The sequence below is a fragment of the Panicum virgatum genome, chromosome 9N (assembly GCF_016808335.1).
Source record: "Panicum virgatum strain AP13 chromosome 9N, P.virgatum_v5, whole genome shotgun sequence".
In the NCBI taxonomy this organism is placed as follows: Eukaryota; Viridiplantae; Streptophyta; class Magnoliopsida; order Poales; family Poaceae; genus Panicum; species Panicum virgatum.
This window is the reverse complement of record NC_053153.1, coordinates 52018169-52088303: the sequence shown is the minus strand read 5'-3', so window position 1 is coordinate 52088303 and position 70135 is coordinate 52018169. Positions and strand designations below refer to the sequence as shown.

The 70135-nt window shown below is 47.5% G+C and overlaps 6 protein-coding genes and 2 non-coding genes across 9 annotated transcripts; 3 read left to right on the top strand and 5 right to left on the bottom strand.

The window, feature by feature from the left end:
* Nucleotides 1-9733: 9733 nt before the first annotated feature.
* Nucleotides 9734-10427, bottom strand: LOC120688158. Its single transcript, XM_039970333.1, has 2 exons — nt 9826-10427; nt 9734-9795 (listed from the first exon to the last, which is right to left on the bottom strand). Exon 1 carries the CDS (start codon nt 10314-10316, stop codon nt 9885-9887), a length of 432 nt encoding a protein of 143 aa, XP_039826267.1. The 5' UTR covers nt 10317-10427; the 3' UTR covers nt 9734-9795; nt 9826-9884.
* A 570-nt stretch (nt 10428-10997) lies between these two features.
* On the top strand, nt 10998-11077 carry TRNAN-GUU. The gene has a single exon. It is a non-coding gene; the product is annotated as a tRNA-Asn (tRNA).
* A 19725-nt stretch (nt 11078-30802) lies between these two features.
* LOC120688156 lies at nt 30803-33909 on the top strand. 2 transcript variants are annotated; one of them, XM_039970330.1, is made up of 7 exons: nt 30803-31223; nt 31340-31367; nt 32304-32780; nt 32871-32938; nt 33019-33128; nt 33217-33304; nt 33388-33909. In XM_039970330.1, exons 1-7 carry the CDS (start codon nt 31188-31190, stop codon nt 33607-33609), a joined length of 1029 nt encoding a protein of 342 aa, XP_039826264.1. In that variant the 5' UTR covers nt 30803-31187; the 3' UTR covers nt 33610-33909. The 2 variants fall into 2 exon arrangements, with proteins under 2 accessions (XP_039826264.1, XP_039826265.1); XM_039970331.1 differs by having other exon boundaries at nt 30818-31223; nt 32877-32938; nt 33388-33864.
* Nucleotides 33910-34582: 673 nt separating this feature from the next.
* Nucleotides 34583-36861, top strand: LOC120688157 (peptide methionine sulfoxide reductase A4, chloroplastic-like). Its single transcript, XM_039970332.1, has 2 exons — nt 34583-35299; nt 36303-36861. Exons 1-2 carry the CDS (start codon nt 34781-34783, stop codon nt 36552-36554), a joined length of 771 nt encoding a protein of 256 aa, XP_039826266.1. The 5' UTR covers nt 34583-34780; the 3' UTR covers nt 36555-36861.
* Nucleotides 35505-35585, bottom strand: TRNAS-GCU. The gene has a single exon. It is a non-coding gene; the product is annotated as a tRNA-Ser (tRNA).
* A 1546-nt stretch (nt 36862-38407) lies between the features above and the next one.
* LOC120688155 (nucleoside diphosphate kinase 1) lies at nt 38408-40617 on the bottom strand. Its single transcript, XM_039970329.1, has 4 exons — nt 40316-40617; nt 40140-40188; nt 39666-39897; nt 38408-38739 (listed from the first exon to the last, which is right to left on the bottom strand). Exons 1-4 carry the CDS (start codon nt 40364-40366, stop codon nt 38622-38624), a joined length of 450 nt encoding a protein of 149 aa, XP_039826263.1. The 5' UTR covers nt 40367-40617; the 3' UTR covers nt 38408-38621.
* Nucleotides 40618-44380: 3763 nt separating this feature from the next.
* On the bottom strand, nt 44381-45390 carry LOC120688154. The gene has a single exon (XM_039970328.1). The coding sequence runs from the start codon at nt 45292-45294 to the stop codon at nt 44668-44670; it is 627 nt and encodes a 208-aa protein (XP_039826262.1). The 5' UTR covers nt 45295-45390; the 3' UTR covers nt 44381-44667.
* A 10901-nt stretch (nt 45391-56291) lies between these two features.
* LOC120689103 (TPD1 protein homolog 1B-like) lies at nt 56292-57046 on the bottom strand. The gene has a single exon (XM_039971437.1). The coding sequence runs from the start codon at nt 57044-57046 to the stop codon at nt 56573-56575; it is 474 nt and encodes a 157-aa protein (XP_039827371.1). The 3' UTR covers nt 56292-56572.
* Nucleotides 57047-70135: the final 13089 nt, after the last annotated feature.

The following is a 70135-nucleotide window of genomic DNA, read 5'->3' as shown; positions in this document are numbered from 1 at the left end:
CCTTCAATTGGTATCAGAGCTTGGTTGAGGTTTTCAGTACCTTAACCGGTTCGAAAACCACTCGGCGACCATGGCGAGTCTTGGTAAGATCCCGGTGTTTTCCGGCGAGGACTATGCCTACTAGAAGGTTCGCATGAGAGCCTTCCTGCAGAGCATGGGAGCCAATGTCTGGGAGATTACCACGAACCAGCTTTACGAGGTGCTTGCTGTTCGGGCCACACCTCTTCAGGTGACCTAGCACGAGGCTAACGCCAAGGCCGTCAATGCCTTGTTCGCTGGCGTTTCTCGTGCGGAGTTCTCACGCGTCCAGGGTTTTCAGGAAGCCCACAAAATTTGGACGTGTCTTGAGAACTACCACGAGGGTACACCTCAGGTGAAGGCCAGACTGTTCGAGACTCACCGGCGTGAGTATGAGAACTTCACACAGGAGCCGGGTGAGAGCATTGACCTTATGTTTAGTCGTTTTCAATCGATTGTGAACAAGATCAATGCGAACAGATCTGCTAGTGCCCTTGAGTACACAGAGCATGAGAAGGCCCTTAAGTTGCTTTACGCACTTGATCGCTCTGTGTGGGATCTTAAGGTGAACACCATCATTGAGTCTGCTGGCTATGAGACTCTGACGGTGAACGAGCTTTTCAGCAAGCTCAAGGCCACGGAGGTGGATAACCAGACACGAGCCAAGCTCAATGGTGCCCCTCCTTCCAAGAGTGTCGCTCTTGTGACTGGCCCAGGTGGTGGATCGGGCTCTAACGCTAACTCTGCTCTTGGCTTTTCTCTTGCCTCTTTGCCTTCTATTTCAGATGAGCAGCTGGAGATGCTGGGCGACGACGACTTGTGCCTCCTCATCAGCAAGTTCCAGCGCGTCTACCACAACAGGCAGAGGAAGAAGAACCCTGGGTGCTACAACTGCGGCGATCTGAACCACTTCATCGCCGATTGCCCCAAGAAGTCCGGCGGTGGCCAGAACAACTCCTTCGACTACTACCGCCACCGCGACCGCGACGAGGGAGGCTCCAACAAGGAGCGTCGGCGCCACAAGCACCGCAGTCGTGACCGGGGAGGACGCTTCGACAAGGAGTCGCTCAAGAAGCACTTCCAGTACAAGGCCAAGAAGTGGGAGAAGGCCTTCCTGGCGCAGCTCAGCGACCTCGACAAGAGCTCCGACACCGACCTCTCTTCTTCACCGACCTCCGACGACGACGACAAGAAGAAGAAGAAGAAGAAGAAGCGGGACAAGGAAGCCACCGGCTTCATCGGCCTTTGCTTGGCGGCCGGTCGGCGCAAGAGCTTCTGCACCATGGCGGGCGAAGCCGATGGTGCTCGTGCGTCTTCAGGTGGACATGCTACACTGACGCACTCCGGCTCTTCTCCTGGATCCGAGAGCGATTCAGAGGTAAACTCCACGATCGACCTGCTTGATACAGAGGTTAGGGAGTTGTACGCCGCTCTCGACAACCAGAAGAGGCTGCTTAAGGAAGCAGCTAGAGAGCGTAGAAAGCTTAGGGCTGAGCTGGCTTGTGCTAGGGAGAAATCTAGTGAGGATGAGTGCGCTGGCTGCATATCTCACATGAATGATCTTGTTGCTCTCCGTGCCAAGCATGATGAGAACGTCGCGAACTTAGATGTTGCTAAGACTTCGCTTGCTGACGTGTCTCATGAGCTCGCTAAGGCCAAGCATGAACTAGAACTGGTTAAGGATGCTCCTATCATTAGCGATGTGCTTGAATGTGATGAGTGTCCTATCTTTAAGTCCGATCTAGCTTCGTTGCAGTCCAAGTTTGCTATTGTTGTGTGCGAGCTAGAGGAGATGAAGTCTAGGCCAGTTCTGCTTGGTGCTTGCAAGGTTTGTCCCACGCTTAGGTCGGAGCTAGATGAGAAGAACGCCTTGATTAAGTCTTTGGGGAAGACTAAGGTCGTGGAGTCTAGCCCACCTATTGACTGCTCTGTTTGCCCTGGTTTGATCTCTGATTTGGATAATCTTGCGGTAGAGAAAGCCAACTTGGAGAATGAGAATACATATCTTAGGGCGATTCTTAGTTGGGTTTCTGCTAGTGAGCCGCAGTTGGGCATGATGATTAAGCAGTTCAAGCGTGGTGATGGTTTTGGGGTCGGTTACACATACACGAAGTCAGACTTTGACAAGTTGTATGGTAAGATCGGCAAGGCTGCTGGAAACACTGCTAGTACGAGCACGCAGCCTTCGCTTGTTGACCCCGCGGATGGTGTGCTTAAAGAACCACCGAAAGCACCTCCGCAGAAGCAGGTTTGGGTTCCAAAGCCCAATGAGCTGAAGAATCCCCTTGATACGCTCCCTGCTGTCGCAGCCCAGGTTGCCCAGAAGAAGGGGGCTACTCCTCCCCGTCCGCAGGCTAGGCCTCCACCTCCCAAGTATGAGGTGAGGTACCACTGCGAGTACTGTGACAGTGAAGGTTACCTGGAGGAGTTTTGCTTCAGAAGGAAGCATGCTGTGAGGCGTGAGCAGGAGAGACGGAACGCGGACATGTACTCTGCTCGGGTGCATGGTCCTCCTCGGCGTGGTGATAGGCGAGATGCTAGGGCGCACCGTGTAGGTGGAGGTCAGGGAGACGGTGGTGGTTACCGTGCTCCAGCGGGTGGTCGCTTTGCCGGTCGTGCTCCTGGTCGTTTTCAGTACGGCTATGGACCACGGGACCGAGGCTTTGGAGGAGGTTTCGATGCCCCACGCTTTCCTTGCGGTGGTGTTCGTCAGTCACGCGGTAGACGGGACGGGGGATATGCTTTGTCTGATTTAACTAACCCTTCTGTAGAGCAAATGGCTCGACACTGGTTTGCTTCTCACTTTGCTAACCCCAGTGTTGAGACATTTGCTCACCCTTTGTCTCACTACTGATGTGCAGGTCGGAGGCTTGGAGAACAGGTGGATCATGGACTCCGGTTGTTCGCGCCACATGACCGGAAATGACAAATGGTTCCCCAGCCTCACCCTAATGCGCTCAAAGGAATACATTGTGTTCGGGGATAATGGAAGAGGAAAGGTACGTGGACTTGGCATTGTTCGAGTTTCTGATCGCTTTACCCTGAGAGAAGTTGCTTTGGTTTCGAATCTTGGCTTTAATTTGCTCTCTGTGTCGCAACTTCTTGATGAGGGGTTTGAGGTTCGCTTTAAGGAGGGCTGTTCGCGTGTTTTGGATTCCAGGGGAGATTTGGTTTGCCGGATTACACCTCGTGATCGAGTTTTCTTAGTTGACTTCTCTGGAACTCCTTTTGGCCCTTCTCATTGCTTGATGGCTGGTCCTTCTTCTGATCTGTGGAAGTGGCATAGGAGATTTGGACATTTGAGCTTTGACTTGTTGTCGAGACTGAGCTCACTTGGCCTGATCCGAGGATTGCCCAAATTGAAGTTTGAAAAGGACCTTGTTTGCCATCCGTGTCGCCACGGGAAGATGATTGCCGCTTCTCATCCACCTGTTAATCAGGTGATGACCTCTCACCCTGGAGAGTTGCTACACATGGACACTGTCGGTCCTTCTCGGGTGATGTCTGTTGGTGGGAAGTGGTACGTTCTTGTGATCGTGGACGATTTTTCTCGCTATTCTTGGGTCTTTTTCATGAGAACCAAGGATGAGGCTTTCGAGTTTGTTCGAGACTTGATCTTGAGGTTGAAAAACGAGTTACCCCAGGCCATGAGAGCGATCCGCGGTGATAATGGCACAGAATTCAAAAACGCTCGTTTTGACGCCTTTTGCAGTGATCAAGGGCTTGAACACCAGTATTCTTCTCCCTACACTCCACAGCAGAATGGAGTTGTAGAGCGGAAGAATCGGACGCTGGTTGAGATGGCGAGGACGATGCTCGATGAGCATAGGACTCCTCGCAGATACTGGGCTGAAGTGGTTAACACCGCTTGTTACGTGTCCAACCGCATTTTCTTGCGTGCTTTCATGCACAGGACTTCTTATGAGTTGCGGTTTGGACGCCAGCCCTGTGTTGACCATCTCAGAGTTTTCGGTTGCCGGTGCTTTGTGCTGAAAGATGGAAATCTTGATAAGTTTGAGTCTCGCTCGTCTGACGGTGTCTTTCTCGGTTATGCTTCTCACTCTAGAGCGTACCGTGTGCTGATTATTGATACTAACATTGTCAGAGAGACTTGTGAAGTCACTTTCGACGAGACTGCACCGTGCAATTCTTCTGTCGTTGAAGTTGCAGGAGATGATGAGCTCGGCACCTCCATCTTTGAAGATGAGGAGGAAGAAGCTGCAGATGGCGAGGCTGAGGCTACCACGCGTGCTGTGGACCCAGCTATCTCTGCAACGAGCTCGGACGATGACGACGGCCCCGATCCGACTACGTCTACTTCACAGGGGCTGATCGAGGAGGTGACTCAGGCTTCACCAGCTGCACCTGAGGAGGCACCAGCTTTGGTTGAGGAGGAGGCGACTTCAACACGGGAAGCACCGCGACACATTCAGCGTCGCCATCCACCTCAACAGATGCTAGGTGATCTCAACGAGCGAGTCACCAGGTCCAAGGTAACAAGTATCGCTGGCTTTGCTCATTCAGCATTTGTTGCCTCTTTTGAGCCCAAGGATATTGGACACGCTCTTTCTGATTCTAATTGGGTCAATGCCATGCATGAGGAACTTGAGAATTTTGAAAGAAACCAAGTTTGGTTTCTGGTCGAGCCTCCACCTGCTTGTAATCCCATCGGAACGAAGTGGGTTTTCAAAAACAAGCAGGGTGAGGATGGATTGGTTGTTCGAAACAAGGCTCGTCTTGTTGCCAAGGGGTTTTGCCAAAAAGAGGGTATTGATTTTGAGGAAACTTTTGCCCCTGTTGCTCATTTGGAAGCTATTCGAATCTTTCTTGCATTTGCTGCTTCCAAGGGTTTTAAGGTTTTCCAAATGGATGTTAAATCTGCCTTCTTGAATGGTTTTATCGAAGAAGAGGTTTATGTGAAGCAACCCCCTGGTTTCGAAAATCCCAAGTTTCCAAACCGTGTTTATAAACTTCAGAAAGCTCTTTACGGTTTGAAACAGGCACCTAGAGCTTGGTATGATAGATTGAAAACCTTTTTGCTGACTCAGGGCTTTAAAATGGGATGTGTTGATAAAACTTTGTTCCTCATGCGATCTGGCACTGATTTTCTTTTAGTTCAGATATACGTGGATGATATTATCTTTGGTGGCTCTTCTCACGCTCTTGTCTCCAAGTTTTCTGAGCAGATGTCCAGGGAGTTCGAGATGAGCATGATGGGTGAGTTGCAGTTCTTCCTCGGGCTGCAGATCAAGCAAACTCCTCATGGCACTTTTGTCCATCAAGCCAAGTACACTAGAGACTTGCTGCGGAAGTTCGACATGAGTGACTTGTCTCCTCAGCCGACTCCGATCAGCACATCTACGGCGCTTGATGAGGACTTGGACGGCGAGGCGGTGGACCAGAAGGAGTACAGGAGCATGATCGGCTCTCTCCTGTACCTGACGGCGACGCGACCGGACATCCAGTTCGGTGTCGGCCTTTGTGCGCGGTACCAGGCTTCTCCGCGCACCTCCCACAGACAGGTGGTGAAACGCATCCTCAGGTATCTAAAATTCACCCCTGAATTTGGTCTTTGGTACTCTGTGGATTCTTCTCTGGTCTTGGTGGGCTTTTCTGATGCCGATTTCGGTGGGTGTCGTTTGGATCGCAAGTCGACATCCGGCACTTGTCAATTTCTCGGTACATCTTTGGTGTCTTGGTCCTCTCGCAAGCAGGCTAGCGTAGCGCTTTCTTCCACATAAGCTGAGTATGTTGCCGCTGCTAGCTGCTGCTCCCAGATCCTATGGATGAGACAAACCTTGCAGGATTATGGACTGAGTTACGATAGGGTTCCCATTTTCATAGAAAACATGTCAGCCATTAGCATTGCAAAGAACCTTGTCCTACACTCCAGAACCAAACACATAGATATCCGGTTCCATTTCCTGCGAGACAATCATGAGAGAGGCCACATAGACTTGATCCATGTTCCTTCAGAGAGGCAAACCGCAGATATCCTAACCAAACCGCTAGAGCAGGACACTTTTGCTCGCTTGCGAGGGGAGCTTGGGGTTTGTTACCCTTTTTGATCGCTGACTTTTCTTTGGTTAGTTTTGTAGGTCTTGTTTGCTCTTCTCTTTGTTTTCTAGGTTTGGTAGGTGCATTGTGCATATGCATTATACATGTGTGCATTTTGCATTGCTATACTGCACTGGCATTCTTGTATACACTGTTATGATCTTCTAGTGCTTGCTAGTGTAGTTTCTTAGACTCCATCATGTATAGCTTGCTCCACAGTATATGTCATATCATCTGAGTTAAGCTATTTTGATTTGAAAATCTGAAAACATGGTCACCCTGTCTTGGCTACTAGCATGATAGGATGTATTGATGTGCTTTGCTATCTTATTCATGTTAGTGTGGCTTGTAATCTTTGACATGAGCTAAAATTGTTAAATTTGTTTAAAATATGTCTGAAATGGGATGAAAAGATCCAGGTGGGATTGCTTGTTGCACTGATCGAGCTTTCGGGACGGCTCACATAGCACTAGTGAGAACCCGGGCAAGGCTGTGCATGACTGAAGCGAGTGCCTTAAGCTTCTGACTGCCTTTGGCATAGGCTTGGCCTCGTTGCTAAATAAAGCATGACAAGCTTTCAACCCCTGGCAAAATCACTTGCTTGATAAGTTTGAAATGCAGAATTGAATCATGATAAAATATATTGGCTGCCTTGGATCACCTTGTATGAGTTTGACTAGCACTGCTCTCTTTCTCCTACTTACTGTTGCTAGATCATGGGTGATGCTTTTATTTTTTGCTGAACTGAACTTGCTAGCTCTAGAATTGATTGATATATCCTGTTGAGCTAGATTCAGTTCCTGTTTATGAAGCACACATGCCTGTCACTAGTTGATCATATCTGTGTATGCCTGAATGTTTCACATACACCCTTTGCACGACATTCATTGCATAGCATGATTTCAGGGGGAGTTTTAGGCATCTTTTAGGCTTGATGTGTGCATGTGCCAACAAGGGGGAGAATTTTTGGGAGAAGTGATCGAACAAGGGGGAGACTTGTTTGAATTTTGAAAAACTTGTTGTGCACAGGGCTTTGAGAGTGCATCATTTTGGGAGAGTTGCACTTGTGAGAGGAAAAAAACTTTGCTTGGGGAGTTTCTGCTTTGTTTTTTGCTCCTGGTTTTCCTCGCTTTCCTTCCACTTCCAGCATGACTGCGTCGAGCGTTACCTCTGTCTTTGAGGAGTCATGTTTTGGCATTTGATCGATTGCGTCGAGCCATTGCCCTTGTCTTAGGGGATCGATCTGTGCTTGAGTAAGTAACTGGTCTTGCCTTTCTGAGCTTTGTGTCACTTGCTTGAGTTCTTCGCTTTCTTGTTTCTTTTTATCACTTCTCTGGTTACAGGTGGTGTGTTGACAATGCACTTATCAAGGGGGAGATTGAGGAATGAGAGTACTCTATCCTGCCTGTGATGAGTGAATTGTCAACCGTGCGGTGTGATCGTGCACTTGGTCTTTGGATTGCAGGTACACGGGCATCGAGTGTCGACGGAGAGTTGCCGTGGAGGAGCTCGGGCCGGGCGGTAGCTGTGGCGTCCACTCCTGGATCGAGGCAAGCGGCGACGAAAGGCGGGTTTCTTGGTTTGCGCCACAAAACCAAGGAGGCGGACGGCGGTTGAAGACGCCAAGTCGTGGAGGCACGGGCGTCGGTCTCGGGACTGACGGAGGCGACGGGCGTCGATGGCGTCTAGGGCCTCGCTGCGGGCGAGGAGGTGACGGGCGTCGGGCGGCGTCTAGGGCTGTCAGGAAGCCGAGGCGGGAACGGCGTCTAGGGCCACGGCGTGGAGGCGGGAATCTTCCCGCGCGTGGAGTTTTGGCGGTTTTCTCAAAACCGGCCACCTACCCGGATTTCGCGGACCCTCCAAAACCGCGGAACGGATCTTCGTCCACATGGCGGCATCGCGGAGAAGGCTTCGAGTCGAAGAAAGAACCTCAGCCGTCGGATGAGTCCAATGTATCTTTTCCGGTTTTGCCCCTACGGGCTTTCTAGTGTCTAGTTAAGTCTAGGGATATTTTAGTCTTTAGTCTAGAGAGTTAGAGGGGATAAAATAGAGAGAGGAGGGCAGCCAACGACCTCTATCAACCAGTTCCCGTCGCCCCTGCCCCCTCCTCCGTTCTTGTTTTGTTTTTCCTTCTTCCACCTTTCACCTAGGGTTAGGATTTTTCCTATGGATCTTTGAGACCTGATACTGCAAATCGATGGGAAAGGAGGCCTTCTCCTCCTCTTGCCCTCTGGGCGGTTGATTCAATTTCGATTCTTGTAATTTCTGTGATCTCCTCGTGCTGTGTTTGGGGTGGCGCTGTTTTTCTTTTCCTTGGTCGATTTTCTGTTCTTGCGCAGGTTGAGGGAGTCCTGGTGGGGTGCTCTTCCTTCGCCCTCTATTTTAGCGCAGCAGCCTCAGCAGTGCAGCGCTGAACGCAAGGCAGAGCCTGAGCTAGCAGCGCACGCGACAGGAAGCGCCAGCAGCAGAGGTTCCAGGCGTAGACAACCTGTTCGACGAATTGGTTCAAAGGGGAAATACAACAGCAGCGAGTGCAGGATCAGATCGTCAGCGCGTACAGGTAATCAACGCAAGCAGCAGACTGATTCTTTGTTTAATGTTTGAAACATCTTTGTCTGCCTGATGTTTTATGCAGCAACAGTAGCTTCTTGTGTATGTCAGTGTATCATTTGATTTGCTAGTACGAAACGTTGCTTTCATTCAACTGTGCAACCTGCTTTGTATGATTTGATAATCTTTTGTTTTCTCCATGTTGCCTTGACTCCTTTAATTACTGCATGGTTTTTTATGTATGAGCAAGTAGTAGATCAGCTCGTGTTACTTACCGTTTCTTATTAACCTTTGCATGCTTAACTAGTTAGTTTTAATTAGCTCTTGTTAGGGTTAAGATAAAACAAAAAAAATATTTTAGTTTCTTTTACATTCATGCTAGTCAGTTTTATTTCCAAGTCCTATAGCTATTGTTGATATGTGGACTAACCCCTTCGATTGAGTACTTGAGATGTTTTGTTTTCCGGTCATTTTGCTTTGATTTTTTGCATGTTTGTACAAGTGAGATTTTGTTCGGACTTTTCTCGATCAAGCTTCCCATTGTGAGTCAAGGGTATTCCTAGTGCTGATAGTCGTTCTGGCTATGCGGTACTGATACTCTTCGTCCGAGGTGCGTTGGGTGTAACAGGGACTTTTCTCTTCGGTTTCTCAAATCAAATTTGAGGCTCCCATTCACCCCCCGCCCCCTCTGGTCGCCTATCTGGTCCTTCAATTGGCCACCATCTCGTGCAGATAGCTTCTTCAGCTTATGAAATACTCCTCTCCTGTATACTGGTCTGTAATTTGATTCTGACATACTCTGATTGTACATGTGTCGTGTGTGTATAAACTCTCGACTGAAACCAACTTTTGTGCTGGTACATTCGTGTGCCGGTTTTGACATTTGAGAGATGTGAAGCCAAAAACTTCTGGAACCGTTGATCGGAAATGGACTCTTGAAGCTACCTACAAAAGATTTTGGCACCAAATTGCCCGGGCGGCAGCATGGTTTCTGACTTTCTTCGGTACCATACAGAACCGGATACAGAACGCTACAGAGATCTAGTAAGGTATCAGGTTAATCTACGAGAACATGAATAAAAACACTCTACATAAATTCAAGTACTCAATCAAATAAACCATAGTTTGCTTAGACATCGACGAGTCCAGAGTCCAGACGAAGATCCCAACCTTAAATAATTATAAATCTAAGATCCCAACCTTAAATAATTATAAATCTAGACTAGAAGAGCACTGCCTAGATCATCCGATGGATCGGATTAAGCATCGTCGGAATCTTCTTCCTCATCTTCGTCCTCGTCGTAGCTCTCGTCATCATCATCCTCATCCTCCAGCTCGTCCTCGTCGTCATACACCAGCTCGTTATCTATGGTGGTTCGGAGAAATATAGCAATGCCTCTAGACTTGGGCACGACGCAGAAGAAGTCCTTTGGCATCCCATCAGACAGGGACGAGCTTCTCACGACATCCAGCGTTGAGATCTGGTGGTGGCCCGTGAAGCACGAGAAGACCATGGAGCACCCAAACCTCGAGTCCGTGGCCTCTGGCTGGATGCAGACGAGGGAGATGGTGTGCCCCAGGGGCTCCACGGGTGTCAAGTTCATGAGGAATACGTTGCCATCCGGGGCATGGAGCACGAGCGGGCCTAGCTGAAGGGGGAGGTTGAACTGCTCAAAGTACTTGAATTTCATGGACGGCCACTTGTGGTGGTTGGCAATATGATTCCTTGTTGCTTTGCCAACAACGGACGGCCACTGCTCAAAGTATGTCTATGCTGCTCGTAGTTTGCATGTTTTTTTTGCTCAATAAATAGCATCTTTATTGCTCAATAAACTGTGTTCTAAACAAATGTACAACAATACTAGTGTTATAACAAACGAAGTTTATGTTGCTTGTTTTTTTTTCTTTCCCCCTCCGGTGACAGTGAGTGCTGAAGTGCACAGTTCACAAATCTAGTGCGCAACAACCGCAAAGAATCCATGTGGACGTGGGCTTGCAGCCTTTAGTGACGGAAGTGCTGGCGCAATCGGGTTGTCCGGAAGAAACATCGAAAGGTCCAGCGCCGTGGCGCCGAATTTCCAAACCTTGACAAGAAAGCCCTGGCCCTGCTGTCCACAACGGGGACACGCTGTGATTCGAGCAGATCAGGTTCTCCAGATTGCGTAGTTCCTATACTTGCTAGCCACGCGTGCCAGATCCCCGTCACATTCAAACCACGAATCGCTCTCATCAGCGAACACTGAACGTGCCCACGTTCAGTGTAATAAGTCCGTCAACAGTATAAGGGAGCCACGCATCCGGCCGCGCAGTCCAAAGACCGTTTGAAACGTAGTAAGAGTTTAATATGATTAGAATTAAATGCCAACAAGAATGCTGAAATAGCTCAGTTGGTTAGAGCGTGTGCGTGTGGCAGTTAACCACAAGGTCGGAGGTTCAATCCCTCCTTCTAGTGTGTTTTTTAATTTTTTTTTAAATTCCTTCCCTTTTTTGGTTATTATTGTTAAAATACATGAATCTTAAATCAACAAAATTAACTTCTTAATATTTTTTTTGAAATTTAGTTTTTTTATATTAATGTGAAGTTTAGTTGGAACTGGGCTCACACAAATCATGAAACAGTCATTTCGGCCGTTGGGCCTTTCCTTGTGAGCAACCAAATTGAACTTTCTGCACTAGACGGGCCCATAAAGAATTTACCGAGCAAGTTGGGCTAGGCCATCTATCCAAACTCAGGTCCTGCCAATCCTATATATCTTCCGAAAGTTTTTTCTTACCCACCTTCCAGTGTTTGATATTCGTACAACCAATCCAATACATCCACCCTTCACTCAACCCTAACCCTGAGATGCCGCCGCCGCACCCCTGGGATGCCGCCGCACGCCGTCTCCGTGGCGGCTCCGCACTGCGCGCTCCCTTCGCCGTCGCCGCCCGCTGTCTCCGCTGGGCGCGCCTTTTGCCACCACGCGTGCCATCGCCACCGCAGCTCCGCCCTGCGAGTGCTGTCGCCGCCGTGGTTCCGCCCTGCACGCGCGCCGCGGCCCCTGCGCTCGCCGGAGCTGCCGCCGGTGCCGGAGAAGGTGACAATTTTTTTTGAGATTCAACATTTCAATATATTGATTCAACATTTTTCGAATATTGGTTCAACATTTACAAAATGCTGGTTCAACATTTTGAGAATATTGTGTAGCGAAAATGGCCCCTCATGCCATATTTCAATATAATGTTTTGGTGATTGATATAGACAACACAACACTTGGACTAATATGATTGTTAAGATGACCATTCTCAGGCTTTTAGGTTCCAGTGATGACAAGGAGAAGATAGGCGTAGCTAGGCCCGAAGAATTGAAGAGACCGTGAAGAAATCCAAGTCGAAAAGATCAAAACGAAGACAATTTGCTATCACCGGTTAAACCGATGATGAGAAAATTGCACTCATCAGTGCAATGAACACAGAAGCTGCGAGCTAGTGTTTGGCACCGGATTAACCGCCGTTGGGTGTTTTACACTCACCGGTGTAATGGACTTGGAGGCCGAAGAAGCAGCATGAGTTTTACAGGCACCGATTAAACCGGCGATCAAGGCAAAGTGAACGTCGGTGTAGTTGTCCAGAGAGTTGGTTTTCGGAAACTCTGGGATAGTTACATGCACCGGTTAAACCGGCGATGAAGATACATTCACCGGTTGATTAAGGTAGCCGTTGAAGTATAACGGCTACTTGGAAAAAGGTGCTCACCGGTTAAACCGGTGATGATACAAAGTGGATCATCGGTTTAACCGGTGATAGCGCTTTTTATCAGCCACTTTTCCAACGGCTCTTTTGGGGTGTGTGGGCTATATATACCCCCCAAGGCCGGTTGCTGCATATGGTTGGACACCATAAAAGATGAAGGAAGTATTGCCCAAGCAAACTAACATCTCCAACCATCCTAGCAAAGCTTAGTGTCATATCTAGCTTGTGAGACGCTTTGAGAGAGTGCTTTGTGCACTTGTATAGGGATTAGTTCTTGCGAGAGCTCCCTTGAGCAAAGTCTTGCTGCGGCAATCAACCGTGTACTCGTCGTGTGACCCTCCGACTTGGTGTGGAGCGGCAACGACACTTTGTGCGGGGAAGGAGACCCCTCTTGGTGAAAAACTCCGATAGTGAAGACGGTGCCGTTGGTCACGCTTCGAGAGAGACGGTGGCGGTGGCCTTGCCTTGGTGACTTGGCGCCACTTAGCCTTTGCTTGCCGGAAGCCTTGGTGGCGAACGCAAGACGGTGATCAAGCGAAGAGACTCGACATCACACTTGTTCTTGTTGGACAAGTGGCCGTGGATGTAGGGAGGGACTTGGTATCCTAACCAAACCACGTTAAATCGTGTGTCTTGGTGTCTTCACGGGAGTTTGCATATTCTCTCCCTTACCTCTTTACTTACCGTATTACATTTCCACATTTACTCTATCTTGAGTGCCTTTACTTTCCTAGTTAGTTTGATTAGGATTGGCTATAGGTTGCAAGTCTTTTAGGGGTAAGTAGAGAGTAGCATAGATAAACCTTAGTCATAACTAGCATGTGTAGGATGCGTTAGGTTTATCTCATGCAAATAGATTGTGCCCTAGGATAGAAAGCGATTAGCGACCCTATTCACCCCCTCCCGCTCTAGGGTCGGACACCCCAGTTATCCTTACATATTGGTTCAACATTTTTGAAATATGGTTCAATATTTTTCAGAAAATCAATCATCAATTGGGCTCACCAGAGCTGCCGCCGCCGCCCTTAGCGTATCAAGCAGTAGCAGATCGGCGCACCTCGTCACCCGCATGGAATCCACCGACGACCCGATCCGCGCTGCCATGGTGGTATTCACGGTCTCTCGGTGGCGCCCGTTACCCACCTTGTGCTGCCATAGTGGCAGCAGGGGTTCTGTGTGGCGCCTTCAACTCTTCATCGACGAATCCCGTGCAGCACCTCCGCTCTAACCCATCTGGATCCCGCGTCGGCTGCGTCGTCCACCCAGTAGCCTCCTCCGCAGCGCCCGTGCGGCTCTGTTCCGCACACCTCGTGCAGGCTCCCTCCGCCGCCGGTCGCGCCTCTGCCCTGGCAGCTTCCTCCGAATCCTGGGGGGATCCATCGTCGCCGGCCAGCACGCGCGCCACGCACCCTCATCACCGTCACCTGGCCACCTCTTCTCACCCTCTGTTTCTCTTCCTCGCCCCGTGGCTATGGTCCGTCGTTGACCATGGTGAGCAGGGGAGAGGATAACAGTGGGGAGGAGGCTTGTGCAATGCGCACCCAGAGGCTCTACGCGAAGATTTGCTGCTGCTGATTTTTTTTTGTTAATTCCTCTGATTTTTTTACTGGATCATTGATTGAGATTGCGTCGCCCACCGCCCATCGACCGCATGCCTCTTCTTCGACATCGTCATCGGCCATTCTTCTTCAACACCTGTGTCGCCCGGGCTGGCGTGCAGTGCGTGCCGATGCACCACGCGCAGCGCCGCCAGGACCCTCCGAGACACGATCTCCAAGCCGATCGTCCTCGACTTCTCCGCCATGTTTCCGATCTACGCGGCATCGTCGTCCGTCGTCTCGTGTGTGCACCCTCGGTCTGATCAGCCGATGAAAGGCCCTTGTTTGGTTTTGGTAATTGAGTGACAACTTAGGTGGACTAATAAGTGTTTATGTGGAGATACACATGTGATTAGTCCACACAAAGACACTAGTATGAGCAACATGTGCCATGGAGGGGAAATGGCTAAGGGTTGATGCTATTCTCATATAGTGTGATGGAGGAACTCATTGCACATGAGACATGAAATGGAGTCATGTGACAAGGCTTGGTTTGATGGATCGGTTGCAATGGTGAAGGGCAAGTCAAGGCTTTGAAGAGAGGAACCGCGTGGCAGTGAAGCTTGAGCAAGACTTGGCACCGATGGACCGAGGCGACGGTGAAGAGCGAGCAAGGTCAAGATCGATGGACCAAAGAGGTCATGTGATGATATAGAGTGGATCAAATCATTCAAGGAAGATTAAGCCAAGTGTTGACTCATGATGATGAACAAAAGGCTTGATGGAGTTTGATGCTTGTGTGGCATCAACATTTGGGAAGATGAAATGGAATGCGCAAGGCAAAGGTATGACTTGTAGGGCATTTCATTTCACCGGTCAAAGGTTGTGTAGAGAAGTGCATGACTGGATTTAGGATAGATGGCCATACTATCAAGAGGGGCAAACTTGTTTGCATATCGGTCATCTAGTGCCACTTGAGCGATCTAACATTGCAATGTTGCTAGGATCGAGTGGCGTGGTGAGATCAAGTGAAAATCCTTTGAAAATGAGTGTGAAAATGCTAACACACATGCACATGCTGTTGGTCACGTGGTGGTGTTGGTACATTTGCAAAGGAGAAGGTGTTGGAGTTGATGTTGATCAACTTGTGTGAAAAAGAAGTGACGGGTGGACGGTCCGGCCCGGTCAGGCGGACAGTCCGCAAGTATAATTCACTTTTGTCCAGAGATGTTGCAGCTCTGTTTGGGCTTGAAGGCCGTACTGCGGACGGTCCGCCCCTGGGGTGCGGACAGTCCGCAGGTGTTTTAAAGAAATCGTCCAGAGAGGTTGTTTCTCTGGCTTGGGCTGAAAGGTTGGACTGCAGATGGTCCGGCACAGGGGGGCGGACGGTCCGCAGGTCACTTAACAATTTGACCAAGACATGTTGGGTCTCTGGTGGGATTTAAGAGTGAAGGGCGGCCGGTCCGCCCCTGGGCGGTGGACAGTCCGCCAGTTAGTTGAGAAAATGACCGGAGACGTTTTTGCTTCTGGAAGGTTGCACGATGTGAAGGGCAGACGGTCCGCCCAAGGGGTGCGGACGGTCCGCCCCTCAAACTTTAAGTTTGTCCAGAGACGCTGTCTCTGAGTGTTCGGAGTGTCTGAACGGCGGACGGTCCGCCAATAGGGCACGGATAGTCCGCGAAAGGCTCTAACGGTCGACTCCGACACATAATCATTGCAAATCTAGCCGTTGGGTTTGAATGGTGGACAGTCCGGTTTTTGTGAGGCGGACAGTCCACGAAAACTCTGTTTTCACGGGATTTGAGTGTAACGGCTAGTTTGGGGCCTCCTTCTATAAATAGAGGGTGTGGTCGGCCATTTGAGGTAGCTGAGCACCTTGGGGACTTGGTGTCCTTGTGTGAGAGTGCTTGAGAGCCCTCTACTCACTCTAACTTGATAGTAATCATCCGATCGAGTGAGATAGCGATTCTAGTACGATTGCTTTGAGAAATTGCATCGAGTGGCACTAGGTGATCGTGTTGCAAGCCAGTGTGCTTGTTACTCTTGGAGGTTGCCACCTCCTAGTTGGCTTGGTGGCAAGAGGCTCCGTTGAAGCCTGCAAGAAGATTGTGCGGTGCTCCGGAGAAGAGATTGTGAGGGGTATTGTGCTCACCCCGCGGGAGCCGCGAAGAGCAACTCTAGTTGAGCGAGACAAGAAGAGCAACAAGTGGTCCGGCCGGATCATGTGCTAGAGCTCGGTGTGAGCACTCCATGTGGGAGAGTGTGACTTGAGAGTCACCACTAGCAAGAGGATCGGTGGCAACCTTGGAGCTTGTCTCAACGGGGATTAGCTTGGTGGCAACCAAGTGAACCTCGGGATAAAAAATCACTGTGTCAACTTTGTCTACTCTTCTCGGTGGTTTGCATTCTCCAAATCACAAGCCTTGTATTTACATTCATATATATCTTGTGCTTGTGTAGTTGCTCTCTAATGATTAGTTAGCTTGTGTAGCGTGCTAATCATCTTCTTGCGTGTGTAGCTAGAAGTAGAGATCCTAGTATAACTAGTTAGCTTGTGTAGCTAAGCAAGTTGAGCTCTTGGGTTTGGATTGTGTATCTTTGCCCTTGAGCATCTAGTGAGCTTAGGTTTGGCTTTGTGCTTTTGCTCATTAGAATTGTGTAGGAGCTCCCCCGGTTTGTGAAGTACTAGTGCTTAGACTTGTGTGGCTTGGCATTAGAATTGTTAGGAGAGCTCTTGATAGCTTGGCACTCATTTTGCTTTGTGTAGAATCTTTTTGGAGGTGCCTCAGAGTCATAGTTAGAGGGGTGAAGTCTTGGCTAAGCGAATAGATTCAATTTCACATAAGTTTTGGTTAGCCGGCGTAATTAGTTTTAGAAAGGACTATTAACCCCCCCCCCCCTCTAGTCCGCCATCTCGACCCTACAGCCGATCAACATACACGCACGGATCTGGGACGGGTGTTCTCAATACGCGTGCATCTTCCCCGAGCATGGAGGGCTCCCGCTATGTCGTCTCTTTGAGCAGCAGCGGTTCCACACGTGGTCTCCTCAGTTGTTGCATCTAAACCGCCGCCGACCACGTCCACGACTTCGTCAACATCGTCTTCTTCGACCATGTCTCTGACATCATCAGCGACTATGTCAGTGTTGACGCTCACTAACGACCATTTCCAGTAGTCAACTTGATCAGAAAATCATGAGAGTTTGCATTTCTTGCACGCACTTATATTCAATAAAGTTCCTAAACCACACTTTACCTTCTAGAATATGCAAGATGTGTTTTTGAGCTAATATGCAGGTTAGAAGCACACTTTGGCCCGACAGAAAATCACAAAAAATATCAGAGCACCGAGTCAGGCTCAAATGGACTAAAGTAGCCCAAGAACCGAAGCAAAACGAGTCAAGACAGGCCAACCCCAGCGTGGATCAGACAAGGAGGCCCAGACAAGCCCAAACCCCAGCAGTTGGGGGCAGTTGGCGGCCAGAGCAGGCCGGCCGACCAGGCCTGTGGGCCCCACCGCCTCAACTTCACCAGGTGTCACCTCCAAGATGCTCCTCTAGGTCGGTTTGGGGTGCTGCAGCCGGTGGCTCCCTCCTATAAATAGATGGTGGGGTAGAGAATAGGACACACACACACATCTCACTTCACTCACCTCTCTTGCATTCCTTGCATAGTCTTTAGGCTTAGTGGAGTTTAGGAGGAGTCTAGGAGTCTTCGAATAGCCGGTGTTGCTCGAGAGTCTGGTATGGGTTCATCTCTATCTCTCTCTTGTAATATTCGGTCGTTTGTAATAGAATTAGACTATGGTTACCGATATCTACTTGAAGTATATTCTGAGTTGTCGGTTATATGCTTCTTGTCATGGTTGCATTATTATTCAATGATCTCATTGAATAATTGCCCTGTGCTGGAGATAGTCTTTCGTTCTTAGAACTCTATCAACTATTCCAGTATTCGTATGATTGCTCTAATGTGATGTCTGTCCATCCGGAGGGTGGGGGCTCCGCGCGGGACACTAGAGTATCCCTTACTAGTGTAGACATGGTGTCTAGATTAGCTAAGAGTTGCTGGATGTCAACTATACCCACGATTTGTAGAGGTAGCCGGCAGGTGGTGACAGCCCTGTCCGAGCCTTTTCGTAATCCTCCATGTTCGGTATGGGGGGTAGGAGGTACATAAAGTCGCCGATGTGTACGTGCTCCTCCCGTTACTTCGATAGCGATCTCCCTGTTGTGTAGTTTAATCTTTGACAAGCTAACTAATGAGAAAGTGTAGATATAGCTAGCCTAGCACAGCTGACTCGAGCTCTGACTTTTACCTTGCTCCCGGCCTAGAGTAATCTTTATTCTTTTATTCAAGAGAGTAGTCGTGTGTGTGTGTCACACTACCTCCTACCATGTTATTATCTTACCCCTGTTTATGCATGAGAATATCCAATCTAGATAAAGCTCACTAACTAATCTATATACTCTCTCACTCACCGCCTTCCCTGCGGAAATATAAATGACACCCCGGTATACTCCCGGGTAAAATGCTACATCGGTATTCCGTGCGCTTGCGGATTTATTCGTGGTTCATGAAATACTGCCACCAAACTTGGCGTCTGCGGACGTCATCGCCAAGTGATGTTGGTAGGCGCCAACAAGAATTTTTGGTGCCGTTGCCGGGGAAGGCACAGAGTGGAATATATAGATAAAAGTTGTGAACAAAATCAAGATTGGTATTCGCATGCTAAACAGGCTAACTTGGCTTTGTTTTCTTGTCTTCATTGATATGAAAACAGGGTAGTGTATGACCGGTTTCAACTTGCCGCAGAACTTTCATTCCGATCCAGAGTCACTTTTGAGGAGGACTCGAGCTCGTCTCGTATCACCTTGGAGATCACTCTCGGTAGTTGATCCAGTCATCGCATCGTCATCAGCTCCTAGAGCTATGGCCCAGAAGACACTTCGTGATTATTCTGCTCCGTCTGCTGGCCAGGTCCCCACCGGACCCGAGGTTAACACCGGAGGAGAGAATTTTGAGATCAAGACGGGTCTCATTACAATGGTGCAGGTCAGCCCATTATGTTTCACGGCCAATGAGGATGCCAGCGCTCATCTCTAGCAGTTCCTGGAGCTCTGCAGTATTTTTGTTATCAAGGGTGTATCGCAAGATGCTATCCGACTCCGTCTATTTCCGTTTTCCCTCTTGGGGAGAGCGAAGCAATGGTTTTATGCTAACAAGGCTGCTGTGGATACTTGGGACAAATGTGCCAAGGCGTTCCTCTCGAAGTTCTTCCCGACGGGCAAAACCAATGCTCTTCGTGGTCGGATTTCGAACTTCCAGCAGGCATCAAATGATTCAATTCCGGAGGCTTGGGAGAGGCTTCAGGAGTACATTCTGGCGTGTCCGCACCATGGAATGGATAATTGGCTCATTCTGCAGAACTTTTACAATGGGTTGACACAGTCATCCCGTGATCATGTAGATGCCACTGCGGGTAGACCTTTCTTCTCGCTGACCATTGAAAGAGCTACATCATTGATCAAGAAGATGGTTTCCAACCAAGGTTGGAGCGATGACCGTCTCCAACCGTGCCAGTGAGGTATGCACTCCGTCAAGGAAGCTGACATGCTCGCTATTAAGATTGATCTCCTCCTCAAGAAATTTGAGGATTATTCCCAAGATAAGACTCAGATGCATACACTTCAAGCCTTGGAAGCTCGCATGACGTGCGAGGTCTGCGAGAATGTTGGACATTCAGGCGATAATTGCCCGAAAACCCAAGAAGAAGCTTTATTCCTCAATGGCAACAATGGGTTTCGTCCACAAGGAGGTCAAGGGTGGAATCAACCACGCCCGTATTACCATGGAGGTAATGGGAATTCGAACTCTTTCGGTCCTAACCAGCCTACCTTGAGAGATCTTGTCTACGGCCAAGCGAAGATCAATGAGTCCCTTCAGAAGAAGTTGGCCGCTATGAACAAATCTATGGAAACTATCCATGCCAAGATGGACAGATTCTCCACAACTATGAAGAACCAGCTGAGTTTCAATAAGGCACTAGAAACTCAATTGGCCCAGTTAGCTGCTACTACATCTGCTGTTGAACTAGGAAAGATGTCGGGGCAACCCGAGTCTGCTCTAGAAAGTGTAAATGTTGTCAATGCTATATGGAAAGAGCCCTTTAGCAGGACACCCCTCAGCTATGCGGAGAAACTCACACGCCCAAGAAGAGGTGCGTGGGGTGAGTTAGCCGCCACAATAAGAGAAGATCCCGGAACCCCAGTGATCAGCTGCTCAATCTTTGATTATGAATTTGATCATGCCCTTTGTGACCTTGGGGCCAGTGTCAACATCATGCTCAAGGTAACTTTCGAGAAGTTAGGCTATCCAACAGTGTCCCCTACCACTATATGTGTTCAGCTGGCAGATTCCACGATAAGACATCCAGAAGGAGTTGTGGAAAGGTTAATGGTAAAAGTCAAGAATACTTACATATTGGTGGATTTCGTAGTCCTTGATATGGAAGCAGATCTTGGAATCCCGCTCATACTTGGGTGACCATTCCTCAAGGATACAAATGCCAGAATTGATGTGGGGAGAGGAAGAATCAGCCTCCGAATCATGGGAAAGACCATGAAGTTTAGGTTCCAAAATAAGAGAGAGGTATTTCTGATTCATGAGGATAGTGAGAAACAAGGGCTATGGGCACAGCCCGGTTGGGATGATCAAGACTATCACCCCTCTTCCAAGCCAGCTTGGGAGGATTGGGAGATTCATACTCCACCAACTGAGCCAGTGGAAGATGATCAGAAAATCCCTGATTTCATCACCAATACAGTATGGGAAGATCTGAAGATCGTCTACCCAGCATCCGAGGATCCTGTTCCTGCGCCGCCTACGCCACCAAAGAAGACTAAGAAGGTGTGGCGCAAGAAGAACAAGACATCATCGACCGCTACTACATCTCCAGGTACGGACGAAACGACATCAACCTGATCCGGTATGGAGAAAGGTCCTGCTTTTCGACCCTAACCAAGAGCTAGCTTGGGGGAGGTCCCCTCCCCTAAGTCAACTGTATCCTTTATTTGCTTTCAATAAAATTTGATAAAATCTTCTAAAAACAAAATAAAAATTTACTACTTTATTTCCCTTTTTCATGATGTGCGGTAAGAATGTTTTAACTCCCCTTGATAAGTTGAAAGGATGAGTTTTGCTTTGCTCTATCATGTCTGTTGTGCCTAGTTTGAAAATAAGAATTCTCTTGAGTTTATGTTCGTTGGTTACACAAATATCGTGCCAATAAACCTGAAAGTTCCGTGGGTTGTATACGCTTGATCTGAGTCTAAGTTATTGTGAGATTAGATATGGTAAATAAGGTTATGCAAGATTGTTCTAGTAATGCTTGAAGTCTGGAGTTGCTTTCAAAAATAATTTTTTTTCAAAAAGGCAAGTTTCCCAGCGATATGCAATGTCCTACCAGAGCCATATGTCATACTCCATGAAACACCTTTATACATATGATGCTTGATGTTCTGTTGAGTTTTGTCAAATTGGGTGACCCTAGTGAGATATTTTTCATGTTTTCTCGATCATGAGCACGTACACGTCCCATCTATTTGCTATATTCCTACACTGGGAATTAGTACCACCATCCATTCCATATTAATAAATGCTCCATATCTCGGTGATTTCTCTCGTAGAACATCCCTGAAATAAAGCCAGATTAAGGTTGCCCCAAAAAGAAGAAAGAAAAGATGGCATGCCAAAGAAGCCTAACCCAAAAAAAAAGGGAAGAGAGAAAAAAGGGGGTAACCATGTCTCAAAAAAAAGAGACAGGGATGATTCGAGAGAGAAAAGACATCACCTTAAGGAGTAAGCCGTATTCATACATCATTCCATCCACTCATACACTTGCACCTCTTGATCGAGATTGCATGACTTGTTTCTTCATGGATCCTCTCTCTGACTTTACAATAAATAGAATACAAGTGTGCCCTGTTTTTATCCTACCTTGAGCTCCACAAAGGCTTGTAGTAGTAGGGAAGATCAAAGGCAAACACTGCCCTGGTAAGGAAATACAAGATGAGTGCCTCGAGAGAATTATCCTGGGAGCTTTGCCATGTTTTCAAAAATCTTTCAAAAATGTGTCTCCAGATGGATTGCAGATCTATGAACAAGTAAGTACTACTTTATGCACCGTTCTAACTCTCTACAGCCCAAGACAAGGAGACGGCTGAAAAGCCCCATGAAAGAGTAAGGTAATTGAGCAAAGGTATGCTGACCAACTTATTTAAACTATGACATGACAGGTAAGGTATGAGTCAAAGCGATTTTCTGATCAACAACCTGGTTTGTCCTAATTTGCTCGGGACAAGCAAAAGACAGCTTGGGGGATCATGTTGACGCTCACTAACGATCATTTCCAGGTGTCAACTTGATCAGAAAATCATGAGAGTTTGCATTTCTTGCACGCACTTATATTCAATAAAGTCCCTAAACCACACTTTACCTTCTAGAATATGCAAGATGTGTTTTTGAGCTAATATGCAGGTTACAAGCACACTTTGGCCTGACAGAAAATCACAGAAAATATCAGAGCACCGAGTCAGGCTCAAATGGACCAAAGTAGCCCAAGAACCGAAGCAAAACGAGTCAAGACAGGCCAACCCCTGTGTGGATCAGACAAGGAGGCCCAGACAAGCCCAACCCCCAGTAGTTGGGGGCGGTTGGCGGCCAGAACAGGCCGGCCGACCTATAGGTCGGCCGCCCAGGCCCATGGGCCCCACCGCCTCAACTTCACCACGTGTCGCCTCCAGGATGCTCCTCTAGGTCGGTTTGGGGTGCTGTGGCCGGTGGTTCCCTCCTATAAATAGAAGGGGGGTAGAGAATAGGACACACACACATCTCACTTCACTCACCTCTCTTGTATTCCTTGCATAGTCTTTAGGCTTAGTGGAGTTTAGGAGGAGTCTAGGAGTCTTCGAGTCGCTGGTGTTGCTTGAGAGTCTGGTATGGGTTCATCTCTAGCTCTCTCTTGTAATATTCGGTCGTTTGTAATAGAATTAGACTATGGTTACTGATATCTGCTTGAAGTATATTCAGAGTTGTCGGTTATATGCTTCTTGTCATGGTTGCATTATTATTCAATGATCTCATTGCATAATTGCCCTATGCTGGAGATAGTTAGTCTTTCATTCTTAGAACTCTATCAACTGTTCCAGTATTCGTATGATTGCTCTAGTGTGATGTCTGTCCATCCGGAGGGTGGGGGCTCCGCACGGGACACTAGAGTATCCCTTACTAGTGTAGACATGGTGTCTAGATTAGCTAAGAGTTGCTGGATGTCAACTATACCCACGGTTTGTAGAGGTAGCCGGCAGGTGGTGACAGCCCTGTCAGAGCCTTTTCGTAATCCTCCACGTTCGGTATGGGGGTAGGAGGTACTTAAAGTTGCCGGGGTGTAAGGGCTCCTCCCGTTACTTTGATAGCGATCTCCCTGTTGTGTAGTTTAATCTCTGACAAGCTAACTAATGAGAAAGTGTAGATATAGCTAGCCTAGCACAGCTGACTCGAGCTTTGACTTTTACCTTGCTCCCAGCCTAGTGTAATCTTTATTCTTTTATTCAAGAGAGTAGTCGCGTGTGTGTCACACTACCTCCTACCATGTTATTATCTTACCCCTGTTTATGCATGAGAATATCCAATCTAGATAAAGCTCACTAACTAATCTATATACTCTCTCACTCACCGCCTTCCCTGCGGAAATATAAATGACACCCCGGTATACTCCCGGGTAAAATGCTACAGCGGTATTCTGTGCGCTTGCGGATTTATTCGTGGTTCATGAAATACTGCCACCAAACTTGGCATCTGCGGGCGTCATCGCCAGTTGATGTTGGTAGGTGTAAGGATCACCGGGGTGTCCGACCCTTGATGGGGAGGGAGTGAATAGGGTCGCTAATTCGCTTTCTAACCTAGGGCTCAATCTACTTGCATAAGATAAACCTAACACGTCCTACATATGCTAGTTATGACTAATGTTTATCTATGCTACTCTCTACTTATCCCAAAAGACTTGCCTATAGCCAATCCTAATCAAACTAACTAGGAAAGTAAAGGCACGCAAGATAGAGTAAATGCGGAAACGTAATGCGGTAAGTAAAGAGGTAAGGGAGAGAATATGCAAATTCCCGTGAAGACACCAAGACACATGATTTAATGTGGTTCGGTTAGGACACCAAGTCCCTCCCTACTTCCACGGCCACTTGTCCAACAAGAACAAGTGTGATGCCGAGTCTCTTCGCTTGATCACCGTCTTGCGTTCGCCACCAAGGCTTCTGGCAAGCAAAGGCTAAGTGACCCCAAGTCACCAAGACAAGGCCACCGCCACCGTCTCTCTCGAAGCGTCACTAACGGCACCGTCTTCACTATCGGAGCTTCTCACCAAGAGGGGTCTCCTTCCCCGCACAAAGTGTCGTTGCCGCTCCACACCAAGTCGGAGGGTCACACGACGATTATAATGATTGCTTGCCGCAGCAAGGCTTCTCTCATGCTTGCTCTCTCAAGAACTAAGCCTAATCAAGCACTAAGCACTCACACAAGTGTGCCTAAGCATATATGATGTACAATGAAGCTTTATGGTGGTTGGAGGTGTTCTTCAAGTGTAGTAGACTTCTCTATCTCTTCAGCAACTCCAGCTCACTCTAAATGAGGCGTGGGGTGGGATATATATAGCCCATCCCTCCAAAACTAGCCATTGAGAAAAGCTTACAGATTTCGCTAGCACCGGTTAATCCGATGCTCAGGAAAATCGCCATCGCCGGTTTAACCGGTGAGTGCATTTTCCCAGCCGACTGTTGGCCACTGACCATTACTATTCCAACGGCTACATGATCAATTGACTGACGCTCTCAAAAGTATCGTCGGTTTAACCGGTGTATGTAAGCTCAGAAACCGCCAAAAATGGAGTCTCTGGACAACTGCACCGACGCTTGTCTTCAGGCATCGTCGGTTCAACCGACGCAAAACCCTAGCCTCAGCTTCTGGGTCCATTGCACCGATGAGTACAATTTGCTCATCATCGGTTTAACCGGTGATAGCAAAATGCATGTGTCTTGTTTGTTTTGACTTGATTTCTTCACGGTCTCTTCAATCGTTGTCCTTTGGACCGAATAGGTGCGGAACCCCCATAGGGGCGGCCCTTCGGGCCTAGCTACGCCTATCTTCTCTTTGTCATCACTTGACCCTAAAAGTCTGAGAATGATCATCTTAACACATATATTAGTCCAAGTGTTGTGTGTGTCATCAATCGCCAAAACATTATATTGAAATATGGCATGAGAGGCCATTTTCGCTACAGTAGGCGCCAACAGTCAGTGCGCGCTTGCACACACATGATCTTCATTAGGCTGTTCGAGTTCTTCGCCATCTTCTTCGAGCTCCGCTGCCGCATCATTCGGATAACCAGGCCTTGCGCCAGATCATCCGAGTTCACCTCTTCGTTTCGTCTAGCACCACCTCGTCGCCAGCGTCGCCATCTCGCTCTACCCCTTCATCTACTCCGACAACTGCGGGCTGCATCGGCATCTTCTACCCCGCCATTATGCACTTGCGACCGTCGTGGAGGCCTTCTCTGCTGGTCCCTCAGACGACAGTGCCTGGTGGTGCACCATCCCTCGCATGTCCGGTATTGGAAACACCGGTGTGTGCCATCGTCCCCGAGGCGTTTCCAGGCCTGGCAAACCCGGGAATGTCTCGCCCGTCGGCTCCTGACTGCATCGACTTCGGCATCGACCCCCCTCTTCAACTGCCTCGACGCGTCGCCGTCTTTGTCTTCGGCGTCTTCTTTGTCACACCTTCACCATGGCGCCTCCTCGTGCGCCCGCGGCTTCATGTGCGGCTCTTTACCCTCGGCAACCTCAACAGCTCCATGTCGGCCACGGCTATCCTATGCATGACATCTTCGACCGCGGCTACTCGTCCTCATGTTCGGCTACCTCGACATCGGCACAAAGGACTACCGCCTTGCTCGAGCAACCACCAGCCTCAGCATCCGCGATGCATCAGCCGCTTCGACTGTGGGAGGGATGCCAGCTCGTTGGCTTTCAGCCTTCGGCTTCTTGTCCCTCTCCAGTCTCACTGTCTGCGCCACTCTCGTTGTGACTGCGGGGGGATGTTAGAGTAAATTGGGATATCTCCAGATATGGTAGATTAGGATTTGTAATCCCGGCTTGCCTTATCTCTAAGGGAGGCTTCTTGCCCCCTAAGCAATGCACTCCTATATAATCCACCCATGAGGCTCAGCAATATATCGATCAATTACACCAATCCTATTTATTCTACAGTTCTCGCTGTTGTCGGCGCCGTCGGTGCGCAGGGGCGAAGCCACATGTATTTTACCTGGTGCACGTGCACCAGAGTTCAAATGAAAAATCTAAAGCTACTTAGTGAAATATTACTTGATAATTATAGGATGACTATAGACATGAAGAAGGAGTGCACTAGGGTGCTTTTGGGTTTAGCTTCGCCTCTGTCGGTGCCCATGCCGCTGCTCCCGCGGCTGTCCCCGTCGGAGTTGTTGTTGAGCCCGTCCATGCCCTCCATGCTCATGTACGCATTGAGCAGGTCGTCGCCCACGGCAGCGCCGCCGGAAGTAGCGCCTTGGGCGTCGGCGACAGCGGCGGCAGCGGCTGAAAGTAGCGGAACGCGACGTCGCTGCGGGACCGGCGGGGCGCCCTGTGCGCCTGCACCATGGAGCCGTTGTCCACGCATGCGCCGGCGTGGTGCAGGGAGTGGGAGCTGGGCGCCGAGGGCGGGGGCGTCGGCAGTAGCCCCGGCCGCTTTTTCTGGTGCGGCGGCGGCGGAGGCGGCATGGGCGCCTGGACGTGGTGGTGGTGCGCCGCCAGCCCATCCCGTTCGCGGTGCTCATGCTGGCCTGGGGGCTGTGGCAACCGCCGCCGACCCGACCGTGTGGCGAGCGAGGTGGCTCGTGAGGATGCGGTGGCGTGGCGGTGCTGCCCGATCCGGGTTTGTGTCGCGCGGTGCTTTGTACGCGGTTTGAAGGGTGGTATTTAATTGCTGGCCGCCGAACACTGGAGGGGAAGATAGAGGGAGAGCCTTGTGGCAGCGTGGCGTGGGGTTGAGTTGAGAGGGCCACCCATGTCTTTTCGGGAAGGGTGATTTTGCTCCTGGACACTCTACAATACTGTTTTTTGCTGGTAGACACTACTCAATTTTGTCTTTGCTCATGGACACTCTTCAAGTATGCATATTGGCTATAAGACACTTTAGTCATTATAATAATCATTTTCAAAAGGAAAGAGGGAGAAAAGTTGCAAAATATCTGAATTTAGAACTCTCGACCGATAATTTTGGTGGCCTCCGAATGGATGTGTGCTCTATTGCAACGACAGCAGTGAAGCTAGGACGGAGAGCCACGCGGCGAGTTTGGGCGGGCCGCCCGGCACGCCCTCGACGGGTGCGGCAAGTTCATGCCGTCACCGGTGGGCGACCCGGCCTCGCTCCGGTACGCAGCGGTGCCGCAGGTCGGGCGTGATAGCCGCGCATTGCAGGGTGAGGAGATGCCCAAGGACCGCTGCCGACCGCCTTCGACGGCAAGATTGAGACGTCGGATTTCAGCTACCATGTTTTTGCCTTTTTTGCTTTGAAAATAAATGTCCTATTTCTATCTATGTATATTCATTTGTCTATACATCTACTACAAACCTCTATATAAACTTATATTGCCAAACGGAAACAACAAAATAAATTACGCACGCCAAGGCGCGCGTAAGGCACTCGTCCTTCGAGATATGGACCTGCTTCGAGATAAGCTTAGACCGGAGCCCCCGCCCGCCACGTCACCACCGTTCCCTTCGCGTCGAGCCGCCCATGCACCGTCGCGACGGGGAGCCTGTTCGACTGATAGAATAAATAGTGTTCAATTGGTAGAATAAATAGTAATCTGTAAGAGGAAATAAGCTGTAATAAGCCAGTCGAGCCGGACAGGACAAGCTCAGGGACGCACGCAGCCTCTCTGCACGGTGCACCGAGACGGCGGCACGTCCGGTCGAGCTCCGCTTTAGAGGTTTTGTTTGGTTCTTCTCTACAATAGAATAGTACATACTTTGACCGCTAATTACGGTGTCAAATAAAGTCAATTTACAAAACTAACTTCAGAACCCTGCGCTAGAAACTCTGAAGAATCTAATGAGGTCTTTGACCGCGCGATTGGAGAATAGTTACTGTAACATCACTATAACAAATCATCGATTAATTACTGTCATTAGATTCGTCGCGAAAAGTTATACCCATTTCTGAAAAGGTTTTACAAATAGACTTCATTTAAGCCACCATGCATGCAAGATTATTTTTTTCGAAAAATGTGCCCGCTAGAATGGAGAGGAAACCAAACAGGGCCAGAATAACCGTGGCGGTCTTGTCCTGTCCGGCTGCCACGCCGCGGGATCAGGGTTAACAATTTCGGCGAAATTTCGGAAAATTTTCCGTTTCCGCTAGTTACCGGGAAAAGAAATTTCGGTACTTTTCGCCATTTTCCATTTTCAAATTTAAAAATTCAAAGAAAATTGTAAAAAATTGGAAAAAATATGATAAAAAACTAGGTGTTTTTCTAAGCAAATAGGACTAGAACACACTCAAATCTAAGATCATTTGCTAGGCTAAAATTGCATTTTAGTTGAAAAACAAGGTTATTTGTAGTCTAATGAGGTAGAATTTATAGCTTTTTAGTCTAATGAGAGATAACGAAGTAGGAAAGCACACCTTTCAGAATGATTTAACAATTCTCTATACAAATTGAATCCAAAAAAAATTTCAAACACTGTCACATGAATTGATAACCAATTCAAATCATGTTTGTTCTGGATTTAAAACAACTTTCAATTGGATCAACCAATGTCCCTGAAATTTTATAGACATATCTGCAATAACAAGAATAATAAAAGTCTAGTTGAGACCTAAGAGATAAAATGAAAGTTGTCACAAGAAATGACAAGACTTTTAATTGTTAGTTTTTGAAATAATTAAATAACTTTCAAACCATTGCTCAAATGAAAAAGTTCCTGAAACAAAAGTTGTAGTTCTGGAAAAACTGAACAAAGTCGGTATTCAAAAGTTTTTCATTTGGCCTCGGGAACAGTAGGAAAATCACAACTGACATCATTTTCCGGTCAAAAATCACCGAATTTCGGTCGAAATCACCGAAATTTCGGTCGGAATTCATCGGAATTTCGTTTTTGAATTTGAATTCTCTTTCCGTTCGGAATTAGCGAATTTCGGCGAAATTTCAGCCGAAATTTCGTTTCCGGCAGTTGGCGGGATTCGGAAAAAAAACGAAAAGATAAACCCTGCGCGGATGCCCGACCAGCCCCTCCCGAGGCGTAGGGGAATCCTAAGATTAAGTTGGCGATTGCCCGATTGGGTTCAGGATTAGCTTAAGCCTGGTGATTGGGATGATTGATGCACTGGTGACATCACACCACACCTAATCTCCCGATTTGCACGAAAACGACGCTGGTTTTGGATCGGCTAATTTTCATTTTTTTCTGTTCTTTTTTTTTCAAAATCAAAATGTTAGGTTTGTACTTTGAGCATGTACTACATTAAAAATTTTAGGCCGAGTAAATGAAATGTGCTTCCTTCTCTTTTCATCTCTCGTGGACCATGATTTTAAGGCTAATCTCAGTGAAAGTGTCATAAGAGTGTCATGAATATTAAATTTACTAACATGTACCAACAGTATAAGGAGAGAGAAAAGATGAGTGTCATGAAATGTGAGAGGAGTGTCATCACCATGACACTCCACTGACACAGTTCTTAAAATTCCAGTCTAGATAATTGTGTCGATGACACTCTCACTAAGATTGGCCTAATTATCGATACCACTATATTGTATAATTGTGGCATAGATAGAATTTTCACGGGACACTGCGGCGCTACTCCACACCAACATTCTTATTCATTGATTGAAAAAATAATACTTTTATCTACACCAAATTGATTATCTGCCTAGTATCCATCATTAATGTCAACAACATCGTGCTAGCCGTGTCTCGCCCCGTCCACCAACCTTCATCACATGAGTGACGCTTGCTGTGAGCTTCGCGTCCATCTCACAAATTTATAACCCTCACATCTAAAAGCTTATTAACCCCAAACCTCAAATCTTAACTTTTCTAGGGAAAGCTCTTGCTTGATTGGATCGTCACATTTTCTAAGGAAGCATACAATATGAGAAAATCCATTAAAATTGAGAACAAGGGAAAAACGAATTTGGTAGGTGTCATTAAGAAACGGCGAAAGCAAAATCGGTGGGTTAGCCTAGCCACGTATGTGTTCCCATAAACCCTCTCAATCTTTTGGTTTTGTACGTACATCAAGCGAGGACCTACGCATGCCACGTGTCAATACTATCCACATTATCATGATCCGAACCCCTTTTAATCCCAATTTGGGTGCAGTAACTACCTTTTGGGTAAGGGCAGGTATTGCCGCGGGCTTCCAGTCTGTCATGCACTGTTACGTCGTGCGGCCATGTGGCTCATGCGTCCTACCGCGCCCCTCCTGCACCTACCCTACGAGTCGATGCGCATGGACCCGATCACCGACGCGTGGCCACGCCGGCGCCAGACACCCGCCCGGTGCATGGACCTTGTCCACCGGTTCGATCCATCTACGGCGGCCCACTAATCCAATCTGTTAACATGAACGACGGAAAATCCTGCATGGCTAAGGCTAAGACGCGCTAGTATTTACAAATTAATCCTCCGCATTTGTTTTCGCTAATATAAAAAGTTGCAAAACGGTCCCTGAAGAAGGTCCTTTCGCGATTATCGAGAGTTTACAATGGTGTTTCTGACAGGGAAATGCAATATCCATTGCCCTTTAACTACCCCTCGTTCTATTTTGGCGTCTCGCCTCCCTCTTTAAATTGCCCCCCGCTCCTCCGGCCCGGAAGCTAGCGTTTTTTTCATCTCGCCGACGGCCGACCGCCCGCACACACGCGTCAAGCGATTTCCCGGGCGATTCGCATTCCCGTGGAGTCCATCGGCGGAGGCTGCGATTGGGGGATTGGTGGCCTGCGAGGCGTGGAGTCTGGAGCTCGCGGAGGAAGCTTGATCCGGGGGCCGAGCTTTCGGGGGATTGATTGGGTGGGTTCCATCTGCGGAGGCCGGGCAGGAAAATCGTTGCGACTGGAGGCCGCGGAGAGGGGGCATGGGGGCGTGGGTCGGTGGGTGTCGGGCCTGCTGGGAGGGCCTGGAAACTTCCTCTTCTGTCGCAAAGTGATGAAGGGGTATCTTATTGACTTCAACCTGGCAAATGTTAGTGACCTCTTCTTTCTACTTGATGCTTACTGTACATTTTATTGTTGTGTCCACTACTTGATGCTAATTGAATCTGAAATTCTGTCATTCTGTTTTCTTGACTTTGCATGCAGGATCTCCACCACAAGTTCTTGAAAAATTGTAAGTCACTTCCTAAATTTGAATTGTTATACTTGTTTGTTATGCGGCGGCAGCCAAATTGGCAGCCAACCACCCCTTCCTGATTAATTAGGGAGATATGATCAATTTGGGATATGACTCGATATGATTTTTTAGGATTTAATTGGCACTTCCTTAGGAGGTGGTCTTCCTGATTAGTTAGATATGATCAATTAGGGCTACGATTCGATATGATTTGTTAGGATTTAACTGGCACTTCCTTAGGAGGTGGTGTATCAAGGGAGGTAAGCAATGAAGAATTAATTCCAAATTTCCCCACCAAGCTGATTCGGCCTGGCTATCTTCCTGCTGATGTTTACCCTTAATGAACTACGGTTCATTACATGGTGTTTGATAGTGAAATTCTGCTCACTGTTTTTCAGTCAGAATAAATTGATTGCCCCAGTTTTTGGATTCCATGTAATGAATACAGTTCTTAGTATTTTTCATGCTGTTATGCGATCTTAGAAAAACGAATAAATTTGGAACATTATTGTGTTGGCATGAGAGAGTTGAATATAATTGAAATATATCCAATAGTTCAGTTCAAGAGTTGAATCCACTAGATGAAATCTGATTTTTGTTGAAAAAGCACTATCCTTGTCATCCTGATAAGGTGATGAATTTCATTAGCTTGACCTGCATTATACACACAGGATATCTGCAAAGTTTTGCTGCATGCTACCTTTTGTGTTCCTTTCATGTTGATTGTGAACAAGAGCTACTGAAATGTTTCAGCAATGTATATGTGCAGTCATTAATGGTCACTATCTGATTTCACTGGAAATTATATTGCTTAATGGTACACTAGAAAGTGCTTAATTTTGAACTTGAACTTTCAAATTACTGCATATCTGTTCACTATTCTATTGTCCTGTGGCTGACTGATGGAAGTGAAATTTTGGTTTCATTGTTTAGGTAAATCTGAGACAATTTCATGTGGGAAGGATACCACATCTCAAACTGTATCAAAATTCACACCAGTAGTTCATGCCAAAGAAGCAGCTGTTGATTCAAAGCAACCTCTTCCTTTGAAGAGGAAAATATCCAGTAGAAGCCCAGGGGATAGTGTGCCTAAGATCGACAAAAAAAGTAAGCATGGTAGCCAACCGGCTGATGTATCTGGTGTAACCTCTACGAAGGATCCTACAAGCACAAAAGCATCACTAGATAGGTTAAAGCAGCCAATGCCTTACAAAGGGCGAAAGGAATTAATGAACTTCTTGCACGAGGCAATGCAAAGTCCCAACAAAAATACTGTGCCTCCTCCTGTTTCCCAAAGGAAGAGGGTCGCTGCTCCTTTGGGTAGTGTGGACCGAAAGCTCTTTGTGCTGACTCCAATGCCTCTGCGTCGTGGTAGTGCTGTTGCTGGTTCTGGCATGTTAAACAACAAAGGTGGGTTTTCCCAGTAATTGTGTATCGTACCATAAATATTTCTACTCAACTGAACATCCTTAGTATTAGAATGATCTAACGAATTGGTAGTTGTAGGACATGGAAAACATCGAAGAGAAGGTCCGTGTGTTGGAACTAAAGGATTCCGGGCTCCAGAGGTTCGATTATGTTTCCTGCTGTGAGAGCAGAGCATTTCATCCTTGAAGTTTCATATACTGAAGTAATGTTTTTCCTATAGGTTCTCTTTAGGTCTTTCCACCAGGGTTGTAAAGTTGATGTCTGGTCAGCTGGGGTGACGCTCCTGTACTTCATAATTGGCAGAACACCTTTTGGTGGAGATCCTGAACAGTGAGTTAACTTACATGTTACAGCGTTGTATATCCTCAGTTCGTCACTGAAGAATGCTGCTAAGTGTTGCTTTTGTTTGTTAAAAAAGAAACATCAAGGAAATAGCGAAGCTAAAAGGTAGTGAAGAGCTATGGGAAGTAGCGAAATTGCACAACTGCGAATCTTCGTATCCATCGGTATGTTAACTCTCTCGCCTCAAGTTTACATTCTTCGAATAGCTTGCTGAATGTGATTCCTAACCACACTCCTCTTCGGTCAGGATCTCTTTGATGTCAAATCGTTGCACTCGGTGGATCTAAGGGAGTGGTGTGCAGCCAACACACGCAGGCCAGAGTTCCTCAAGTCGATACCTGAATCGTTTTTTGACCTGGTGGATACGTGCCTGGCTGTCAACCCCAGGTGCAGGCTCAGTTCAAAGGATGCGCTCATGCATGAGTTCTTTGCTCCATGCCGCGAGCTTCAGAAAGCTCAAGATACCTAGGAGGTCGGCTGGTTCTGATGCTGCATCTTCATCGTCACACCAGAACACCACACTCACAGCAAAACAATCTTAGCGCTCGTTCCACCGTACAGACCTGTACTAACACACCTGTAAGCTGATTGTGGTAGCTAATTACAGACAAGAAAATAGCGGAAATGTTCCCTGATGTAAGTAAACACTTGTACTAAAGATGTACTAACCTCTCTCGTGCTAGCTGCACTGCAGTATTTGAGTTGGAATCGTGTACAGCGAGTATGTGATGTGTGTGTTTTTAACTGAAAGAAAAATTGTTCGTGCACTCGCCTCTGGAATCCGTAGCTTTGCTTCATGAAGCGTTCTATATGTTCGCCTATATTTATATGCATCACGGCCTCTACGTTTTGCGTTGTCTGATCACACAAAAGCTATGATTCAGCTCTTATATGTTAATAACATTCCGCCTTCATCTGTCAATCTCATGCTCGTGCAATTTCCACGACACCATCTCGCAGCAATTGCATTGCCGCTTTCGTCCTTACGTGTCCCGGAAGGCTGCAACGCCTTCGCAATCCGCGTCACATAATCCTCTCATCCCTATCCGAGAGATGCTAGGCGCAAACAAAACCACATGTCCACTCCCCCAGTGCGGAACGAGCAAATGCCACCAAACACCTATCTATATTCAAATCAAACCCTTCGCCGGTGCGGGCCGGAAGAATTCAGCGAGTTCCATGTTTCCAAACACAAGCCTTCTATATTTGGGCAAGATTTTGGCTGCAATTCTTAGGAATATACAATTTTTTTTTAAATCTCGGTTCGAAACAGGCAAGCATGACGAAAGCATATCATAGTTTGACAAAACCAGCACGCTGGTTTGCATACTGTTTGAAACACTAGGAATTCGTCATTCCGATGAAAACTGAAGTACTGAACTAAATGGCGTGCTGTCGGTGCAAAATTTCTCTGAAATCATCACATTCAGAGTACACCGAGGCCTAATGGCCTATCGGCTATCGCCGAGCAAAGGCGAAGGCAGGGCAAGCAATTCGAGGCGAGGCCGCCGAGCAAGGAATCGGAAGCAGCAGGGACGTGGAAAAACCAAACCACCAACCAACCAGCAGGGCGCCGAGCCGTCGAAGCTTCTGGGCCACGCCGCCACAAAAGGGGAAGGAAGACAAAGCCCTCGCCTCCGATGCCTCCGCTCCTCACCTCACCCGCCTCCTCCCCTCTCCGCCTCGCCTCTCGCCTCGGCGCCCTCCACGGCCCCGGGCCCCTCCCCCACCGCGCCGCCGCAGCCTCGGTCCACTTCCTCGCGCCGCGCAGGAAGACCCGCCCGGCCCCCGCGATGAGCTGGCTGGGGAAGCTGGGCCTGAGCGGGCTGGGCGGCAGCCCGCGCGCGTCGGAGGCGTCGGCGGCGCTGGCGCAGGGGCCCGACGAGGACCAGCCCGCCCCCGGGAACGAGTTCGCACAGTTCGGCGCCGGATGCTTCTGGGGCGTGGAGCTCGCGTTCCAGCGCGTCCCGGGGGTCACGCGCACGGAGGTGGGCTACAGCCAGGGGAACCTCCACGAGCCCACCTACGAGGACGTCTGCACCGGCGCCACCAACCACAACGAGGTCGTCCGCGTGCAGTACGACCCCGCCGCCTGCAAGTTCGACGACCTCCTCGACGTCTTCTTGGCGCGCCACGACCCCACGACGCCCAATCGCCAGGTCAGCTATTTCTGGTGCTGGATTGCAGTACGAATTTAGGGGATTTTGATGCGAACTTGCGAAATTTTAGGGGGAACGGCTGAATTAGGCTGCCCTTTGCTCGCAGAATTTGAGTAATTTGGTTCGGGAGAAACGCGCTAGAAGTCTAGAACAGATGGATCATGCTGCAAATTGGATTAGAAAAAATAAAAAAGAAAAATGGATTCGTCGCCTGAGAATTCGAACTCTCGCGGGGAAACCCCATGTACTTAGCAGGCACACGCCTTAACCACTCGGCCAAAGCGACGCTTCTGCGAGCTCTGATCGCCGTGGAGTTGTCTCAGCTTAGGAAGAACAAGGACACGGTCTACTGCATAAGCTCATTGCTGCAGGTTATTAATTTACTGCCGGGTCTTTGTGCAGAATACCAGCTGCAATTCTAATCCTGATCGGCCAAGAATGGCTGGTGTAGCACTAGAATTCTAGAAGTAAGATTGCCATGGTTGATTGCAGTGGATGGGTAATAATATTCTGTATTCATGCCGTTTGCACTGCTTGAGGTAGGTGCAATTGCCATTGGTCAGCCATCTCTAGCTCTCTTAAGTCCAGGTCTGCTATACTTAGTTTATTACAAAGTCGTAGCAGCCCTTGTAGAATTTGAAGAAATGATGTAGTGTGATGGCTTATAATAGTTCTCGTGTTAATCTACTCAAGCAGTGTGATGGCTTGACTGACCTCGTGACTGAGCTGCAGTATCTACTTCTGATTTGTCTTGCCAAAATGTTTTTGTCAGTAGTGACATGGAAACACGATTCAGTATATAGGTTGATAGTTCCTGTGCTAACACTTCACTCAACCAATTTCTGCACTAGATACTTGAAAATCTGAACAACCAGTCACCCACACATTGTTTGAATATAGCATTTAAACTTGTCTCTGGACAATTGGATAAGCTTAAGTCAAGTGTTCTTTTTTTCGAGCATGTCTGACAAGAATAAGTTTCTTACGGCATACTTGCATGCAGGGCAATGACGTTGGAACCCAGTATAGGTCAGGGATCTACTACTACACCCCGGAGCAGGAAAAGGCAGCGAGAGAATCCCTGGAGAAGCAGCAGAAGCTTCTGAAACGGAAGATAGTGACAGAGATCCTTCCGGCCAAGAGGTTCTACAGGGCAGAAGAGTATCACCAGCAATACCTCGAGAAGGGAGGCCGCTTCGGGTTCAGGCAGTCTGCAGCTAAGGGGTGCCACGACCCCATCCGTTGCTACGGATGAGAGCAAAATGGTCCACCTCCTATCTCGCGGCTGAATAAAGATGCATCAGAGCCGATTTTCTACTACTTTCCTATCTTTGTTTTGCCACCATCGAACGGCTGTAAGAATTAGCTGCACCAACCTTAGCATGTTTGGGAACATAATAGTCCATCCGAGTGCAATTTAAGCTGAAACCCACCCTTGTCAAATTTGTATAAATTCTATGTTAGTGCAATTGAAGCTTAAACCAATCCTTGTAAAATTTCTACAAATTGTGTAAACGCAGAAACGACGGTACCAGAGATTGTGATGATATATCGCAGCAAAATTTGTCTGACAACACAACAAAGGACAACAGTACTTATGCCGTCAACAGCGATGCCGCTTTCCTCGGCGGATTCTATTCATCACGCGTGCTGCTAGGATAAAAGCTGTCGCAGAAGACCGTGGAGGGAGCCGTGCAGGCCTAATTTTGCATGCGCACGTCATTGGCCGGTTGCTTTTTGTTTCTTCTTTCATTTCATTCGCTGGCATCGCTGGAAGGCAGAGGCTAGCAGTCAGTGTTGTCCCGCGAGGAAGCGTTGATTCAGTGATTCTCGTACAAACAGGATTCAACTAAACAACGTAGTTTATAAAATATAATTATCCAAATCAAATTTCTATCGCAACATTATATTTCTTATAATGAGATCTTCAAAATAAAAGTATACTTAACAATACTTTGATGATATTTTTCTAAAATATTTTTATTTATTCCAGAACAAGTATTTTATTATTGGAACATTTTATTTTGTTCAGAAACATTTTGAAAAGTTCTAATGGAACATTCTAAAATGTTCCAAAACAAATTCCTCATGAATATTTTTAAAAGTTCAAAACTTTTTTCTGAACATTTCTAGCAATTATTCAGAACATTGTGAATTGTTCTCAAATATGTTTTTTCACTCGACACTTTGAAATGTTTACAAACTTGTTCGGGAACTTTTCGAATGTTTAGGAACATTTCGAAAAGTTCTAAGGAACATTTTTAAAAGTTCAAAACTTTTTTCTAAACATTTTTGGCAATTATTTATTCGAAGTGTTTAACAATATTTATTCAGAACTTTACTTGTGTAAACATTCCGAAGTGTTTAACAACATTTGTTGAGAACTTTTTTACAAATATTTTTTATAACACTCTAAAATGTTTCAAAAACAAATGTGAAATTGTTTTGAAACAATTTTGAAATGTTTTCAAACTATTCCAAAATTTTTAACAACATTTATTCAAAACTTTTTCTTGTAAACATTTTTTTTCCAAAACACTCCGAAATGTTCCCAATAATTTGAAATTTATTGTATTCAATCGAATCTGAAATTTTTTACCAGTTTCTTCGGACCAATTTGAATTTTTCTTTCCAACATTCAGAAATTTGTAAAGTATTTAATATTTGAAAAAAAAATAAACCAATCGCAAGCCCAACATTGTGCGTCCAGCTAATGGGCCGGGCCCAATTTTCCGCGTCCGCTTCCCCTGAGCGCCCAATTTTCCGCGTCCGCTTCCCCTGAGCGCACGCACACCCGCCTGGACCCCCTTCTGTGATGCGATCTGAAGTCGCATAAGACGACAAATAAACGCCCCCCTTTCCTCCCCATCTATCGAAATTTTAATACTAACCCCGAAATTCCTCTCCCGATCTGTAAGAGAACCATTCCCGCGTTAAAAAAAAGAAGAAAAAAAGGAAAAAGAGAGAGAACCACAACCATTCCACATTCCCCAACCCTGCATGGGGTTTTCCACATCCCCTTGCCGAACCTCCCTGTAGATTTTTATGTAGGCGCAACATACGACTGCTGCAGTATACAATTTTCCGAATCTAAAGAACATCCAGTCAAGTATAACTTGCCAGCAGCTCATATAAAAAGCAACACGGCATCAAATATCATAAGCAAAACGTCAAGCATGCATAGCACGAAGGACAAGGAAATCCGGTTCACGAAAGTAAGGTTCTGAGATACAGAGAATAATTTCCTCCAACTATAAATATTAAAGTAGGCTGGCGCAATGCTTTCTCAGGCTCTCAAGGCTCGAAGTGAAGCTATCCTAGTTTACTTCTCATAGATCCAGGGGTGCTGGCTGCTCTGCCAGTTGGCGAGGCCCTCAGGGAACCACAGGGCAATCTCCTTGGTAGCGCTCTCAATGCTGTCGCTTCCATGAATGACATTCCTGGATAGCACAAATTGTCTTATGAGAACTCAGCACCATAATGAATTACAGACCACAAATAGAATCCGACAGGCTTACTACTACATTGCAAATTGGGTCTTGAGGACTAACTAAACCATACATTAGCTAAAAGTAACCGGTCAATAAAACAAAACAAGGACCAATACATGTAATCTGTCTACAGAAGTTCACAGAACTATACAATCCGCAATTCTACCATTCTTAAAATGTTACCTTCGTTTCACACCCTCATGGACAACCAACCTGAATAAAGTACCCACAACTATTTGACTAAGACAGGTTAAATGGACAACCGAATCAATTAGCAATTAGACTAGCACCCACATTTGATTGAGAAAGTACATTGCATGAACCTACTGATGTGTAAAGGTTTATGCGGGCTCCACATCAGATTCAGAACAAATATAAACCAGACATTTGGTGAACACCTTCCCCATGTCATGTACCAGATGGACCAATGGGTAGGATGCAACATGTCATAATGCAAACAATAAGACAGTTGAAGTGCTAGCTGCAATCATGAGACATAGTGTCAGGTGATTTCATTGCCCCAAGCTAGAAATGAAATAATGAACTGGGAGCCCACCATGCTCAGTACATGCTAAGTACTTGTATATAGATTCCCTAACATCTAATTTGATTACACAGCAAATAGCTGTTCCTCTTGACAAATTCAATAGCTTCAATCTAGTAAAAGTGTAAAACATTAGCATACGTGAAGTAGAACAACTTTAGGATATTACAATGATTGATCTCGGAAAGTGAGCATTTTTTTTTTGATAATGGCAGCTCCTATTGGATTTCGCAGCTATTTGTAACAATTAGCAATTAGCAACAATATAAACAACCAATCGTAGCAATCGTATCACCGAGATGAATAACAGTCGCCAGAAACAAAGACTGACCTGCCAATGTCGACAGCAAAGTCACCACGGATGGTGCCAGGCTCAGAAGCCAGGGGGTTGGTGGCGCCAATGATCTTGCGGCCAGTTGTGACAACGCTCTTGCCCTCCCAGACCATGGCGACCACAGGGCCCGAGATGATGTAGTCCACGAGGCCCTGGAAAAAGGGCTTGGCGGACAGATCAGCATAGTGCTTCTCGGCGAACGACCTCTCCACGTTCACAAGCTTCAAGGCTGCATTTCAGATCGCAGATCAGCAAGCAAACATTACTTACAAGCCGTCATCAGACTAAAGAAAACTTGATTGCCGTGCACCAAAATCCAAATGATAGCACCGATTTAGGTAAAGTGACAACTGATTTGTGCACAAACAGTTAAATTTCCCTCAAGAGCAACATGTTTCAGCTATAGGCTTTGCTCGTTAGCATTTCCAAAACCTAACATGAGCTTAAATCAAAAGATGAGTGCTAGATTACCCTTAAGGTAGAAGCCCTTCTTCTCGAAGCGGCTGATGATCTCACCAACCTGAGCAGAAAAGGGAAGAAAAACAGATTAGCATGACCCTAGCGAGTACCAAATCGAAGCACCGAGCGCGCGCAGAACACCAAATCGAATAGAATCAACGGGGAGAGCAAGGAAAAGCGGCGCTTACGAGACCCCTCTGGACGCCGTCGGGCTTGATCATGATGAAGGTGTGCTCCATTGCTGCAACGAAAGGTGGTGCTCTCTTCCTCGGATTGGGGGTTCGGTCTGGTTTGGTCGGCGCCGTAGAGGAAACCCTAGGCGACGGCACTCTCCTGATTTATAGGGCCCAACACCGACGCGTGAGCCGCCGCCGTCGGTCGTGCTAACCCTAGGGCTCGCGAAACTTGGTGGGCTCAACCGGAGCAGGCTTCTCGGCAGCAGAACCCGACCCACCGAAGAATTCGCAGGCCGCCGGTCCCGCTGCCGGCTCTCTCTCGCCGCGGGGATGATGATGATAGTGAGGGAAGGTCGCCGCCATTGAGCTGATGGGCCGTCGTGGGCTACAAAACGAGGGTTAAACGAGACGCACTAATGGGCCTTCATGCACTGCTGTTGCTGCTTCACGGTGGTGGCCTGGTGGGTGGTCGCACACTTTCAGTTCAGTTTCAGGTTCATCCTTCTAGCTGGGTATTTTCAGAAATACCTAATTTTCCCAGCCAAAATTTAATGTATCTCAAGGTTCTGCTTGAGTATAAATTATGCTGGGTCAAATACTCCATTTCTTGAGTTAGAATTCAATCGAAAGAGTAATCCCAGTCTCCCAGTCTTTTCAAGATAGCCCAATACCACTCCTAACCACATTCAAAAGGCGCAGCGTGTCTCTCTCAACTTCCAAGTTTCACGTAACCTTTCCCCAAAATAGATTTGAGCTAGACCTATCAATGATGGCATGAGCGACATCGGTGGAGCGTGGCGACAAGGGCCAGAGCGAGAGCAGCTGGACATGGCTACCTACGCTCGAAGCCTGAAATGTGGAACGTTGGAATTGGCAAGAGGCAGCTGGTCGTGACACGGCAGCCAAAAGGCCAATAGAGGGGCCGGCTGCCAAGAGCTTAGAGTTGAGCCTCTTGAGAGCTGCTGCGCAGCGCAACAACGTCGACAGAGGGCACCAGGGCGCCAAGACAGCACCCAGCAGCAGTCTGACATTAAAAGATGGAGTATCAACTGAGCAAAATTTTATTTTCTCATTGTCTAGCTTAATTTATTTAGTTAGTATTTGCATTGTTGTTGTATATTGTAATAAGCTCTATAAGAAGAAATCAATTGATGAACTTTACGAGCCCAAAACATGGGTAGGCTCCACAATGATAGATCGACCATTTTGTTTTGATTTGAAAATGGGATCGCCTAAAATCCTGGCTCTGCCAGCCGCCACCTGCAGGCTGCGCAGGGCTTGTTTGGATGCAGCTCTGCCAGGCAGCACGCCGCCCAGGCAGCGATCGTGACCCCAGGCCACCAAAATCACACGCCTGAGCTCGCTGCCTGGGCCAGGCAGCTTTACCAGGGCACCAAGCAAACAAGCTTCGATAATGCAACCAGGCTGCGCAGACCGTTTGGTTGCCTGGCTAAAGGCTGGCCAGGCTTCGATAATACAGGTTCGTCATATTTGTTGGGCGCACAGGGTCTTTAGCCAGGCTAAGGTAATGCAACCAAGGGTCGGGGCCAGGCTCCATGGAGACCCCTCCGGAGTGAGCTCACCGTTCTTCCCCTCACCACTGCTCCGCCACGGGCTCGCTCTCGCCTCGCTCCTCTGCACGCCCTCGCCCTCGCCACTGCTCCTCGCCGCCGTCTTCCGTTGGATCCACGCCGCCATCCCCACCATCTTTGACCGCCTCCGCCCGGCCCAGTCGGTGCGGGGGGTCGGAGTCAGGGGCGGAGTTTGCTTGCGGCGGCACGTTGGTTGGGGCATGGGGCGGAGGTCGCTCGCGGCGACACCGGGTCGAGGCTCGGTACGGATGTCGCGCGACGGAGGCGTCCCTCCCCCGCGTGGTTCCGACTCACCGGCGGCGGACCTCGCACGGCGGGGGCATCCCTCTCCTGCGCGGCTCCGGCTCACCCACGGTGGTGCGAGGCTTGAGGCCTAGGATTGACCTCGCGTGGTGGAGGCATCGAGGCTCTAACCTCCGGCTAACCCGTCGTGGAGTAGGGGTCGAGGCTCGAGGTTGCCTCGTGCGGGGGAGGCGTGCTCCGGCCTCCGGCACGCCCGCGACAGCGCGGTGGTCGGGATTAGGGGCGGAGCTCGTGCGTCGGAGGCGTGGCTCACCTGTGGCTCCCGCTCGCAAGCGGCGGACCAAGAATCGGAGAAGACAGAAGAGAGGAGGTGATAGGCCGACGGCTCACCGCTTAGGAAGAGGAGGTAATGCCATCCACATGTGCAAGCAAAACCAAACACAGCAAAATGAAACCAGACTATACTAAGACATGCAACCAAACATAGACCAATGTACTAGTAGAGACAGGCTTTGGTTGGCCTGGCTATGGATCCTAGCCAGGCTAGTGTTAGCACATGAACCAAACGGACCCATAAGGTCAATTTTGGTGCTTCGTTCTATCCTGACTCCCTGCTACTAGAGCCTTGTTTAGATGCGAAAAGTTTCGAGTGTAAAGTACTGTAGCATATTCATTTGTATTTGGTAATTATTATCCTACCATGGATTAACTAGGTTCAAAAGATTCGTCTCGCAAATTATAATCAAATTGTACAATTAGTTATTTTATTTAGCTACATTTAATACTTCATACATGCGTTTAAAAATTCGATGTGATGGAGAATCTTATAAAATTTTGAAATTTTGAATGCATCTAAAAAGGCCTAGGATGAGAGGATGAGGGTTTGTTGCAAGAAACAGTACAGACCAGGGCCTCGTTTGGTTCACGCTGCGCTATTCCATTCTACAAGAGAATCTTCTATGCATGTAGTAAATGAAGTCAATTTGCAAAACCTTTTCAGGGATGAGTGTAAATTTTCGCGACGAATCTAATGACGGTAATTAATCGATAATTTGCTACAGTGATGCTACAGTAACCATCCTCTAATAGCGCGGTCAGAGGTCTCATTAGATTCTTCAGGGTTACTAGCGCGAGAGTTCTGAAGTTGGTTTTGTAAACTGGCTTTGTTTGACACCGTAATTAGCGATCAAAGTGTCATTATTCACTTGCATGCTACAAACCAAACGGGACTCAGGTCTTACCAAGTCTTCTTTCAGTCAGGTACACCAACCGGGGATGACACGGATTATTCTACAAACTGGCGCTCTAGTTCTTGCAAATGGCATCTGTTCATAGGACATCCATGGAAGCCCAATTGGAATGTCTTGTTAATAAGCTCGACACGTTTTCTGAACTTTGTTCATGTGTTGTCTTGGTTTGTTCGAGGACATTGTCTTGCTGTCAATGGCCGTATGTGCTGGCCTCTGGGTACACATGTGTGGAACTGTTGATGAAATGATGAGACAAGCCCAGACTTCTGTATCTGAACTGGTATGCAGCGCTTTATCTGCATCCAATGTCTAATGGAAGCTGCTGTTTCCTTACAAAAGAACATTCGTCGTCTCTGCCTATCTGAATTCTGAAAATTCTTCCTCTCCGAACAAGAAATTTAAGATTGTTGAGTACAAGCTACAGAATGTGCACTTTTTCTAGAGTTGTGAATACGAATTCTGAAAATTCTTCCTCACCGAACAAGGGGCTGTGATCGCTCAATATCTTTGGCGTAAATGAAGAGGATTTCAACTGATATTGTCCTTTGAGAACTGCAACTTCACCTGCAAGGCTACCCAGTCAGAGAGACAGGCGGCAACACATCAACATCGCCGAAGTGTCAACAACTGGGGAAGGCGAGTAGGAGTAGTTGCTTGCTCTTTCGAGGCTTCACCTGTCTTTTGTGCTGGCCATGGCCTGGTGGGCAGCTGTCGGTGAAAAGAGCACTTCCAGCAGCAGGTCGGTTGGCTTGTTTGGTGGGTTGGAGGGAGCTGCACTTCTCCGTCGCTTCCTCTCGTCTCCCTGGCTCTCCAAGATCTGGGGAATAAGTCAACACCGGCCGTGAATCAACAATTTATAGCCATGGCTGCAGCCCTTGAGCTTTGTCTCTCAGCGCACTGCACCATGTTGTGGTGCCCATTTCTCGCCAAGATGATACACTGTTTGATCAAATGGAGCGCCAAAAACAAGTGGTAGTAACGGAATGGATCAGTGGAAGATCAAGTGTAAGCCATTTCTTGCAAGATCAAAGACTTGCAAGCCACACTGTTTGATCACAATGAGTCATCTTAAACTCAACATTCACTGTCACAGTTACCACTACATTCTAATAATTGAATTTCCCCCAAAAATTACTAGGCTCCTCCTCACAGTGTGGATTGAATCAAGAAGCAGGCAGGAAGACAGGTTTTGACCACGAATTGTTCCTATATTCCAAGACAACGAGACCCTGTAATTAATCTATGAAATGTATGGTTTTTACTAGTTGCTAGCAAATCCTCATTTGGGTGATCTTGGTGCCGTCGCCATGGACCGTCGCGTGGGCCCCGCCTCGACGTCGCCGTCCTCCTTCTTCTCGACGACCGCCGCCGTCTCGTCGTCTTTGCCGTTCTCCCCCGCGGCCTCGGGCGGGGGCCCCTCGAGGTCGTCGCGGACGCGGAAGGACGCGTGGAGGACGACGATCGGGACGCCCGCGGCGAGCGCGGCAAGGAGGTTGGGGACGGCGCCCGCGGCGACGATGTCGGCGAGCACGAGCGCGAGGAACACCGCGGCGACGAGGCGGCGGTCGAGGAGCCTCCGGAGCAGCGCCGAGTTGGGGAACGCCTTGAGGAGGCCCCCGTAGACGAGGAGGCCCTTGGACGCCGCCATGAGGAAGACCACGGACGCGCGGTGCCGCGGCGCGAGGGAGGCGAGCAGGAGCGCCCACTGCAGGACAGCGTAGTGGAAGCGGAAGGTGCGGAGGTTGCGCACGGCGCGCACCGCGGCGGCCTCCGCGTCGGCGGCGGGCGCGAACGCCGAGGGCCGCGGCGCGAACCGGGCCAGCGCGCGGCGGAAGCCCCGCGCCCCAGCGCACGCGCGGTCGGCCGCCGACGCCGCCGCCCGCCGGATCGCGCCGGCAGCACACATGGCTGGCCCCGGCGAGATCTGCTCCGCGGCCGCGCGCCCGCCCTGATAAATTACTCGATGCGCGCCTGCCGCCTGCCGCCCGCCGCCCGCCGCGATCCGGCGTACGCTACGGGCGCTAGTTTTAGACGCACGCAACGCAAGGCTCGGGTCGTTGGGTCAAGGACGCGTTTTTTTTGGGTTTTTTTATCCATGCCATTACAATTTGCTAACTTCTGAGATATGTCACTACAATTCACTTATTTTGAAACCTGCCATTACAATTTTTCGTTTCTTTGAATCGTGTCATTTTATACGTCTTTGATGCCCTTGGACCCACTTGCAGACCCCCGTATTTTTGTATGGCCCAAAATACCCATGTTGCTTCTCTCCCAACACTCACTGACGTGTGGGGCCTACACGTCAGCTTCTTCTTCAACCTTCGGTGCTTCTTCTTCCTTCTACCTCAACATCGCAGATCTGGCGGAGCTCGGGGCGGCACTAGGTGAGGTGCCCATGCCGGCGTCGGCGCGGTGAGCGGTGAGCTCGGGCGGCGCCGTGAGCTCGAGGCAGCGCCGGTGGGGTGGAGCTCGGGCGGCGGAGGGAGCTCGGCCGGGGGCGCGGCAGCGGTGTGCCCGCGCGAGGCCAGGCGAGGCGCGGTGTCGGCGAGGCCTCGCGCAAGGCTAGGCGAGGCGCGGCGCCGGCTCACCTGGGGGCACGGCGGCTGTGTGCCCGAGCGAGGGGCACCGGCGACAGCATGCCCGCGCAAGGCCAGGCGGGGGAGGGCTCGGCCGGGGGGGAGGGGGCTCTCCCGGCGGGGGAGCATGCCGGCGGCGCTCGTGGCGTGGGGGGTGCAGAGGTGAGCAGCCCATGGAGAGGAGAAGGTTGAAGGAGGAAGGAGATTGAAGGAGAAGCTGACATGTGGGCCTCACACGTCAGTGAGTGTAGAGAGAGAAGCAGCAGGGGTATTTTGGGCCATACGAAAATACGAGGGTCTGCAAGTGGGTTCATGGGCATCAAAGACGTATAAAATAGCACGATTCAAAGAAACGAAAAATTGTAATGGCAGGTTTCAAAATAAGTGAATTGTAATGGCATATCTCAGAAGTTGGAAAATTGTAATGGCATGGATCTAAAAATACTTTTTTTTAACGGGTCGCACGGTCTGCTGGTGCCCTTGGTGGTGCTGCAGGAGGGAGACGGGCGTCTGCGAATAAAGGGCCCCGTCCACTCAGCGTGTGTTGGCGGAAACCGTGACCTTTCCACTCGGTTCGCGTCTGTCAGCCCGTTCCGTTGAACTTAAAGCGTTGGCTGGGCTGGAGTGCTGGCTGGATGCACTGTTCCTACTGGGAGCTACTGTACCGGTTGGAATTTTTGTACTCATATCTGCCGTCGGAACGAAGGCCGACGGAGCGGCTTGTCCCCCAGCCGTTCGGCTGGACCTGACCACCGAACCGTTGGCGGTTTTTTCTTTTTTATATTTTTTAAAAATTAAAATTTCAAAAATATATGTCTGTTTTGAAATATTTCAAAAATATACCCCGGTCGCCCTCCCATAGGGCGACAGGCCCAAAATGTAATTTTTTTCTTCAAATTCGCAACGAAGTCCCTGGAGAAAAAAAAGGGGGCCTGTCGCCCGTTGGGGGGGCGACAGGGGCCTGTCGCCCAGCCCACGGGCGACCGCCGCTGGGCCCGGCCCACAGGCGCGGCAGGGGGCCTGTCGCCCCCCCCCCCCCCCCCGCGGGCGACCGGGGTACCCACCCCTATAAAAGGGCTGACCCTCCCCTTCCCTCCTCATTTATAGGGGTGGGTACCCACAGCCGTGTCCGTCGAGGGGGATTATAGGGGTGGGGGATGACAGGGGAGGGTCAGCCCTTTTATAGGGGTGGGTACCCCGGTCGCCCGCGGGGGGGGGGGGAGGGGGGGCGACAAGCCCCCTGCCGCGCCTGTGGGCTGGGCCCAGCGGCGGTCGCCCGTGGGCTGGGCGACAGGCCCCTGTCGCCCCCCCAACGGGCGACAGGCCCCCCCTTTTTTTTCTCCAGAGACTTCGTTGCGAATTTGAAGAAAAAAAATTACACTTTGGGCCTGTCGCCCTATGGGAGGGCGACCGGGGTATATTTTTGAAATATTTCAAAACGAACATATATTTTTGAAATTTTAATTTTTAAAAAATATAAAAAAGAAAAAACCGCGAACCGTTGGGCCAGCCAGAGCAGACTAGCCAGCGCTTATCTACGCAGCCGAATGAGGCCTGTTTCGCTGGGTTTTGGGCCTACTGCCTGATCTCTGGGCTCTTTGCGTTTGGGATGTCCCGTCGCCGAACCCACCGGAGGGACCGTGGACCTGCTGGTGCGGTTCGTCCCAAATGTTCGGCCGATCCTACTACCAAAATATTCCGTGGATCGTGGCTTGCGTGATGCTTTCTTTCTTTTTGAAAATGTATCATGTATGTGAAGCTTCAAACTGTTCGTACAAGCCACCTCAAAGAAGCAGGCACAGCTCTTGTTGGACTGCAGTGGCAGACATTGCTTGTGGAGTGGATACCATGCTACAGTAGAATAAATAAACAATGAAACATTAGCAAGAGCTAGCCAGGTAGAACTTTGTTTTTTTTGTTTATTTGATGGAATCGGCTCTTGTAGGTTCACTGCTCTCAGTTTTTCTAGTTTTCCAATTAAAGCACCAGTCAAGCGATACATTGCGGTATGTGATTAGAGTGATGTCCAAAGAGAAGAGAAGATTTAGACATCACTTGACATACTGTGGCTAGTGGTGCTAGAAAAATAGAAAGCGGTACATCTACATTCACCGATGCCCAAACAACATGCAAATATAAAGCTACTGTAGCAATAAGAGGTTGATTGGAACTGTGGTCATGCAGTCCGCCAACTCCTCTATATTGCATTTCTCGTGGGCACAGGCGTGACCAGCGGTTGGCACCTGTATCGTGTGGCATACCCTAGGCTGGTGCAAACATATACTCATCATCCTATAATAAATGCACTTCTAGAGCTTAAAATTTATCTTCTTCTCTTCACTCGAAATACAAAGATTACATCTTTATAGCAATGTATGTGTATACATAATTTTACACTAACATTGATCTCTTCCCTAAAACTTTAGAAGTGCGCACTTATTTTGAAACGGAGGAGAGGCTGTCGCCTCCTCTGGCTGGGCATGTACCCCTAGTCCATCCATCCTGAAAGTTAGAGTCCCACACGACACACCCGCTCCACAGCTCATCCACTCCCCTGCCCCTAGGCGCTCTTTGACGGCTAGGCGGTGGTGCCATTAAAGCCTTACCCTGGCGCGTCCCGACCCAGATGGGCAAACGACCGGACCTGCGGACAGCAAAACCTAGGCCCACTCCTAGCCCGGCTGCCCGGTGCCCCGTCCATGGCGTCCTGGCCGGTGAGCTGCTTCAACCCTGCTGCCTGCTAGTAAAGTTGTGAGAAGATCTACTATCTGTTTGTTCGTGTATGATTCCTTGAATCTCTAACCTTAACTTTTCTTTAATTGAATATAATTTATTAGCTAGTTGTTGTTAAATTTTACCATGATGTAGTTCAATTGATGTACCTTGTAGATGTATCCCGTAGGAATTAGGGATGTATTGCATTGGTTGATTACTCATATTTAGTTCAATTGATATAGCTATTTGTTATTTAAGTTTGTGTTGCTTATAGTCCAATCTTTTAGTATGTTGTTTTGTAATTTAAGATTTATTATACTATTTTGTAGTTGTGTATCGTATAGCTGGATATGTTTTATAGAACTTTTATCGAATCGCTAAATGGATTTTACGGGTTCGTATATGAAAATTTTGGTTCGGCAAAACCCCATGCAAAAATCCTGGCCACACCACTACCCGTGGGTCCGAGCATGTGGATAGCATCACTGCTAAATTTTGCTCACACTGCAGCTCCAGTATGTTTCCCGGCTTCACTCCACATTGTGGAGGGCTTAGGGCTTAGGGCTTAGGCTCCACGCTCCTAGCAGCAAGGACGTGCGCAGAGGTGTACTCAAGTGGGAAGTGCTGGTATACTCTACACTAGTAGGTAAGAATCTTTTCGAGAGGATGAGAAGGGAGGAATTATAATTTTGTAACATTAGATTGATTTATTTATTAAAATATTTAAAAATGCTTCATTATATTGGAAGTGGCTACTCCATGGCATGCTAACAAAACAATATAGCTACCATGGGAATCATATATAACTGGAAGCGTGAACGCGAGTAAGATGGAATGAATTCTTGTGAAAGATTAGTTCGAGTAAGAGATACTACTACATAAATCTTCTGCGAGGCGGGCATTTTTTATTTTCCGAAACGGTCAAAGCAAACACCTCAAACTAAAGGTCACAGAAAATAAGTCTATTTCGTGGCGGTTGTATGCCCGCCTCGATTAATCGAGTAAAAAAATAAAAAAAATTAGAACCCATGGACAAGCCCAGCGAGCCCATCCAAGGGCCCGCCAAGCCCATCAACGGGCTGCCGCCGCCGCTGGATCCGCCGCTTCGTGCCGCCGCTCGTTGGATCCGCTGCTCTGTGGTGCTGGATTGGAGGTGGTACGGTGGAGGACGCTATCACTGGGTCCGCTACGCCGCCGCTAGATCCGTTGCACGTGTCGCCGCTCCGTGCAGCCCCCGTGCCATCACCGCTCTGCCACATCCTAGAGGAAGAGCAACTGGGCATCGCGGGGTTGGGGCTTGGGCGAATTGCCTCGCCCGGAGTGGTTCGCCGTGGGCCTCTGCCTCAGTCTTGCCAGCCGGCCGCCGCCCGCCGCACCGCCCTGGCCGGTCGGATCCGCGCCACCCATTCAGCCGTCCGCGTCTGCGCCACCCAACCGGCCGCCCGCGCTGGAGGTTGCAGGGGAGAGAGAGAGAGAGGAGGAAGAGGGGCGCGGTTGCAGGGGAGAGGGAGGAGGGAGAGGCGCGCCGCAGGTAGAGAGGTAGAGAGAGGGGGCGCGGGATGGGGAGTGAGGGAGGAATGAAAGCATCTAGGCCCCTAATTCGAGTTTTGGTAATTAATGACAACGGTTTGTGGATTAACGACTTCATTCGAGATAATGAGAATAGATTGATTCACGAAAGAAAGGGATTTGGTTGTGAACGTGTGAAGTTTGGAGATGATATGCAAAGCTCGGGCTCAAAGCAAAGGTATAAAATATGGGTTTTGTATTTTACCGGTCACAAGGTGTTTAGTGGATGAAAAGTGACCGGATTTGTTGGATAGATAGCCGTACTATCAAGAGGGGTTGTGTACTCGTGCTTGACGGGTCTTTAGTGCCATTTTGCTCAAAATGTCTAGGTGCATGCATAAGGGCTAACGTCGTTTTGAAAAGATTTGAAAAAGATCAAGTTTGAAAGCTGACTGCACAAGCGCGGACAGTCCGCTCCATGGAGCGCGGACGGTCCGCACACGTACCAGAGAGCATGTTTGGCTCTGGTGGAAATTAAGTGTGACTGGCGGACAGTCCGGCCCAGGTGGGCGGACGGTCCGCAACTCTAACTCAAATTGTACAAGAGAGGATGTTCGTCTCTGGTTGGGCTTATGATCTGTGCTGCGGACGGTCCGCCCCTGGGGCGCGGACGGTCCGCCGGCTATTTGACAGTTTGTACCAGAGACATTGTTGTCTCTGGTGGATTTCAAGGATGAACGGCGGATGGTCCGTCCCTAGGGCGCGGACGGTCCGCCGGGCTTTTTCAAATTGTTCCAGAGACGATGTTCGTCTCTGGTGGTGTGGAACACATAACTGCGGACGGTCCGCCCCTGGGGAGCGGACGGTCCGCCAAAGCTATAACGGCTAGTTCTGACACGCATTAAATGCACTCTGACTCACTGGTTTACAACGGCGGACGGTCCGATTTTTGAACCGCGGACGGTCCGCGACTTCGCAGAAAAGAGTGTAACGGCTAGTTTTTGAAGGGATGTCTATATATACCCAATGCCCGGCCATTGGGTGTCTCTCTTGGCCATTTGGACTGCATACTTGATACTATAGAGCTAAGGCATCCCTCTCTCACACATACTTGTTTAGAGATTGCATTCTTGAGAGTGTGAGGGCTTTCTAGTGCATTGCATCAATAGTTTGAGATTTGTGGCACTAGGGAAACTTCAAGCAAGCGTCATCGACTTGTTACTCTTGGGAGTTGCCGCTCCCTAGATGGCTTGGAGAAGAGGATTTCGTGGAGCTACTCCATGGAGATTGTTAAGGAGCCCCGATTTCGGTTGTGAGAGGTCTTGTGCTCACCTCACCGGAGTGGTGAAGAGCAACTCTAGTGGAATCGAGGTGTGGAGCGGTTCTTTGATTCATGCCGGCTCAAGATCAAGAGGTTCTTGATAGAGGAGCGGTTGATTCTTGGAATCCACCTCAACATGGATTAGGGGTGACCGGCAAGTCATCGACACCACGTGATAAATTCTTGTGTCAAGCTTGGTTACTTCTCTTGCTCACTTTAATTCTTGTTTTTACTTTGAGCAATTTACTTGACTAGAGCTTGATTTGTATTTTGTCACCATAGGTTGCAAACCCATCTAGAGATAGTAGTAGCATGACATAGGATTTTCCTTTGCTACTAATTAAATTTCTCTAGTGTTGTTGGTTTTAAGATTTTAAATCGCCTATTCACCCCCCTCTAGTCGGTGTTCTTGATCCTACAAGGAAGAGAGTGGAGCAAGTGGGTTAGGGTTAGGATTTTGTTGTATAGTTGTGTGCGGTAGTGGGCTCTGGGTTGGGCCTGATTTTTTAAGGCATACGCCTTATACTTGTTCGCCTCCATAAATGCTTAACCGAGAGCGGTATTTTTAACCGTCTCGTTAAATAGAACAACCGCCTCGGATAATCTATATTGCGAGGCGGTTTTCTTAACCACATTGGTTAATAGAAAATGACCGCATCACTACAAGAGATTTGACATTAGGTGACGTTCTATTTATGTCACAGAAATGGTTGTTTTCGTTATATTTTGCATTTTGTGACGTTCGGGTGACGAAAATGCGATCATCACCTAATGTGGGTCATAAAATGTATTCTATGACGAAAACGTGTTTTTTGTCACAATTTTGTGACGATCCTTACAGTGTCACTAAATTGTGACGCTCACTTTTCGTCACTACCAAGTCCGAAAAATGTCACGAAATCTATGCCATGGCTGATATGCGAGTGCCACGTAGGACAGAAAAACGTCGCAAAAATTATCTTCTGTTGACGTGGCGATGACTAGGATATGACGTGGCAAACCCTTTTTGACGATTTGATTCATCACAAAACAATGAATGGCCCAACAAAGCCCATTTGGAGAGCTCTATATTTTGAGCTAAATTGCAGGCCCATTACGTTTTACACATATCGATCATTTTATATCAGTCCAGCCCATTTGCACATATTACAGGCCATTCCTCGGTCAACCCATTACAAACATTGCAGCCTGAAGCCCAATCAATAGAAGATAGATTCACACAAGATCAACATAAATGTAGCCACATTTATTATTTATTAATCCTAGTGGAACAAATACAGTAGCAAAATCATACTAGGCAATACAGTCTTAAGGAAAATACAGTACCACACAAGATAGCCAAGTCACATGTCCAAATCATTAAACAATGGACCATTCATCATGAATCTAGAAAGTAGCATGAGATGAAGAAATTGCCTACTCATTCAATGGCTACTGCCTTGGTCAAACTTTCGATCTTGCCAACTACTTGCACCTTTTGCTGATTCTCCTACCTTCTTCAGGACATATATAATCGAGCACTTACTGCCTGCTGCACAATACCCTATAACAAAATGGATTTCAACATTAGTACTAGAATGTAATACATAGAATATGTAGGATAAAATTTCTGAAATAATGAGGCAGACCTTGAATCTAGGATGAGCTCATTTGCTAAAAGCACAAACCATTCACATTCATACACAATGTTGACATATGTACTAGTACGCATACCGATTAATCTAATCCTATAGAACTAAACCGGGCACTTTACAGGGAAAAAATTAGACCAAAACTAATTAGTATGCATAAAAGCTAAGTTACCCTAATAGAATTGTGAAATAGCATTAACCGAGAGTGGAGCGAGTGGGTTAGGGTTAGGGTTTTGTTATATAGTCGTATGCGGTAGTGGGCTGTGAGTTGGGTCTGAGTTTTTGAGGCGGACAACTTATACTTGTCCGCCTCCGTAAATGATTAACCGAGACGTGTATTTTTAACCGTCTTGGTAAATAGAACAACAGCCTCCGATAATCTATTTTGCGAAGTGGTTTTCTTAACCACCTCGGTTAATAGAAAATAACCACCTCAGTTAATATTTGGTATTAACTGAGGCGGTTGAAATTCCTGCCCGCCTCTGAGGTGTTAAGAAAAAGTTGCAATAAAATTATTTTTTGTAGTAGTGAGAGAGCATGAAAAAATAGGCTAGGATTAGAAATGCAACCTAGTTGACTAGTGTAGGACCCCTCCCGAGAACCCTCGTGATTAGTCCATGGATCAGAGCTGATACAAGTACACCTATATAATAAATAGCATTAAAAAGCTAAACAAGGTTTGTAAATAATGCAAAATAAGGTGTATCTCACGTTCCGCAGAAGATTGCAACATACTTTGCATACTCCACGCAAATTGATGATAAAAAAGCTGCCATATAAGCATCCCTAACTATTAAAGTGATTCAACAAACAAAGAAGCAAGCCTAAGTAGGTACTCAGTAATTCCCAACAAATAATATGATTCTTATAGACTTGGGGTAAAAAGTTACAAGGATTAGGGTTTTAGGCTTCTATGCTAAGCCTAAAGCATCTCACCATGTAAAGACTCATCAAAAAACATTGTTTTAACATAAGGCTATTCCCAATGCAAAATTTCTACGATTTCATAGAGTGTCATGTCATCTAAGCTCTTAAGATCGTGTGTACGAACACAAAGTTCACTGCTGATTCAAAGTTTGAATTTTCAGTTATATTTAGTGCAAAACTCTCAAATCAATTTTGTTGTGATCCAGAGCTAGCTCCAAAGATTCATGAGAGATTCTACTTCAATCCTAGGATGAAGTTGCCCAAATTTAATTCAAAAAATTATTAAAAAATTCAGCTAAAAATCCCCTTTATCACTTTCTTTAGAACTTTGAAAGGCTGAAATAGCATAACTAGTAAACTTTACTATTATGTTTAATCACTAACTACTCCAAATATTTGTCTAATTCTTCCTCCATGGTAAAGTACGTATATACTAAAAATTTTGTTTTGGCCCATGGCACAATGTTAATACAAAAGTTAAAAAATCCAAGCCTCTAAACATGGCCAAATAACAAAATCTTCAACTTTCATATTTGGCCAAAATTTTCTCCATTTCAAATTTCAATTTTGAATTTCAACTCAATTCGACCATTAACATCATATGTTGTTCCACACATCCAATTCTCATTTTGACCCTTATAATTACCTTTTTATGTCTTAATCCCTTCTTAAGGCTCCTTAATCCTTTTTAAAGTGTTATTACAGACGACGCCTACATAAATGTAGGCGTCACAAATGGAAAATTCCATTGCTAAACTTCATTAAAAAAAATACTCCGTTCTGATATTTGATAAGTGAGCACAGAAACATAGAACTTCGGCTCACTCGAACCTCAATGTTATTGGCAATGACAAGATGAGTACACAGGTGGTACTCACAAAATTGAAAAGAAGTCAACTAGTGCATGCATGGATAATTATGGCGTTTCCAAGGAACTCGAGTGCTACTGAGAAGTACGTAGTTTTGAGTATCCCTGGTTTAAAGGACTCAAACTCATACTCACTCTGTTTTTACTTGCATATCATATTAGATTTGTCCTAAGTCAAACTTGACCAAATTATAGAGAAAAATAGTATCATTTAAAATACCAATTTATTTATTAAATCTACTACAAAATATATGTTGATAGTACATATGTTGGGTAATATAGTTTTTGCTATATTTTTCTATACATTTGGTCAAAGTTGGCTAACTTTGACTTAGGACAATTCTAATATGATATGTAAATAAAAACGGAGGGGGTACATATAAAGAAGACACCTGGATATCTAGTGGTTGTTTGAAACAGGCTCCACAAGAATTGCGGGATAAGGTGATAACAGTAGAAGATACTTGTGACTAAGCAGTAACTAAATTTTAGTCATCCCTGTTTGGATCAAATGACCAAAAGGGACTAAAGTTCAAAATAATAGTGACTAAAATGAGGGGCATGCCCACTCAACCACTCCTTTTACCTTAGGGGGGGGGAGCGCTAATGGGACTAAAACGAACGTTTTTAGTCAGTTTGCTTTAGGAGGTCCAAACAGGGCCTAAGCAAAGCCCAGCCAATATAAAGAACCCTACAAAGGCGACACGGCCCCTGAATATATATACGTATGTATCCTGGTTTTTTTATTTCCAATGCTTGTCTTATGTCATTTGCAATGGCATACTAATTTGTAGAGAATAATGCTGAATTTTTCACAATGTTTTAAAGTATGTTAGATGATTTTTCACTTCGCGCATATCAAGGCCGCTTGTGGAGCTCAATCTCTCCTTGTAACTTGGGCAATATATGCACCGCAAAGCCATTGCCATTTCATTGAAGTGGCAACAATTGACATCAATGCTAATGACCAAACTTGAGGCTAAGCAAATTTCAACACCAATACTATTCGTCAAATACATTTGTAACAATAGCTGGATATGCTCATACGCATGCATGGGTCACCTAGTGTCATTGTAATTTTTCCTTGGTTTCCTTAGATTGAACCGTCCAATACTTTATTTATATGATAATAATGTAAACTAAAAGAAATCACACATAGCTTTGACATCAAACTTTACAAATAACCAAGTCACTTAGAGAAACAGTTGCAAGGAAACTTGACGAGTTTAGTAATTTTGTTACTAGTGATAAAACCAATCGCGGACACAGTTCATTTTCCAAACTTTCCAACAAACCCAAAGGAAGCGGCTTCGGCGGCAGTGACGAACGGATCTCTGAAGGCTTCGAGGAAGATGAACAGGAGCGTTGGACTTCTTTGTAATTTTTCTTTTCTTTGGGGTTCTGTTTGTGAAAGTGCCGGTGTAATGTGCTAAGATCAATATATTTTCCTTCTAAAAAAACAAACAAACCCAAAGCATTACTGAAAGAGTTGAGCTAATAGAATACACCGAGATCCTTCCCCAAGCATTACTGAAAGAGTTGAGCTAATAGACTACACCGGTCTTTTTATTTGCCGTCACTAAGATAGGACAGATTATGTTGGCAACAAGAGATAAACCCCCACACTTGAACGCCTAAATATCACCGCATGAGACTGACGCTACGTCCATGCTGTAGATGAAGGAGTTGGAGTACTCGAAGCAGACGGTCTCCCCGGGGCCTATGGGCCCGCCGTCCCCGACGAGGCAGTCGCCGTACGCTAGGCGCCGGAAGCTGCTGGGGTCGACGAGCACCGTGGAGGCGAACTCGCCGCAGGAGACGTGGACGTCGCGCACCGTGCAGTCCAGGCACGTGTTGGTGATGGTCACGCTGTAGGAGGGGATGCCGCTCGGCAGCGGGCCGGCGTTGACCTGGGACACCTGCACGACCCCCTCCGAGCAGTCGTCGTCGTCGTCCGCCGCCGCCGCCTTCGCGTACTCCGTGCTGGCGGCAGCAGCAACGCCGTGCGGGTGGCCTCCGGCTGGTCGATCATCCACATCGACGCGACAGTGACGAGTTAAACACCTGTTTGTTCGTTGGAAGGTAGGCACGAGTAGATCGATTGGCATAGCGGAGATCTTACTTGTCGCGTTGATGAGCATCTTGCGGGCGTGCTTCTTCACCCCTGCCGTGGAGTGCGGAGGCTCGAGGCCGGCAGTGACTCCAGCTGGTGACCCGTGGTGCGGTGGTGATCAGCAATGCAAGTAGGAAGTTAGGCAGCGTTATGGAAGATACATAGAGGGATTATTAGCATGGATGGAAATGACACGATCGATCGAGCAACCGCGCACAGACCGTGGCAAGCTAGGAGGAGCAGCAAAGCGATGACGGCGACGTTCGCCGCGGTAGCTCGCTCCAGAGGGCCATCCATCTCGCCGGCGGGTATATCAGACTTCCTTTGCTGCAGCTAGCTGCACCCCGTAGAACGAGCCCTTAGGATCGGGTGGTATTTATGTTGGTGTGCGACCCCTCTCTACTGCTGGTTCGTATTCCGCACGCGCCTCCCGATACACCCTCTCGTACTCTCGCAGTAGTAATGGCATGCACGCTGTAACATCGGTAAACGGAGCATCAATCAGCTTGGAAGACCGTGCAGCTAGCTAGTCGATGGAAGGTCTTGTTTAGATTTGTTTAGATTAGAGTTCAAAATTTCAAAAGATTTGTAAATCATCTCCATAGTGTATTAAATATAGTCGAAAAAAATCGCATTACACAAATGGACTGCAAATTATGAGACGAATTTAATGAATCTAATTAGATTGTGATTAGATACTAAATACAATAAAGCTACAGTAAATATATGCTAATGACGAAATAATTAGGCTCGATAGATTTGTCTCGTAGTTTACAGACGAGTTCTGTAATTAGTTTTGTGATTAGTCTATATTTAATATTTTAAATATGAAAAAATTTCCTTTCAAAATTTCAAAATGGGGAACTAAACACCCCGAAGTTGAACGCTTTTTCAACCGCATACGGATCTCGAGTCTGAACTCCGATGGCGCTGGCACGTGTTCTGCAGGAGCCTCTCCTTGCGCTTTCTTGAATGCGGTTTGGTTCAGCCCACGCAAGGCGGCGGTGTGTGCACTGTGCAACGATGGATATCATGGGCTGTTTGTTTCTTTGGCCCTTGGACTAATTTGAGAATTAAAGTTTAATCTTAAATTTAGTCCTCTAAAATTTAGCCTGTTGTTTGGATCAATATGCTAATTTGAGAACTAAAGCATATATCCATATTCATTGACGGACCCAGCGCTAGGGCCACTAGGGCCATTAATTATAGTGGCCAAAATAGTATTATTTTTTCTATAGCCAATCACAAATAGCTAATGTCTAATATAATGACCCTAGTCTTTGGTGAATTCTAGGTCCGCCTCTATCAGATCGTTGACTCTACCTTCCATGCCTAGGTGTGAGGAGAAAAGTAATTTTGGTGGGATCCATATAGAAACAGTCCCAATAAGCATTTCTTGGAGGGGCTAATTTTTTGAATGGGGCCAATTCACTTTAACCCCAAATAGTTCCACCCATTTGGATCCTCTGATCTAAAAAGAGCTAAAAGGAGGGGGGGGGGCTAATTTTTAGCACCTATCCGAATAGTCCATATCATCCGCTAAACCAGCAGGGAAAATTTCTACTACCTATTTTTTAAAAACGAACCAGGCAGGAGAGCTGCCGATTATATTAAAAAAAAGATGAAGCCTAGACTGGCAATACAACAAATGGGAGAAAAAATAACACGAGCAGGTTGGATTGGGACATCAACACATGCTCAACTCAACTCAACTATCTGTCGGATTGGGACATCGACACGATCCACAAGAACTCTGGCCGGCTGGATTGGGACATCGACACAAGCCACGCAAACACTCCACACTTCACGCTACTCAGACACAGCCACACACTAGCAGGTCTCCACACGAGCGCCATCCCTACGGCGCCCAAACCAGTGCCACTTGCAACCTTCTTCTTTTTTCTATTTTCGCTTTTTGAGAAAGAAGCAACAGAAAGAAGAGGAAGAAACTCCCTGTCACAGCTGAGCGACGAATGCCGAACCACCAAGCCAGAAAATGCCTGATGTCGCATTCAGGAAGGACACGACGCTGGAAGCGCCGTCGACAACGACCCAAGAAGGGTTGGATTTTCATCCGCATTTTCAAAGGACGGTGAGGGCTAGAGAGGATGCCTCCAACGAGGAAGCGGGGCCCTCAGACGTCGCCATCCAAACTTTCGCCAAAACCTCAACCGGCCTAGCTGCGAGGAAGCAGTTAGAGCAAAGCCGACCCGCGGACGGCGGCGCGAAGAAGAGGCCGATACTGTTAGCTGCGCCACCATGGCTCAGCTAACGCACCTCTGCTTGGGTGCAGTCAGCCACACCACCATAGTGTCGTTGACAAGCACCCGAGCAAGCCACTGCCGGCCACGCCACCACGATGCCGCTGAAGCACCTCCGCAAAGCCTTGCAGGCCACACGTACGTCGCAGTCGGAGGCTGCCGAAGGGGGCCTGGAGCACCATCACACCGCAAGACGCGACGGAGGAGCACCAGAGGCACCTACAACCCCCACCTGCAACAGAGGGAGCCGACCGGTAGCCGACGAGTTTTAGCATGGCCGACGCCAAGCCCTCTAGGACTAGGATGCCAGCGCAACCACCATGTCCCCACTGCCAGTGAAGAAGCCACCACCCCAGCACCGGAACGGCCGGGAAACGCCAGGAAAGCGCGGATCCGGCCGCCATCCGAGCGGATCCGTCCAGCTCCGGCGTGGATCTGGCCGCCGATCACGCCCACGGTGCTGCAGCAAGGAGGAGGGGAAGGAGGGAAGGGGTTGGGGGAGGAGGAGGGAGGAGGGAGGCAAGCTGATGGCCCCGCCGCCGCCCTCCTCGCTGCCCGCTGGGCTTCCAGCGAGCAACTCCGGCGGCGGCGAGGAAAGGGAGCGTGGGAGGCAGGGGACGAGGGGGGATGGGAGCCGCCTGTGTCACCCCCAACGGGACGACGCAGGGGAGGGGGATGCGAAGTATTGTGTGAATATTGAAGGATGAATGGTATATCATGGACAAGATGCGTTGGTGAGAGACAATAGTGGTCAAATGTCAAAAGGAGAAAAATACTGCTCTCATTTCTTAGAAATGCTATTACAATCCTATATTAGGCATGCATATTAACTAGGCAAACTTGAACGACTTAACTATTAAGTTATTCTTTATAGTAAACTTCTTGTTATTGTAATAAGTATCTTCTCGTTCTTATAACTCTACAGAATCACAGGATAAATGGAAGCAGAAATATAATTTACTATGCATTAATTAATGTTTCGCTTAAACATAAGGAGGGAAACGGATTCAAACCACCAAACCGAGATAGATCGGATATCACGACAAGATGATAGATTCATACATACATACATATATTATTAACAAATCAGTGCATTGACCTTAGCAACAACTTTCGTGAAGCGGTACCAAAGTAACATGATACTACTTCTTCTATGGACCCTATACCTAGATTACACTGATTGAGACCTTCACCTAGACACCAACATGGAAGAACTATAGAATCTAGCTCAACGCTTTATTCATAACTTAATACAACATAAACTCTTGTACTATCTATATAGTTATCCTATCACGACACAATTAGGATGCTAAGAAAGGAGCTATTGTGCTCATAGTTGTTGTGGTGTTGCCATATGGCAGCTTCCATGGTTTCACACTTTTTACAAAATATCTAACTCTGGAATTTTCTATCATCCTTATCCAACAATACAAAATATCTAATTCTATAGAATTCATATCTTGCTATGAAGCATGATAGCTCTACTATCTTTCCATTTTCAAAATTTTTTAGAACTTTTTCAAGTATGCATTGCTATTTCAACTTATATTAATCGGCAACTAGCTAGCCATGGACGATGATGGAGAGAGGGCTCAACAAGCTTGAGCCGTCACTTTGTCTCTTCCACCTGTCACCGCTGAAGCCTGGACCAAGATGGTTGCCGACAAAATTTTGTCCTGGTTCTCGAGGATCATTGGGTTCGACCATGAATTCACCCGGACTCAGACTCATCCTGCTTGCTCGAACACTATAGTTGGCTAGAAGGCATGCAGCCTGTGGGTTTTGGCTCGTGCCACCAATTGATTTTACTTAGGCATTATAATTTTTTGTTTGTAATTTTCTTTCTCCGTGATCTCAGCATGGTGCGTGCAATTAAAATACTATTTGTCCGGTGTGACAAAAAATTATTAGTCAAACTTTTGTAACGTAAAAATGTTTCTTTATTTAATAAAAGCAGTAATCAGTCCTAAAGTAGAAATTTCGATTTACCGTGCTAGGCTATTAGCTTCGTGAGGCACTCTGGTTCGTCTGACAAAAAGTAGCATTGGTTGATGCTGAAAAATGAAAATAGTTGCTTCCGATTTGTGCTTGAAGTAATTCGGTAGACTTATGAAGGTTTTCTAATTTCCTCAGTACCCGCGGGAAGCCATCAACGTTAGCTTCTATTGTTAGTTCATTGTTGATATTTCTTAACGTCGCTACTAGATTTTATATTTCTAGCAACGGCGCTAGAAAATGCCTGGCGTATGTGTTAACATTTACTAAAGAATCTGCAAGCGCACGAATATATCGTTGTAGCATTTCACCTCGAGAGTATTCGGGTATCATTATTTATATTTCCCAAAGGGTGTCATATGTAAATATGTTTTACTTGGTACACAATCAGGTTTGGCGTTTGCCGGCGTTATTGCATAGGAACACCAACCTAGTGGTGACACAGGTAAACACCAATAGCACCCCTTGCAACCACCACTGCCATGACGCCAGACCCTCCGCCGCCAGATCTGGTAGTGCTTCGGTTGGATCCGCCACTCCATAGGTTGGATCTGGTGTTCTGGTGGCTGAAGCAGCGCCTCCCTCTCCCTTCATCCCACCCCTCCCTGAAGCTTGGACCGCCGCCCTTCAAGCCCCCTCCTCGTCGGAGGAGGGCTCATAGCCATTGCCTGCATACCCATTCTCATGGGGACGGAGTTCGGTGCCGCGATTTGCCGTTGCCGTCACATTACGATGCGCGGGAACCAGGGTGGGTAGTGGAGGTGGAGGAGCAAGGGCGGGATCCAAGATGGCCGCGCGCGCCGGGGGCCCTTGTGCCCTGGCGCTCGGGGCCAGAAGGCGTGGGTGAAGGAAGTGATGGTGAAGATCTTCGGTGCGATGGTGGTGGCTTTCGCATTCACGCCATTCCCTCCTAGGAGCCGAAAAGATTGCCGGAGCACCAAGCCAGGGCACCCAAACCAACCCCCCCCCCCCGAGAGGCAGCCGGGGCGCAACCAAGCCATGCCACCAACCCACCGTACGACATAAATGGAGATGGCGCAGGAGGGCGCAGACCACCGCGAAACACCCCAGCGCGAGGGCCGTGACGGTGACGGTGCACCACAGCCCTTACCCACCAAGCGAGGCGGAGGGCACGGGCCGCCACGGAGTGCCCCCTATGTGAGGATAAGGAACACGAGGGCCGCGACCCCAACACCGAGCGGGGCGGAGGCACGGGCCACCACGAAGCGTGAACCACCCCAGCGAGGGCCGCAACGGTGGCGGCAGTCGGGAACCACACGACACCGAGGTAGCAACAGTGCGATGAAGGAGCGACCGGAGGGGCCCTCCACCGGAGCGAGCCCCAAGACATCCACGTGCCACCCGGCGAGGCAAAGAAGGGCCGCCCACCACCAGTGGCCGCAACCGGTGAGAGGGACGGCCCAGCAACCGCGGGCGCCGGCGAGGAAGGGTGCCACCAGCCAAAGCTGCCGAGGGAGTCCAGATCTGGCCCTGGGGAGCTCAGATCTGGAGTAAGGGATACTGGATCCGCCCCTCCGCCCCACCCCCTCGGCTAGCGGCCGGCGGCCGGAGGTGGCACACAACCAGGTTCAAGAGGCCGGGGAGAAGGGGATGAAGGAGGAAGGGAAGAGGCAGGAGAAGCCGGCTTCAACTCAACTGCCAGCCGCTGTCGCCGGCTCGCCTTCCACCGGAGGCGGTTAAGGGGAGGGGTTGGTGGGGGCGCAGCGTCGCTCCTCGAGTCGCTAAGAGGATGACCCGGGTCAAGGAGTCTCCACAAGTGCCCGACCCTTAAATTATTTTGTCCAAAATTTGAGGTCCTTTACCACCTCTAACCATAACGTGCAGCTGTAGGGAAGTCTTCCATCTTGTAACCTAACAATCAGCGGAGCGCAGGCACGCTTTGAAGTTTCATTTTCGTTTCCTGCCGTCGCCGCAGTCCTGGCAATAATCCCGCTCATATAGTTCTGGCTTAGTAGAGCAGATGCTGATGTCGATCTAATTCGCTCCTTACTAGGCAACAGGCAACGGCAAGGACGGCAGACAACAGATACGTACGTCGTACGTGTTCATATTAAGCATTATATTTTTTATTTGAGGTAATCATAAGGATTCTTAATTTTAGTTTTCTGAAACAAATTATTTTTAGTTTTTTGTTACACTATTGTTATATTTTAGGAGCTATACATATATTGTATCTGTAATTTTGATACTAAAAATTAATTCAACGGACCCTTATCTTTTTTTACCCAAAGGTTCTTGAAATTACCGAGCCGGCCCTGCTGCTACGAACATGGCTGGAAAATGGATGGTCACCGTCTACAGGATTTCGTTGAATATTCCCACGCCCTGCTGGTGCCGGTATGCTTATCGCCGTTATGTATTATATCAAATGGGTTTGGCTTGCTCCAATCCAATCCATGCAAGCGTTTCTTGTTTAAATCTTGATCGTGAGCTTTATGCTTGTCATCTTCTCCTCGGTGAAATAATTAACTCCGCATTCTTCCGTCCAATCTCAGAGATGCCAAATGGCTCCACCAAAGATCAACATCAACAGATGGAACAATAGGAGGGAGGACGAAGCAGCGCAGCTAAACGCGATGTGGGTGCATTGATCACAGAAGAGAAGAGGCAGGCCTTAATGTTTATCGCCTCGCAGCAGGTGACGGTGAAGCTGACGAGGCAGATGGATCCGCTGGCCATAGCCTCCCGTGCATGAGCTGCCACATGAAGAGTTTCACCTCTGGTGGAGCACAAGCACCACCAGGTCGACCCCATAGCAGTCTGGCGCAAGGGGAACCGGTGTTTCCTTGGACGTAAGCTGAATAATCAGCACGATACACATGATTATTCTGCATTTGCCAGCCGGATGCATAGCCTGTGCCATATCGAAATGAGATGGCTTTCTGAACAGATAAAGAGCCAGCAGCAATGCCTTTGTTGAACCTCCAGTTTGCCGGCACCACCTGCACCTGATGAGGTGCACGGTTCCGGTGATCTGGTGGTCGAGAGCAAAACGAATTCCTGACGCGGTTCCAGAGATTCGGAACTCCTCGCAACCATTCTTGTGCCCAGAATCGAGCCCAAGTCAAGAGAGCCCGAATGCGAACGTAGATGACCAGGAATCTAGAGGTTGAGTGTGTTTTCCTTTACCGGATCTAAGAGCTTGGCTGTACAAGTCCAGCGCTTCGTCCATGGCCTTGGCTTGCGATAAACGCCGTATTCTTTCTGTTAATGGAGGATGGGTTGACCAGATGGCATGGTCGTCGTCATCGTCTGATACTGAATGTCGTCCTTCCACCATCTCTCTAACCTTCTCGAACATCGTTAGGGCACTGCGTGGATCGTAGCCAGCGGCCGCAAGGAGGAGGAGGCCAATATGATCCGCCTCAAATTCCGCCCTGTTTGTAGGTGTACGGTACGAAAGAAACACGTGTGTCAATATATATCGATATCAATATATGTATGGAAAAATATATGTGCTGCAAACTACTCCCTCCGTTTCAAATTATAAGTCATTTTAAGAATCTTGGAGAGTCAAACTATCTCAAAGTTTGACCAAAATTATAGAGAGAAATACAATAAGTTATGATATCAAATAGGTATACTGTGAACATATAGCCAACAAAGAGTGTAATGATACTAAATTGGTATCATAAATGTTATTATTTTGTTATATATATTTGGTCAAACTTTAAAAACTTTGACTCTCCAAGATTCTTGAATGACTTATAATTTGGAACGGAGGGAGCACTAGTATATCAATATGAATGTATATATGTACGTACGTACTAGGAGTACTGCTCCGATCCTACCTGAGGTACCACGGGCGTATGAAGATGAACTCCCAATTGTCCTCGGTGAATCTGTCCCGCGGCACGTTGAGCAGCTCTACAGCGAAGTTGACGAGGAAACCCACCCAAAAGCTGTTCCGCCGAACCTGGAGGCCGTGCCTCGCGATCACATGCGCAACCTCGTGCCCGAGCACCACAGCGACGTCAGCGTCGGTGCTGCGCGTGTACTCGAGCCACCCAGTGGACACCCTGACGATGCCATTGCTAAGGCTATACGGGCCTTCCTTACCCGCAACCACGTCGACTCTCCAGTCAACACCGCCGCCGCCGTTCACCGGAAACCACCGAATCCTCTCCAAAAGGCTCCGTCGTCGTCCACCAAAGCCAAAACAAGATTTGCCGTCGCACTCGCACGCCGTGGCGATGAGAGGAGCGGCGATGCGGCGCACCCGGATGGTCTGGGGGTGGTTCTGCGGGAGCATATGGCAGGCCGCGCTCTTGTTGACTGTTGTTGGAGAGGCCGGCGATCACCTGGTGGGCGCGACGATCAGCCCGGCGATCACCTGGTGAGCGCGACGATCAGCCCGACGATCACACGATAACTCACGGAACACTACACACGCGAACTGGACACAGGTGGTTTTTGGTGCTGCGATGAAGCTGCAGCTTTTCAGGGTTTACTTCTCTCTTATTCGTAGATTACAAATGCAGAAAGAAAAAAACGAGCTCCAGAGCGCTTCCCACGCTGCACAAATGTCGCGTCCATCCCCAAGATGCACGACGCGGGCGAGCGGCCGTTGGCCCTTGAGACTCCGACGCAGCGAGATGGGCTCGCCACGCCCGCCTACCGCGCACGGGAGCGCACAGACCGCGTCCTCGTGCACGCACTTGTTGACTCATGCAGAAAAACAAAAAGGACAAGCTAACTACGTGCATGTACAAGATTTGTAGCTAACAACGGTGGCATCGCGAGCGTGCGACGATGAGGCAGCAGGGGCGTGGCTGCGATTGCTGCCCAAACGGACGAGTGCGTTGGCGGTGGACGACGCAGCGGCAGCACCACCAGCGCATGGAAACGCTTTCCTCCTGATGCTGTGCCAGCAAATAGATCGCCGAGAAGGGAATATGTCCATGTTTCCACGATGAAACAGTCGATGACGATGACGTGCTGCTCAACTCAAACGGAGCCTCGCCCCAGCCCCCATATATATTATGTACATAAACTGGAGGGCGTCCAAATTTAATTCAATTCTGCCTCCACACCCGGCGGTAACCTTTCTCTCTTTCCCTGAGCAAATTCCTCTTGGATTCGGAGTCGGCACAAAACCAGTTCGGACTCGATTGCAAATAAAGAAAATTCCACTTGGATTCTCATCAGGACATCTCTTGCCACCTCACGTATCGATCATTCACCATCTCGAACATAAAAGTTACAATTGTATTTAGTGCACGTGTAGTTAACTAAGAGCGTGTGTGGGAGAGTTTCACTTCAACTTTTGCAGCTCCGTTCCACGAACTGCCTGCCAAACACGTCCAGCTCCTGACATGGACAAGAAAAAAATCAGTTCTCAACTTCTCCTTTCATGATTTGCCATAGAACTAGCCTATCAACCCGTGCTACTGCATGGGCTAATTAGAAATAATATAAAAATAAACTTATAGCTAATAATTAAAATTATCTATCTCACACCCTCTTTCATCTATTAAATATTCTAACATATATTTAAAATTTATTTATTATTATCTAGTTGCAATAGATTTTATTATGCATCACACCTCCATATGTGTTTAGTATACATTCAATAGAACCACTTATTTGTAAAATGCTATTCTTATCTCTTCCATCATACATGACTACATGGTGACACATATCGTGGGTATCTTTATATAATCAATAACATAAATAATAATAGAATAGTAATTTAGAATTTTCTATTGATGCACTTTAATATTTTGTTATAATTATATAATTTAGATTCGGATTTAGGGGTTAGTTTAACTTTAGTAATGATAGAATTTTATAATTTGTATACAAACTTAGGGGGTTATTTGCATTATTTTTATAATGGCATAGGTAGGTAATTTACACAAAGATCAGGGGGTTATTTTAGATTTTGTTTTATAATGGTGGACGTGGGTAATTTAGATACATGTTTAGAGGGTTAGAGGGTTATTTTAGTCTATTTTCATAATGGCAGAGGTGGGTAATTTATTAGGAAAGATAACAGACCCAACAACTATTATGATTAGAGTTGTCGGATTCACGGCCAGATGTTTCTGATTTTTTAAGAACTTTTAGGATTTTTCTTATTTTTAGAGTGTCCACTTAGGATTCTAGGTGGCTTCACGCGAGGTTTCAAAAGGAGCCTCCAATTAGTAATAGTAAGATAATGGAATTTTAGAAAATCAAGCTTCTATACTCATATCAAATATTGTAATATATTTGGTGTATGGACTCTTTCTTTTAATATTGATGTACGCTCTTTGTTTTAATCTTGATGTATGGACTCTTTCATTTAATCTCGATGTATGAGGTGTTTGGTTGAATTTTGCTGCTATAATTATATAGAGAAAAAATTTTATTTGACACTAGAAAAATTACTAGTTCCTTTCTTGACCCTAAAAAAAATTTCGTTCCAATTTGACACCAAGTTCAACTTTGGTTCCTTATACGACACTCTATTGGATTTTCCATCCAAGAACCGTTAAATGCCCAGTGAAAAGATGATTTTACCCATGTAGGCCCCACCACCCTTCTCTCCCATCTCCCTCCTCTGCTACACACACCACCGTCGCGCGGCTGCCATACCCCTATGGGCCATGGGGCAAAAACACGCCACGCTGATGGGCATCAACTACATCAGTCGGGGTGACGAGCTCAAGGGAAGCCTCAACGACATGGCCCGCATGCGCCGCTGCCTCGTCGACCGCTTCAGCTTTGACGGCGAGGACATCCGCATGCTCATCGACACCGACCCATCCACGCCGCCGCCCACGGGGGTAAGGATGAAAACGGTCAGAATCGGTATTATAATACGAAAAATGGTGGTAGTTGGTACAGGGTTTTCTCGTATTTATGGATCTAACAAATCAAATATGATGAAAAATGACTATAAAATTAATTGAAAATGATAACTTTTTATTTTTTTAAAAAAAGGGAGCGGTCGAAAACAATATCATAAAACGGAAAATGGTGTCGGTCGGTACGGGAATTTCTCATCCCACTCAATTTGGGGGAGGAACGCGATGTACACGGCCCAACTACAACATTCAGTGATGTTGGACTTAGCAACCGATACACTGCCTTCCTGGGTTGCCGCAATCTTGTGGAGCGCAACCACTAGCCACTAGGGCACTCATCCTGCAAGCAATTGAAGAACTAGCAAAAACAAGTAAGCAAGCACTAAAATCACAAGATGAAGCTGAAAACTCAATCAGAATCTCAACTATGGTGTGGTTCCAAATACAAGAAGACGAGCAGATGATCTTGAGCGCACACTTTCAAGGAAGTAGCGAAAGCTATCTTGTAGCTAATCAAAACCCAACCCTAAGCTGATGGCGACTGAGGAGTATAAAATGTGGGAGGACGATCAGGGTCGCCCCCAACCCTAGGACGCGTCCGTGTTGGACTGAACTTGATATATGGCCCATTGGGTCGAAATAGGGTGATGCAGCACCGTGGTCATAAAAGGTTTCTGTAAAAAATGATGACTGCGTCCAACTCCAAACAGATATGGATGTGATAATGGATCCGTTGGAAAGTAGATTTGATAGGCTTCCGGTGCAGTCCAAGAACTCCCAAACCGGACTCCATATGAAGTCGTGGCAACCTTCACAATTTGTTGTTGTCCTCCAGTTCGAGTTCAGCCCGCTCGAATCCCCTGCTCTTCTGATCATCTCCATCATTCCTAAGCAAAACAAGAGTGCGCGTGTCTCTATTGTCTAAATCTTATGGACAATAACTTAAGAGTGAGCTTAATTGATGGTTCAGTTGGCAGGCACACACACGAGTAATAGGAGCACGAGTAATAGGACCAGGTGGCGGTGCAGGTGTGGATATATCGATGGCGTTGATGTCCTCATTATCCTCCCCTTCTTGCATTTAAGTTGTGCTCAAACTCGCTATCTTCTCCAAAATATGGTTTCAAATATGCAATGTTAAATGTGTGACTAGCCCCAAGATCTGCAGGAAGATCAAGCTTATATGCATTCTAATTAATTCTTTGCAACAACTTAAATGGTCAATCAGCTCTAGGTGGCAATTTATATTTTTGCAGATAAGGAAACCTATCCTTTCTCAAATGCAACCAAACCAAATCTCCAGGTTCAAAAATCAATTGCTTTCTACCATTATTACCAGTAAACTTATACTTAGCAGACATACGCTCTATATTTTCTTTAGTTGTTTCATGCAGTTTTAATATCAATTTAGCATATTGCTGAGCATCGAAATTATTTTTCAGAAGATGGCAAAGGTATTAAATCAATTGGAGCACGATGTATGAAGCCATAGACAATCTCAAAAGGGCACATCTTAGTTGTAGAATGCAATGAACGATTATAACCAAATTCAACATGAGGTAAACATTCCTCCCATATCTTAATGTTCTTCTTCAAAGCAGCCCTTAACATAGTAGACAATGTTCTATTCACAACTTTAGTTTGACCATCAGTTTGAATATGACAAGTGGTAGGAAATAAAACTTAGTCCTCAATTGACCCCATAAAGTTCTCCAAAAATGGCTAAGAAATTTAGCATCCCGACCAAAACAATTGTATTTGGCACACCATGCAAACGAATGATTTCTCGAAAGAACAAATCAATAATGTGTGTAGCATCATCAGTTTTATGACAAGGTATAAAGTGTGCCATATTAGAAAATCTATCCACCACCACAAAAATGTTGTCACACCCTAATGTGCAGCGAGCAACAAATCGTACCACGTCTGTTCTCATCTTTGGCCAAATGAAATGACCAGCAAGTATGTCCTCCATCTTCTTTGCTCCAAAATATCCCATCAAGCCACCTCCATGCA

Coding starts and splice junctions, on each gene's coding strand:
- LOC120688158 (XM_039970333.1), bottom strand. CDS start 10,316: ATGAAATTCAAGTACTTTGAGCAGTTCAACCTCCCCCTTCAGCTAGGC.
- LOC120688156 (XM_039970330.1), top strand. CDS start 31,188: ATGAAGGGGTATCTTATTGACTTCAACCTGGCAAAT. Junction 31,224..31,339: donor TTGACTTCAACCTGGCAAAT/GTTAGTGACCTC, acceptor CTTTGCATGCAG/GATCTCCACCACAAGTTCTT. Junction 32,939..33,018: donor AAGGATTCCGGGCTCCAGAG/GTTCGATTATGT, acceptor TTTTTCCTATAG/GTTCTCTTTAGGTCTTTCCA.
- LOC120688157 (XM_039970332.1), top strand. CDS start 34,781: ATGCCTCCGCTCCTCACCTCACCCGCCTCCTCCCCTCTCCGCCTCGCC. Junction 35,300..36,302: donor CCACGACGCCCAATCGCCAG/GTCAGCTATTTC, acceptor ACTTGCATGCAG/GGCAATGACGTTGGAACCCA.
- LOC120688155 (XM_039970329.1), bottom strand. CDS start 40,366: ATGGAGCACACCTTCATCATGATCAAGCCCGACGGCGTCCAGAGGGGT. Junction 40,189..40,315: donor ACGGCGTCCAGAGGGGTCTC/GTAAGCGCCGCT, acceptor TTTTCTGCTCAG/GTTGGTGAGATCATCAGCCG. Junction 38,740..39,665: donor TTTGCTGTCGACATTGGCAG/GTCAGTCTTTGT, acceptor TGTGCTATCCAG/GAATGTCATTCATGGAAGCG.
- LOC120688154 (XM_039970328.1), bottom strand. CDS start 45,294: ATGTGTGCTGCCGGCGCGATCCGGCGGGCGGCGGCGTCGGCGGCCGAC.
- LOC120689103 (XM_039971437.1), bottom strand. CDS start 57,046: ATGCCAATCGATCTACTCGTGCCTACCTTCCAACGAACAAACAGGTGT.